At 37.8% G+C, this 72,089-nt stretch overlaps 1 protein-coding gene across 1 annotated transcript; it reads right to left on the reverse strand.

Annotated features, from left to right (window-relative positions):
- Positions 1-46,152: 46,152 nt before the first annotated feature.
- Positions 46,153-48,582, reverse strand: LOC307152719 (uncharacterized protein). Its single transcript, XM_079861583.1, has 4 exons — positions 48,422-48,582; positions 47,780-48,130; positions 47,419-47,700; positions 46,153-46,636 (listed from the first exon to the last, which is right to left on the reverse strand). Exons 1-3 carry the CDS (start codon positions 48,519-48,521, stop codon positions 47,573-47,575), a joined length of 579 nt encoding a protein of 192 aa, XP_079717709.1. The 5' UTR covers positions 48,522-48,582; the 3' UTR covers positions 46,153-46,636; positions 47,419-47,572.
- Between the last annotated feature and the right edge of the window lie 23,507 nt (positions 48,583-72,089).

Below are 72,089 nucleotides of genomic sequence, written 5' to 3' on the forward strand. Positions count from 1 at the left end.
ACAGGTGAGGCTGCCTGTGTTACACTGGGCCCTGGTAGCTGTGAATCCTCTCTGATAAAAAACACAACAACAAATAAGTTAGGACTTGCATTATCAATTTGGCCAAAACATATTGATTCATCACTACAAGAGATAATGTTATTCAAATTGTGAATTGAAGTGAAAAAAATATTACATTAGTTATCAAAAGGAGACCACCAAGAACAGCCTACATGCCTACAACGTTACTATTTGTAAGTGTACCCCAGTTTTACACAAGAAAATAACTTTTACATAAAGTAAACACTTTGCTAAAGGCGCAGTCAATTTGTCAAAGTTCAGATACACAAAGCAGCACTGCGCATTTTAGCCAATATGGTCACAGTTAGTCTAGGACAAAGTGCACCATGCGAACAATGTTTTTATAAAATAAATACGCTTACCCGTCTTCAACTGGATCTCTTTTTGGTGATCATAATCCTCATCTTCATCAGAAGAAAATCCATCAGGCTCGGAAACTCGCCTTTCATCCTCGTCGCTGTTCTCCAAAACCGCCGCAAGTACTGTCAATGTCTTCGCCATTATCTTTCATCGTCTTCTTCTTTATGTTTTTGCCATGTTTTTTCGCGGACTTTTTTACTCTTTCTCTCTCCGTGTCAGCTTGTATTTTCCTCACTGTGAGGAGATGTGAGGAGATGGGAGGGGACTTAGGGATTTCAACTGCATCTATTGGTTGGTTTCACACAAAATGCAGACAGACAAGCTAGCCCACCAATCACGCAAGGCGAACGGTCATCTTGTCTTCCCTCTTGCTCTCTGTATGAGTTACGTACGATTTCGCGAGAATAAGGACGTTGAAGCTGAGAATCTATCGATTACGGCAAAATCAGAACCATTTATGTGTGCTGCACAATCGCGGAGATATTAATAGAAACATTTAGTAAACATCGAGTTGACGCGCCCGCGCGTCATCCGACCTCAGGGGGTTAAAGGGTCCCAAAGTCTGCTCTGTCACCTACCCTTAAATACCCACACCAGAATAAAAGGGTTATACCAATATTTTTAGGGTTGTTTTAGGTCAATTCATGTACCCCAGGGGGTAACACCTGGTTTCGGGGGAGAGGAGAGATATCTTGAAGAGACATCACCCAAAGAGGAGAACAGGATTCTCCTAAGTTCTCAATCTTTCTCATTAAACCAATGACTGCAATGAAATTAAGACCATTTTACCAATCGCACTGAGACATTTAAAATGATACCAAACATAAAAAGGAAAAACAATAGATTCACAAGATACATCATATGTGATATATAGACATTCTCTGTGAACTTTTGGTGACTTGAATCAGGGGGAGAGGAAGGGAGGATGGAGAGGGGGATGCAGAGATAAGGAAGAAGGAAAGTTTGGACAGGACAATGTCTTGTGCGATCTTCTGTCCAGGGTGTGTTTTATTGCTTTATTGCAAGGGTGAGTTTTATCTCAGCTTTTGTCTTAGCAGGAAAATCAGTTCTTATACTTATATATTTTTTTATGGAATATCACCGGCAGACATTAACTTTCCCATTAAGAGCCAATATTTGACCCCTTAAATTGATTTCCAGGGGCATTTGGTTTCTAACTATGTTCTAACCATTTTTTTTTTCTAACCATGCATTTTCACTGCTATTACAACACCATAAATAATGTTATGAGATTATTGATTTAATTATATTTTTTTAAATTATGAAATTAATACGGATTCGTTCTGGAACTAAGCAACTAGGTCACTGAATCACAAAAACCCCGGATTCATTCAGATACACATAACTCTTTTTTTTTTGGCTTGTTTGGAACTATTGTCATTGGAGAAATAACAAAAACAGAATATTTACAATATTACGTCTAAAATATCACATCACAATATTCACTCTTTGTTTACTGAACTATTGTATGAAATCATTATCACAATTGCAATTGCGCCAATATTCTGGAAATATTGTTTAATATTATATGTTATAAATATAAAAATAACTCATACACAGCAAAATCCCCAGTGTTAAATTAACACTGCTCAGAGTTTATATGAGTCCACACTCAGAGTGTTATAATTAACACTGAAGCAGTGTTAAAGTTAATTAGATAATTAAGTGATTAATTGAATGATGATTGAGGTTTATTGAAGACACCTGATGTTAACAAGCAGAATCACTGAAGGAGAAAACCGTAATTTTAAGTTACCATTATGGTGATCAGTGTTTGTTTTAGTTGGGCTCTTGACCCTTACATCATTAACTTTAGATTTTGTTTGGCTCCTGTACTTCAGTTATAACAGCCAGAAGAACAAATAAAAAAGGTGATTTGATGGCGTTGGTTGTGTTTTAATATAATCATTATTTCACAATCATTTAACATGAATCACTGAACTCATATAAAGCCTAATTTCTGAATTAGATATACTTTATTAATTATAGCAGCACTGTCCTTGAAAAGCATAATATTTTTTAAAGGTGTCATGACCCACATTTTGCATTTTTCCACGAGAATCAATGTATGTTATGATTGCCTAACGATTATACACTGGCCGGGAAGCCGATATTTAAAAGTGAAGCGTTTGTTTACCTCAGGGTTTGTAAAATATCCCACGTGCACGCGCACTCAAATACGAGATTTTGATTTCTACCCTGGCTTGACGTCACGAAGGTGGAGGATATGCCATATATGGACAGCGCAGCAGGAAGCAAAAAGTGTACAAGTGTACAAAAAAGTAGGTAACAATGCTTGTATGCAAACGAATGACTAGATGATTTTGATATATCTGTCAAATTACAAACACTGCTAGGAGTAGACAAGAGGGAGATTGTGACATTGACACTTTGATGCATAATGTCCACTACAGTGTCAGAGTCAGGATGGTACTTTAGCAAATAAGCCACTTCACTGGACATTAGTGAGTCATCTAATACACTGTGACTCACTGAAAAGTACATAAACATAGTTTTACATATGATGCATTGTTATTATGAAGTTTGCCCTCAACGATAAACAGACAAGAAAATGATACAGCTATATTTTCATAGAATTGTATATTAAATAACTATGACAACATATCATTATTATATATTTTTTTTATAGAATAGATAAGGATAGATAAATAAAACAAACAGTCAAGTAATAATAAACATAAAGAAAAACATCTCGTTACATGTCTAAAGAAGAAAATATTGAATGTCTAAATAACCACAACATGAAACAAGGCAAAAACACCACATGATAGTAAACGTTTATCTCAATAACCGCTGTTAAGCTGATAAAAAAATTACACTACATCTCCGTTAATGTAATTCTACATTTAAATAAAAGGTAAACCTATGCGGGAGAAAATAGCAACAAATGTTTTAGCTCGTTACTGATGTTAATGTACGTCTCAGTCAAAATTATTGTCTTTACCATTCAGAGACATCTTGATGTAGACGTCCATCCAACAACTCAACATCTTCACTTTCTAGCTCTGGTTCGGAGTCCGGCTCAAACATGTACGGTTGAATCCCATAGGTCGCGGCAGGGTCTGGTTCATTGACAACTTGCGCCATGATGTCAGTTTGTAATGATATGCTAAAGAGTTACCTGCGCTGTCAACCCCCCTCCTTCCTGCAACCAATCAACGCGCCCCTCATTTGCATTATTATAATGACCGTCCACGACAGCCAAAACATCGCATCAGATCTCGCGAGACAATAATGCCTTTAGAAATAAGGGTCTGAGGAGCTCTGTGTTTATTTTTTTTCCACTTTTTTTTTTAGAAGTGCCTGAAAGACTATAATAGAGCGTTGGGTGTCCAAGGTAACACGAGGTCATGACTCCTTTAACTTTTACAATGTAATCTAAATAATTTCCTGAAAGTTTTTCACATACGCACATTTTTTTTTTTTTTTTTAGACACAGACATCAAGAATCAGCCTGTAAATCTCAACAATGGTGACAATAATAAAGCATGTTGCAGTGCATTCTGGGTACCACCAATCAAAACTCATTCATGGCTCCCATCATGCATTGCTGCATGAATAAATAATGAGCTTATGTTCAGAGTTGATCTGTTTGTCACCATTGTTGAGATTCATGCTAATTCTTGATGTCTGTGTGTGCCTGAAACGAAGACTTCTTACGATTTTTTTTTTTTTTTTTTCGTAATTGATTTGATAATTTGGTTTTCATTGAAAAGGCTAAAAATGGCATGCTCGACAAGGACAGTGCTGCTATAATTCATTAGGTAAACTTAACTCAGAAATTATACTCTCAATGAGTTCAGTGATTCAGGCCAATTAATGATTATGTTAAAACACAACCAACACCATCAGATCACATTTGCTCTTTGTTCATTTGGCTGTTATAACCGAATTACAGCAGCCAAACAAATGGTGACCATTTTAAAAATACATTTTCTCCTTCAGTGATTCTGCTTATTAACATCATATGTCTTCAATAATGCTCAATCATCACTCAATTAATCAATTAATTATCTAATTAACTTTAACACTGCTTCAGTGTTAATTATAACACTCTGAGTGTGGACTCATATAAACTCTGAGCAGTGTTAATTTAACACTGGGGATTTTGCTGTGTACTAGGGCCATTTTTCCACGACATCTTGAATTTTGGGTGCATTGTATTAATTAATTTTGCTGACATTTTGCCCCCCAACCCCCTAATAACATCTGACCCTGCTTCAAAAAACATAAAACACTACAAAACATCATTAACAGTTTTCTATGTTGTTTTTCGTCATTGTAAAGAGCGACATATTTGGCATTAAAGCACTATGATTTGAAAGAAACTGTGGCAAAAGTCTGTGAATTTATGCATGTTATACAAAACATATGCCATCATTATCATTTGAATCTATTGACCGCCTTAAGCTACATTTGAAAATATAATTTTGTATTAAGAGGCATGCGGTTTTGACCACTATTCCCTCTAGATTTAGCGTTAGTCAAAATAACAATAACAAACAGGTTAAACAAGCCATAGCTTGCTTTTAGACGTGGTCAATGAAGTACAAGGTTGTAATGGTCATGTCCGATATCCCTTGCCAGTTATTATGCGTACAGCAAATCTTATTTTATGAATATGGTCAATTTTGAGTGTTTATATACAAAAAGAAAAGATGTTGGGAGATGTTTTTTTTTTTTTTTTTTTTTTTTGTATTTAGCGCGCTTATGCGCACTTTTTTGTATGTTTTTTTTTCTGTGCTTTTTCAGCATCCGTTGCTTTCATTTTGTTCATCAATTAATGTTGCAATGATTTATATAGAAATTTATATAAAGTCATTCTCGAGTCATACAGTTCAAGTCAAGTAAAATTCATCTTCACTACTGTAAGGCGTGGGGTTTAACTGTCCGTGGATTAATCTCAAGAATGAATATGGACTTGAAATATTGACAGCTAACAACTTTTATTGTGTTAGAACTGGGGAGCAGAGCAACACCACACTTCTCTCCCGCACAAAACTCCTCGACTCCTCAAAACTCCTCCCCTCTCATTACATCATCCTCTTTCTCTGAGGACTCAACACCAAAATAAAAGTCCTTAACAAAAATATGTATAAATAGAAAAAAATGAATATTAAACAAAAGAAATGTCACATTAGTTACCCTGTGGGAAAAGTAACGTCCACGTTTTCAATATACAGAAAATAACAATGCCATTAATAAACCAGGCAAAGCAATGTGCAGATTATTGGTGCACTAAAACCAAAAGTTTCAATAAACACAATATGGTCTGTAGTCCAAGACATGCAAGGTTTTTAGCAAAAGTTATAAAGCAAAGGATGGATAACCCTTTTTCTTTTTTTTCTTTATTTTACTTCACAACATAGTCTTTGAACTTTGCAGGCAATTTGACAGGCCTGCGACCTAACGGTCTAGAGTCTAGAACAGCCTGTGGAGCCACAGCAGTAGGACAGCCCCCTTTTGAGGTTACAGTGTCCATATTATCAGACTGAGGGACATGAAACTGTCCAGTGTTTTGAGTAACGCTCAGCGGTGACTGTCCCACAAACAATGACCTAGTTGAACTCTGATTGGGGACTTCTCCAGTAAAGACAACAGAAGGCCAGTTCTCTCGGACAGCAAGCGTAGAAGAATTAGAAGTGCTACTTCTTCTAAAGGAAGGGGTACTTCCTTTTCAACAGTCTGTATAATGGGAGACGATGCATCTGCTGCTGTACGCCCCAGCTTATATGTGGAAGGCAGGTAGGGTTTAAGACGGTTATGATGTACCACTTTCGGTGTCTTTTCAGGAAAACCTTTTGGCTGAATAGCATACAGCACAGGATAACCATCGGCAGGCTGGACAGTTTGTGTTACAACGTAGGGTCCTTGCCAGCATGGGGCCAGTTTACATCAGGAATGAGCAGGATCATTCAGCCAAACCAAGTCTCCCACACTGTACGTGGTGAATTTGGCCTTTTTGTCATATTGAGCTTTTTGCTGTACATGAGCATGTGCCTGATTCTCCAGATGCAACTTGAATGCAAACTGCAGTTTCCTGTAGACAGACGTAGCATACTCTGCCGGGGTGCCAGCAGAGGCAGTAGAAGCTTCAGTAGGACAAGGAAAGAGTAAATGAACAGGCAGTCTGGCTTCACGTCCATGAACGAGGAAAAAAGGGGTGTATCCAGTACTGCTGTGCACACTGGTATTGTAAGAGAACTGGTGTAGGATATTTGTAATTTGTAGTGATTACAATTTAGCTCAAAGGAATTATTAATTAATTTATAGGGAATTCAAAAGAGTCACTTATTACAACCGAGCAAATGACTCGTTCGCGGTTCATTTGAACTGGCTGTAACTATCAACTCTGCAACGGATATAAATATCCGAACTATAGTGAAACACTATATAGTTAGCAAGGTAACTTAGATCAGAAGTTTAAGACATTAAATTTGTAAGCACAATAACACAAGTAATATTTCTCTTTAAAATACAAACAAGACTTTATTGATTATTCTAACACATAACTAATATCTAACACAGACACACACACATTCATACGCGTTGCAGAAAGAAAGAGAGTAAGGAAAGATTAAGTTTTAAGAGTGAGTTTAGGAGTGAGATGATGTAATCCCAAGTTTCTATGCACTTATAAAACACAACCTGAATGAACCATCAATCATTAGTTTAACCCTTTTATCGTTTCCTAGGTTATTAAATCTGTATCAAATACACCAGTTCAGTTTAAGAGTCTGGAGGCAGTACTTGCTTGTCTTTGCTTTTGGGGATTCCCTTTTTGTTGCGTGAAAGGGGTTTTCCTGGTCCGTTCGTTGGCTGGTCTCCGAGTGCCTGATGTCTGGGTCACGTGGTCAGTCACGTGGCGTGCTGGCGGAATGAAAGTCTTTGTTTGAAGCTGGCTTTGCAGAAGAAACGTGGCTCGAAATCTTGTCGCAAAACTTAACTTAGAACCGAGACTCACAACGGAAAAGAAAGGAAACTAAGAAAAGAAAGGAAATTGAGAGGAGTAGATGATGGCTTGAATGAAGCTGTTTAACCCATGTTCTCAAGATCTTGATTTGGGTTGTTTCGTCTGCGCGTTTACATGGTTCCTAGTCGGTCTTAGATCTTCATCTCCCGCTGCATTTTTGGTTCTGCACTGAAAAACTCTAAACTTTGTTCTGGTGTTAAGATTTTAAACTCAAATGTCCGCCCAGCCTCCTGGATCAGTTCTAACCAATTAGACACTGTCTTTGTTTAGGAGGTGGCGTTCTCTTCACTTCTTATCATAAATCAAGCTTATCTGTGCTCTCCTTAGTCTCTAAGCTCTAGCAAAGAGTACAGAGGCCACAGCTAAGACATTATTACTATTATAAGAATCCGAAACATTTTCCACAGATTTCAATCAAGCCATCCTTTGAATTAAGAACATACGATCATATCGATATGAAACACAACACATTTTCATTCAAAAATCTAACAATTATAACAATTACATGAATTGTATGGCATCTAAGCATATCAGATACACCCATCTATTGTAGGAACAATATAGAATCATGTCGTTGCATGATGCTTGATCTATAAGTCCATTGAAAATTGTTCTTGAATGATTTTATTTATGTTATAGGTAAAATCTCAGCTCTGTGGTTTGAAACTATTTTACACCCTGAGGTCTATCAGAGGTCCTTAAGGAGGGGTCTGGAATGTTGTGGGCTCGAGCAGCTCCTGCTGTTATCTTGATCGGGCTGAATTGTGCTATCTCTGAGCCAATCATTCTTTTCCAAGCTATCTTACATTGACCAGTTCTTTCTTTAGTTGGGCTCATCTTCTTTGAAGCTTGCATGGCCATAAAGTTCTTAGCTGGGGGTTTTCGTTGGTCAACGGAGACTGGCTGGCTGGAGCCTTCTTTTATGGCTCTGGGGTTGGTGATTTGGTGTCTGGAATGTTCAGTTCTGTGAGAAATTATGTTTGAACAATTCACCTGGAAGATTCATTTGTGTTTGTTTCGCACTCAATCCTACATATCCCCTCTTCGTACGGCGATGTGTTAAGATGAAGACATCGGTGAACGCTGGAGAAACACGGGTAGAAGAAACAGACACATACAAAGCAAACAACAAGACAACACCTCCATGACTGGTCACTGTACTGGTGCAGGGCATTAGATTACTTAAGTATTAAAAGTTCAAGTTCATTCTCTCAATATGGTCTATTATATTGAATAGAGTTTAAATTTTGGGATTGTTATTCTAATTTGTTTCGGTACGGTGATTCTTTGATCAAATTCTGTGATTACGTTTGTTTGTTATCTTCTCTTCTAAGTTGTTTTACGTTAAGACGTTTTACCTTTTATTTTCTGGTGACATAATTTGTGGTAACAATTATGTGACCCATCATGCATGGAGCTCTCTGGCTCACATTCGTTTTAAGGCGGCTTACAAGTGTCAGGCGTGGTGCGTCAATCCTACTACCATGACCTTGACCCTTAAGGGGGTAGACATGCATTTTACCTAATAAAAGAAGAAGGAAAGTTAAGGAAGAGGTAAAACAAAACAATTGAGTGTTCCTAGTATGGCTTATAACTACTGTTGTGCAGCTAAGGTGTCAGGTATCACAGGGTAATGAGAGGTGTTCTACTTGTTGGATGGATAGCTAGTATGTTTCCTATGGTAAGTGTAGCTAAGTCGTTAAGCTAGTTTCTGAAGTTAGTTTTCTACCTGTGGGGAAAACATGTTTGTTGAATGTTTTCCATGGTAGATGTGGTTAACCTCTACGTGTTAGTGAGCATGTTAGTGGCGTAGTGTAGTGCATGTATGTATGTATGTATGCATGCATGTATGTATGTATGTATGTATGGTCAGATCTGTCTCAGTCTGTTTTGCTCCCCCCTTTTCTTGAAGGCTTGCCCACGTGCTTCTTGGCTTAGCTTTGATGAGCTTAGATGAAGATTGGCTGGTTGCATCTTTGCCTTAGGAAAGGGATCTTCTATGATCTGCTGGGGGTCAGTCCAGTAAGGCAGGAAGTTCTCTGGCAGACATTGGGAGGCAGTTTGGCATGGAAGCGTGACGCTGTGGTGCAAAACTTTGTCTCCGTTGTTGCATTCCTCTTGTGATGCCTTCTGGTTGTGACAGACTTTCTGACCTTCTGTGCTTACTGTGGTTACTGTAGCCCACACGTGGTTCTTGAGTTTGGAGCTTGTGTGATGGTTTCTTTGTGAGTGATGGGAAGCCAGTGTGGTGTTTTCTGGTACCTCTGGGTGTTTGTCAGTGGTTGGCTTTGAGAGACCCCTCTGTTCTGTGTTGTTGTAGAACAGGTGGTCGTCATCTTCATTATGAAGGTGTACCAGATGATCATTGGTCTTCCGTTCCATCGCTAGTCATAGCGAATTTGACTCATCTTGTTGGTCATTCGTGTTCAGCTTGTTTTCTATGAACACTTTCATTTGCCTCATTAGTTGCTCCATGTCTTCTGAGGGTAAACTGTCTTGTTCTTGGGCACACTCAGTGTTGTGTTTGACTGAGTGGTGCCGAGGTGAGTTTCGTCGTCGATTACTCACATTGAATGCTTTTGGATGCGTTGGATGACAGCCTTTGGACGTCCAGTTAGGATTCCAGTTGTTTCCTTCTTGTGGGTTCATTGAGAAACGTGGCTGGTCCCATGGCTTTTCCATGCGGTTGGTGTGGTAGCTGTCATTGGCCTGGGGGTCACGTTCTCTGTGCACCTTGCGAAGGACTGTGGTGTTGTCCTGCCACTGGGTGTCTTCCAGTGCATAGCTTGTGTCTTGGCTGAAGGAGTTTGACACTGTGGATGTTTTCAAACCTTTCTTTGAGGACATCTTTTGTTTGATGTAGGCTTTGTGCGTCAGGTCACGTAGCTGTTGAATTGTCATTGTGTCTGCGCAGGCCTCGAGACCAAGATGATGACTTAATCCGGGGTGCAGGTTTCTCAGGAAGAGGGTTTTGAAATTCACATCCTCTTCATGTTCAGGTGAGTTATGTGCACCAAAGAAAGCTTGTCGAAAACGGTGGTAGTAGGCTTGGGGAGTCTCATGTCGACCTTGTTTGGTTTCCAAGGCGATTAACACACCGTGTTCCGACTCTGGGCCTGTGAATTCCTTAATCAGTGTCTCACATAGCAGCTGGAAGTTTGACTTGACATGAGCAGGTTGTCGGTCTAGGAAGCTTCGTACCTCTGGACCGGATGTGGATCGGAGGAGGTATAACCTGTCTCTGTCAGTCACATGTGGTCTCACCTCTAGGTGGAAGTTGATATCTCGGATGTAGGCTTCAATGTCTTGGCCCTCCGTGGAGTTCGGGTTGAACTGAGTGATATTCTTAACCAGCTGGTTGAGATCTTTAAAGGTCATCCCCTGTGCAGGTTTGGAGTCTGCCTGGATGAGCTCTCGTTGTTTGTTGGCAGTGAACAGTTCTGTGGTGAAGGCTGGTGATGTTTTGGGTTGCGGCCATTCACCTTTTCTGTTGTATGGCAGTTCTTGGATGGAGGACTCTGTTCTGCTCAGCAGTGGTGATGCTGAGGGAGGTCTCTCCCTTCTTGGCTCTGGTTTCTGTTGGAAAATGTGCTGGAGTTCATCTCTGACTGCGTAGAGCTCGTCGTTGGCGTCATCTCGCTGTTGGGTCAGATGATCAATGTCAGCACTGCACCTTTCCAGGTGGTCTTTCATAGCATTAATTTTAGAGTTCTTATCTTTAATGTCAGCTTTAGCTTTCTCTAGCTGATGTTCAGCAGCCTGGAGTTGGTTTACCAGGTGCTTCTGGACAGTCTTTAATTCTTGTTTGTCACGTTCAGTGACTGCAAGGGCTTCTTGGAGCTTGTCAACCTGTTTCTTTGTTTCTTGCTCCACTTTGTCAGGCACTTGAGCTTTCACTTTGAGCTGGTCTGTGCAGCGTTGAGTGTGCATCAGCTCTCTCAAGAACTCAGTGGTCTGACGCTTGAAGTCGTCCTGGACTTTCACTTCCAGCTTGTCCATGCGGCTCTGGGCACGTGTCAGCTCCTCCTGAAGGTGGGTGATGTGCTTGTCGCTTAGTGTCAGCTGGGCTGTGAAGGCATTGCTTAGGGAACAGATGATCTTGGTTAGTTCCACGTGGTTGTGGTTCTGATTCTGGCTTGAATCATGTGTCAGGAGTCTTCTCAGAATTATGATTATTATTAAAAATAATAACAGTTCAATTGTCTTTGGTGTGAGGCAGTTTGTAATGCCTCTGAACATGGCGTCCACGTCAGTGGGGTTTGTTGTCCGCGACATGTTGGCACGCTGGGGTGAAGAGACTGACACAGATCTGTGTGGGGTGTAAGCCTATGTGGTTGAACAGCTAAGTGTCGTTTAAGTGACTGTACAACAAATAGTGAAGTATTGTAATGTCTAAGTGTTGGTCTCAGTGTAGACAGGTTGGTTAGTGATGTGGAAACTTCGTCACTCAACTGAGTGAGGGAAAAAGAGAGAAAAAGGTTAAAACAAATCTCAATTGAAAGGATTTTTTTTTCAATGGGAGAAATATTTTTATATATATTTTCTATCAATGAAAAGCTGGTTTAAACTTGTGATGTGTCACTGAGAAAAGGGGAAAACAGAGAGAGGTTAAAACCAATTTCCATAAAACAAGAAAGAAAATTCTTAAGTAGGAGAAATATTATTTTTCTCGTAAATGCTTCCTATCGGTGAGAATCTATTTCCAGAAAGGTAAACAATATTATTGTTTATGTTTACAAGGAAAAATAATACAATAATAATGCGGATACCCTTTTCCGAGTTTTACAAGATTGACACCACACACCGTCAGTTGGACCGCTTACAGCCGGGATGCTATGAAGGCGACGATTGCTCAACACTTGTCTCTGTTAATTAATCTTGGATAAGATGTTAAATTGTAAATTGTGTTTACGAAGACAGAGAGAGAGTATGGAGAACAAGAGAGGGTGTGATTACCAATCAAATAACTAATAATTGTTTTCTTTGGAAAAATTATCTTTCTCTTTCTTTAGACTCGATTGATGGTTCTCTTCCAGGTTTGTTTCCCACAAATGTGAAGGATGGGAACGCAGGACAGAACAGGAAGGATGTAAGAAGGAAAGGAGGGAAGGAGATTGGATCCACAAATGGCTCTGGAGCCTTTGTCGAACTACGAGTATAGAATTGATAGTTGCCAACAACTAAACATTCAAAAATAAAACTTTGTAAGAGAGGTTTATCTCTGATTTATTTGAAACTTGTAGTGAGATGCCAATGTCTCCTATTGAGGCTCAGGTGTTTCACTCCCAAGCTAGGAATCAAAAGAGAAATTTAGAAATTATGAAAATTATGAAATTAGATTTATTAAAAATAAATCTAGAAATCGTTAGAAATTACCTGTTTAGAAAAATAAAACTTCAATCTTGATTTAATATTTCCCTTTTTTAGATCAAATTAGAATTTGACAATTAATAATCATAAACCAGTATTTTCTTTTCAAGTAAAATGCAGGTAAATTAAATTAATAATTGTGAACCGAAATTTCCTTTTCACAGAAAAATATGGGTAAAGTATGAGACAGGTAAAGTAGGAAAGAAGAAAAGACCAACAGGTGTAACTTAACAGTCGAGGTGTTTAAATGGTTAAATCACTTTAACGTTGTTCAAACAGACACGGTATTTAACCACTGATGTTAATATTAATGATAACCGTAAATAATGCTTAAGGCTTTAGCATAGGTTAGGCCTCAATGGTAAACAACTACTTAGCTTAGCTTTAGCTTAGCTAGCCTAGCCACCAAAGGGTTTGTTTAGGAGGGGTCAGAGTTCTCCCGGAAGCGTTGGTTAAGACTTCCGTGTCACGATTGTAACTATGGCGACAAAACAAACGATAGTGGGCAAACATGTGAATTGCAACAGTTTGTGAGCAGTTACGCCTGTTACATGAAATGTCGGCGCATTTCAACAATGTTCAAAGAAATATGCACGTACAGTTGATAATAGGCTATTACGTGAAATGTCGGCGCATTTCAAACTGTACAAATGGGACACCACTCGTAGCTGTTTTTACGACGTGGGGCTTCACTCAATTTTTCTTTTTTAGAGTGAGTTTTAACTTTAAAGGAAGCAACAGCAGCTTTGCGCTGTATAATAGATGGAATAACGATCTCAGCGGATCGTCTATGTGCAATGTTATCTGAGCACACAAAAGCAACAGGGTTTTTAACTGTTGGTTGAGTTTCAACATCAAGCTTTACTTGAACACAACTTTAAATAATTCCTATTTAACTACACTCGGACATACGCAGTGTTTACACGAATTAATTGAACAGACAAAGTCACAGATAAGCTTATATCACGGGGATTGCCGTGGAACACGCACTGACAATCTGAGAAATAAAGACTAATCTGTGAGGAGAATATTCGTCCCAGTGGAACACGCACTGAGTCAGACAAATATAAGGTTATACTTATGATGTTTATCACGCATCGCCGTGGAACACGCACGGTGAATCAGATAAATAACGTTAGAACCACGCTCATCGCTCTATGAGGAGAATATTCGTTCTAATATGGTTATTTTAATTACTGCAGTTTTAATTTCATTCAGCTCTCTGACTGATACAAACACACATAACGTTATAGCTATTTGAAAGACTCTGGAACACGCAGATGTCTTAAGCTATAATTAAAGTATTTCAGAATCGAGGGACACGCTCAATTGTTACCTTATCGTTGCGTGGGATCTTATATCTTGGGTTATTTTACTGCAGTTTGAATAAAATAACATAAAAAGAATAAAATGGGGAGGCAGACTAGACTAGAGTAACAGCTCAAGCAGCAGGTCATTCATTCAAACAGAGCGCGCGGCGCGCGCTGCATACCTCATACACACAGACTCGGAGGTTCGGATCTCTCCGCATAGGCTACTATGAAAATATAATTACTTCGTATATGCTTACAATTTTAGGTTAAACTGCCCGCATTCTCCACCAATATAATGTAGGATATTTGTAATTTGTAGTGATTACAATTTAGCTCAAAGGAATTATTAATTAATTTATAGGGAATTCAAAAGAGTCACTTATTACAACCGAGCAAATGACTCGTTCGCGGTTCATTTGAACTGGCTGTAACTATCAACTCTGCAACGGATATAAATATCCGAACTATAGTGAAACACTATATAGTTAGCAAGGTAACTTAGATCAGAAGTTTAAGACATTAAATTTGTAAGCACAATAACACAAGTAATATTTCTCTTTAAAATACAAACAAGACTTTATTGATTATTCTAACACATAACTAATATCTAACACAGACACACACACATTCATACGCGTTGCAGAAAGAAAGAGAGTAAGGAAAGATTAAGTTTTAAGAGTGAGTTTAGGAGTGAGATGATGTAATCCCAAGTTTCTATGCACTTATAAAACACAACCTGAATGAACCATCAATCATTAGTTTAACCCTTTTATCGTTTCCTAGGTTATTAAATCTGTATCAAATACACCAGTTCAGTTTAAGAGTCTGGAGGCAGTACTTGCTTGTCTTTGCTTTTGGGGATTCCCTTTTTGTTGCGTGAAAGGGGTTTTCCTGGTCCGTTCGTTGGCTGGTCTCCGAGTGCCTGATGTCTGGGTCACGTGGTCAGTCACGTGGCGTGCTGGCGGAATGAAAGTCTTTGTTTGAAGCTGGCTTTGCAGAAGAAACGTGGCTCGAAATCTTGTCGCAAAACTTAACTTAGAACCGAGACTCACAACGGAAAAGAAAGGAAACTAAGAAAAGAAAGGAAATTGAGAGGAGTAGATGATGGCTTGAATGAAGCTGTTTAACCCATGTTCTCAAGATCTTGATTTGGGTTGTTTCGTCTGCGCGTTTACATGGTTCCTAGTCGGTCTTAGATCTTCATCTCCCGCTGCATTTTTGGTTCTGCACTGAAAAACTCTAAACTTTGTTCTGGTGTTAAGATTTTAAACTCAAATGTCCGCCCAGCCTCCTGGATCAGTTCTAACCAATTAGACACTGTCTTTGTTTAGGAGGTGGCGTTCTCTTCACTTCTTATCATAAATCAAGCTTATCTGTGCTCTCCTTAGTCTCTAAGCTCTAGCAAAGAGTACAGAGGCCACAGCTAAGACATTATTACTATTATAAGAATCCGAAACATTTTCCACAGATTTCAATCAAGCCATCCTTTGAATTAAGAACATACGATCATATCGATATGAAACACAACACATTTTCATTCAAAAATCTAACAATTATAACAATTACATGAATTGTATGGCATCTAAGCATATCAGATACACCCATCTATTGTAGGAACAATATAGAATCATGTCGTTGCATGATGCTTGATCTATAAGTCCATTGAAAATTGTTCTTGAATGATTTTATTTATGTTATAGGTAAAATCTCAGCTCTGTGGTTTGAAACTATTTTACACCCTGAGGTCTATCAGAGGTCCTTAAGGAGGGGTCTGGAATGTTGTGGGCTCGAGCAGCTCCTGCTGTTATCTTGATCGGGCTGAATTGTGCTATCTCTGAGCCAATCATTCTTTTCCAAGCTATCTTACATTGACCAGTTCTTTCTTTAGTTGGGCTCATCTTCTTTGAAGCTTGCATGGCCATAAAGTTCTTAGCTGGGGGTTTTCGTTGGTCAACGGAGACTGGCTGGCTGGAGCCTTCTTTTATGGCTCTGGGGTTGGTGATTTGGTGTCTGGAATGTTCAGTTCTGTGAGAAATTATGTTTGAACAATTCACCTGGAAGATTCATTTGTGTTTGTTTCGCACTCAATCCTACACTGGATTGACCTCATCATGGTATCCCATGGCTCTGTTTGCTGATACAGACATTTACTAGATTGGTCTTTCAGGGTGTGATTGAATCTTTGAATTAAACCATCTCCCTCAGGATGATAAGGAGAAAAGTAAATGAACAGGCAGTCTGGCTTCACATCCATGAACGAGGAAAAAAGGGGTGTATCCAGTACTGCTGTGCACACTGGTATTGTAAGAGAACTGGATTGACCTCAACATGGTATCCCATGGCTCTGTTTGCTGATACAGACATTTATTCAATTGGTCTTTCAGGGTGCGATTGAATCTTTGAATTAAACCATCTCCCTCATGATGATAAGGAGAAGTCCTAGTTTTGGTGACACCCAACTTGAAACACAACTCCTGGATTAAATCTGCCTCAAATTGGGCATTGATCTGTATGAAGGCATTCAGGAACACCATGCTCTGTGACATACTGTTCAAAAATACAGTGTGCCACCGTTACAGCTCTTTGGTCCTTCATGGGGAACAAATTCACAAACTTGGGGAAATAGTCTTGAAGAACAAGGACATATCTATGGCCTGATGGTGTCACAGAAAGCTCAGTAATGTCAGCTGCCACCTTTTCAAAAGGACGATTGGCATGAATAGTCTGTAAGGGAGCTACTCGATGTGGGACTGGCATAGATCTAGACTGGCATGAAACACACTGTTGGCAGTAGTTCTCTATGTCTCTAGCCATATATGGCCAATAGAAATGCTCCCTGCCCCTTGCAAGTGTCTTTTTATAGCCAAGGTGACCTACAGTGGAATGACCATGTAAAAACTGTAATACCTGGGGGACAGCTTTACTGGGAATGACTACATGAAGAGAGGGTGACACTTTTGGTTTGTTACAGGCAAAACGGTAGATTTTTCCATCCGGTACACTTTGAGCTCTGTCAAACCTTTCTTTAGAACCCAAGCTGGGGGTCTCTTTTCTTCCTTCAACCATTCACTCACTGTCCTCAGTGTGACATCCTCTTTCTGACACTGTGCAAGATCGACTGACAAAGTCTGAGAAAGGTCTATGACAGCATGAGCGGTCAGAGGGGCAGTGTCTACAGAAGGTTCTGGTTTGTCTGACATTGCGGGAACAGAAGGAATAGTATCACTGTGACTTGGGCGTCTAGATAGTGAATCTGAATTTGTGTGCTTTACGCCATTCCTGTGTTTTATGACCCAATTGTACATGTCAAGCTCCAATTCCCAACGTGGCCTACGCCCTGTTGGATCTCGATCAATAGGCATTGTCTTTAACCCTAACAAGGGGCATTGGTCTGTAACAATCACAAAAGGGCATCCTTGCAAGTAGTGTGAGAAATGTCGAACAGACCAAACAATAGCCCACCATTCTCTGTCAAAGGTGGACCAGTTACGTTTTGTTGTGCTTAGCACATGACTGGCATAGGCTACTACCTTTTCAACACCCTGTTGCTGTTGTGCAAGCATGGAGCCAATCATGGGCATTAGTAAGGCCCATTGGCATGACCTTAAACTGATAGAGGGAATCTTCTGTAGTAAAGGCAGTTTTTTTATTTACTAGCATCATCCATTTGAGTCTGCCAATAGCCACTTGACAAATCTAGAGTGCTAAACAAGGTGGCTCCAGAAAGGGCATCTAAACTGTCATCCACACGTGGCAGTGGATGTGCATCTTTGATGGTTATCGAGTTCAAACGCCTATAATCTAGGGCTGGGCGATTTAAATCACGATATTGTTATGTGCATCTCGTCAGTAAAGCCGGTTCCTTGATTAGTAGTAAATCACCATCACCTGCTTTCAGATGGAGCGGCATTTACTACAAAGAAACGTAGTTAACTGACAAGCTGAGCCATATCGCATTAATATCGCGGACGTATCGCCAGCGATAATTAATGTGATATGGCTCAGCTTGTCAGTTAACTACGTTAAGCTTGTTAAAAACTACAGTTTTGCTCTTTGTACACAGCAAAAACTCCAGTGTTAAATTAACACTCCTGGGAGTGTATGAGTCCACACTCAAGAGTGTTTAAGTTAATGAGATAATTAAGTGATTAATTTAGTGATGATTGAACATTATTGAAGACACCTGATGTTAACAAGCAGAATCACTGAAGGAGAAAATCACAAATTGTAAGTTACCATTATTGTGATGGGTAGTTGCTTTAGTTGGACTCTTGACCCTTTTATGTGTACTTCAAATTTTGTTTGGCTGCTGTATCTGAGTTAGGGCTGGGAGATATATTGCGCGATATTGTTATGCGCATCTCATCAGTAAAGCCGGTTCCTTGATTAGTAGTAAATCACCAGCACCTGCTTTCAGATGGAGCGGCATTTACTACACAGCAAAAACTCCAGTGTTAAATTAACACTCAAGAGTGTTAAAGTTAACGAGATAATTAAGTGATTAATTTAGTGATGATTGAGCATTTTTGAAGACACCTGATGTTAACAAGCAGAATCACTGAAAGAGAAAATCACAAATTGTAAGCCACCGTTTTGGCGATCAGTGTTTGCTTTAGTTGGGCTCTTGACCTTTATACATTCACTTTAAATTTTGTTTGTCTGCTGTTATTGATTTATAACAGTCAAATGAACAAAGAAAAGTGTGTTATGTTTTGACATAATCATGCTGTGATCTGTAAAATGAAACTTATTGAGATAGTTTGGTTTACCTTGTTAGCAGCAGCTTTGTGAGTCAACAGCAAATGATTTTCAGTATATTTATTTTAACCCATAATATTTAATAAACATTGTTCTGATCAAAATTCTTTCAAATTTTTTTTTTTAGAAACACAGACATCAATAATCAGTCTGTGAATCTCAACAATGGTGACAATAATAAAGCATGTTGCAGTGGCTGCCACCAATCACAACTCATTAATGGCTCCCATCAAGCATTGCGGTATGAATAAATTATGATCTGAATTGTCTATGTAATTTACTTTTCGTAATTGAATATTCTGCTCGTCACCATTGTTGAGATGCATATACTGAATTTTGATGTCTGTGTGTGCCTAAAAGAAAGATTTTTTAGTTTTTTTAAACAACTTTTAAGAATTCCTTAATATTACATCTAAAATTCTGGATATTTATGCAGAAAAACAGTTATTCTGTGGTCAACAACATAAATTTAAGTCAGAGATAAGCAAATATTGAGTTCAGTGATCAAGCACAAATGATGATTGTCATAATATAACCAACACCATCAGATCACCTTATTCTTTGTTCATCTGGCAGTTATAACTCAGACACAACAGCCAAACAAAATCTAAAGTACACATAAATGGGTCAAGAGTCCAACTAAAGCAAACACTATTCTCCATAATGGTAACTTACAATTTGTGATTTTCTCCTTCAGTGACTCTGCTTGTTCACATCAGGTGTCTTCAATAATGCTCAAGCATCACTAAATTAATCACTTAATTATCTCATTAACTTCAACACTCTTGAGTGTGGACTCATACACTCCCAGGAGTGTTAATTTAACACTGGAGTTGTTGCTGTGTACAACGAGCCGTAGTTAACTGACAAGCTGAGCCATATCGCATTAATTATCGCTGGCGATACGTCCGCGATTTTAATGCGATATGGCTCAGCTTGTCAGTTAACTACGGCTCTTTGTAGTAAATGCCGCTCCATCTGAAAGCAGGTGCTGGTGATTTACTACTAATCAAGGAACCGGCTTTACTGACGAGATGCGCATAACAATATCGTGCGATATATCTCCCAGCCCTAATCTGAGTTATAACTGCCAGATGAACAAAGAATAAAGTGATCTGATGGTGTTGGTTATATTTATATATATACATATATATACATATATATATATATATCCATTGTTAAAAAGTCCTCCAGTAGAACGACGGAGTCTACAGTCGGAGCACTTTCCAGCACCCCTCCCAGAGACCCCAAGAAGGCCGGGTACTCTACACTGCCGTTTGTCCCTTAGGCCCACACGACAGTGAGAGACTTAACCCCGAAGGCGCAGGGAAGCAAACCTCTCGTCCACTGGGGTGAACTCCAACACATGGCGGCTGAGCTGGGGGGCTATAAGCAAACCCACCCCAGCCCGCCGCCTCTCACCATGGGCAACTCCAGAGTGGTGAAGAGTCCATCCTCTCTCAAGGAGTGTGGTTCCAGAGCCCAAGCCGTGCGTAGAGGTGATCCAGACTATCTCTAGTCGGTACCTCTCAACCTCACGCACAATCTCAGGCTCCTTCCCTGCCAGCGAGGTGACGTTCCACATCCCTAGAGCTAGTTTCCATGTCCAGGGATCGGTTATTGAGGCCCCCGCTTTCGACTGCCACCCGATCCACTAAGCACTGAGTCCCTCCTGCAGGTGGTGAGCCCACGGGAGGGCGGCCCCACGTCGCTCCTTCGGGCTGAGCCCGGCCAGACCCCAGGGGGGAGGCCCGGCCACCAGGCGCTCGCATACGAGCCCCAACCCCAGCCTGGGTGGGGCCCCGGCTGCGCCATGACGGGCGACGTCACAGTCCTCGGAATTAACACCATCATAAAGGGTTTTTGAACCACCCTTAGTCTGACCCGTCACCTAGGACCTGTTTGCCTTGGGAGACCCTACCAGGGGCATATAGCCCCAGACAACATAGCTCCTAGGGTCATTCGGGTACTCAAACCCCTCCACCACAGTAAGGTGGCAGTTCATGGGGGTGGGGGGTGGGGGGTATACAACACATATTGGTTTGATTACATCATTAGAAATAAGTGTGAACCATTTTGAATCGTTGTGTGTGAAAAGTTTTGCCTCTTGTGTTTATTTTTTTGCGACACAAATGTATCACAGTGCGATATGTGTTTTAATAAATGAGAATGTGTTTAGAGTTTAAGAGTACAGGAGATTTGCAAACATTGTCTAACTGCCTAAACTTGTGTAAGGTTTTGCAGAAATAGTGATTTATTCGACAAATTGGTTTAGACTATTGATAATTTGGTTCAGAGAATGGAGTTTAGAGTTTTAGCAAATTCAGAAAAACTGTAAAAGGCTTATTCAAGTAGGCTACAGTACAGCAGGATGCAGTTAATATTTTAGTGTTGTTTTAGGGGTATAATATATATGTATTGCCTTTAATGTCCATTTTTAGTCTTTACACATCAGCTTGGATACTTGCATGGTTAAAAAACTGCTAATTTCAAGATGCTGACGTCACGTCAGGTCGCCACGTGGGTCACCCGTTCAGTAAGATGCTCAAAAGTACAAGACGTTCAGATAGATGTTCAATCGGTCGGTCGTATGTTTAATTTAGGCACAGGGTGCGCGGCATAATTTGCGTTTATAGCGTGCGCTTTCCGTGGGCATGTTCACATTAACAGATAATGCGCTATAATGAGCTGAAATGAGAACGACTGACATCTCTCTCTTTTCATACAGATTACATAAACTGAGAATATTTGTTTTTTATATAAATTACTTCATTTAAAAGAAGAGAAATCAAGCTTTATGCCTGTGTGCCTGTACGTAGGGCCGGCCCTGGCCAATTTGCTGCCCTAGGCAAGATTTCACCTGGTGCCCCTGGAATCACAGACAGTTGTGTTCTGATCATTGTGTTCATACACTCACACAGAAACAAACTGCACAGCTTTGTCTTGTTTTTCTTTATTTTGAAAATATTCTGGAAACACATACACACACACAAACGTATTTAGGGCTGTGCGATATATATCGTGAGATTGTTATGCGCATCTCGTCAGTAAAGCCGGTTCCTTGATTAGTAGTAAATCACCATCACCTGCTTTCAGATGAAGCGGCATTTAGGGCTGAGGAGATAATTAAGTGATTAATTTAGTGATGATTGAGCATTATTGAAGACACCTGATGTTAACAAGCAGACTCACTGAAGAAGAAAATCACAAATTGTAAGTTACCATTAAGGTGATGGGTGTTTGCTTTAGTTGGGCTCTAGATCATTATATGTTTACTTAAATATTTACTGTTGTTTGTCTGCTGTTATTGATTTATAACAGTTAAATGAACAAAGTAAAATGTTATCTATCTTATAGTGTTGGTTATGTTTTGACATAATCATGCTGTGATCTGAAAAAGGAAACTTATTGAGATAGTTTGGTTTAACTTGTTAGCTGCAGTTTAGTGATTCTTCAGCCTATGATTATCAGTATTTTACTTATAATTCTAAATATTTAATAAACATTGTTCTGATCAAAAGACATTCAGATAAATTCATTTAAAACACAGACATCAATAATCAGCCTGTGAATCTCAACAATGGTGACAATAATAAAGCATGTTGCAGTGGCTGCCACCAATCACAACTCATTAATGGCTCCCATCATGCATTGCGGTATGAATAAATTATGATCTGAATTGTCTATGTAATTTACTTTTCCTAATTGAATATTCTGCTCCTCACCATTGTTGATATGCATAGACTGAATCTTGACATCTGTGTGTGCCTAAAAGAATGATTTTTTTTTTTTAAGCAACTTTTAAGAAATCCTTTTTATTATATCAAAAATGCTGGGCATTTACGCAGATTCACTAACCAACAACATAAATCGAAGTCAGAAAGAAGGATTTTAATGAGTTCAGTGATCAAGTTCAAATGATGATTGTCATAATATAACCTACACCATCAGATCACTTTTTTTTTCTTTGTTTATCTGTCAGTTATAACTCAGATACAGCAGCCAAATAAAATCTAAAGTACACATATAATGGTCTAGAGCCCAACTAAAGCAAACACCCATCACCTTAATGGTAACTTACAATCTGTGATTTTCTCCTTCAGTGATTCTGCTTGTTAACATCAGGTGTCTTCAATAATGTTCAATCATCACTAAATTAATCACTTAATTATCTCATTAACTTAAACACTCTTGAGTGTGGACTCATACACTCCCAGGAGTGTTAATTTAACGCTGGAGTTTTTGCTGTGAAAGAGCCGTAGTTAACTGACAAGCTGAGCCATATCGCATTAAGTATCGCTGGCGATACGTCCGCGATATTAATGCGATATGGCTCAGCTTGTCAGTTAATTACGGCTCTTTGTAGTAAATGCCGCTTCATCTGAAAGCAGGTGATGGTGATTTACTACTAATCAAGGAACCGGCTTTACTGACGAGATGCGCATAACAATCTCACGATATATATCGCACAGCCCTAAACGTATTATAAATGCAATATAAATACATTTATATTAGTTAATATTATTGCAGAAAAAAAAATATATTACAGAAACCTTGCTTGCCTTGCCTTTCTCACAGCATATAACATTCCAAAAATAATAAATAAGAGCATTGCACAAAAAATAAATAACTATACACAAACTTGAATGCACTATGCAAAATGTAGCAAATGTTCTATAGCCTTACATGCCTTGCCTTTCTAGCAGCAAAGTCATGTATGATATCATTATAAGACAGCTGTTGTGAGACCACATGATTTATGCTAATGACTGAAAGTCCACTGAGACGTTCTTGAGCCATTGTAGATCTCAGGTAGATTTTAATCAGTTTGAGCTTAGAGAAGCTCCTTTCAGCAGCAGCGACTGTAACAGGTAGAGATTCTCAGAGCGACCCACATATTGGGGTACATTTCTGTCAGCTTTTTCTTGTGCAGGAAAGTCAGGAGCTCAATGTTTGTCATATTTTTTGATGGCAGATGTGAAAAGTTTTGCATTTCTAATACAGGTTCTCTGCCATCAACGTCTGGCTGTCTGTCATGGCTTAAAGCTGTGCTCAGGGTTTGACAGTGTTCTAACAACTCTTCTTTGGACATGTTGGGAAAGTTGAGGATAACTCCAAATTTGTCATTCCCCCCCCCCCCCCCCCCCCCCCTCACCAATAGGCTCATCTGGAGCCTCATAACCAAAGTGTCTTTTTGTGGTCCTCAACCGCTTTTGTTTTATTACAGCTTCCACGTTCATCTCCTCACATTTCCTTTGCTGTTGCCTGTGCACTAGACAATCCAGTACTTCTGTAGCCGTCAAGAGAATCTCTGGTTTTCTTCAGCAAGTCAACAGCCACATCTAGCTGCATGCACTCAAAAAAAAAAATTGTGTCTAAACATAAGATTTATGTATTTGAATTGCATAACAAATTCCCATGCATTTGGATTACATAGTTTTAACATAAACCAATCAATACTCCTGAATGTGATTCATATGTTTAAGTCATACATAAATGAAACAGATAAGATTTATGGGTAACACTTTATATTACGACCCGCAAACAACTGCGTAAGTAAACCGAAACTACGGTGTACATTTCTGTAATTATAGTGTACTTCCGTGTAGGTATAAGGGAACAATATGTTAAGTTTTGGGTAATAAAGGGGTAACAAGCAGATATACAACCTGCAAATAACTTCGTAAGTAAACCGAAATTACGGTGTACGTTTCTGTAATTATAATGTACCTCCGTGTAGGTATAAGGGAACAATATGTTAAGTTTTGGGTAATAAAGGGGTACAACCAGAAATACAAGCAAATTATTTATAATGTAATTATTTTAAAACTAACAGGTACCTATTCTGTATATATTCCAGGCAAAAATTGTACGTCTGTTGTATATAAAAGTTTTTATCACATTTCTGGCTAAATATGTTCTTGTGCAATGTAGTTACAGGGTAATTTTGACATCTGTGGGTTGTAAATTAAACTTTTTGGCAATGCTATTTATTGGCTTTTCTTACTAAACTACTTAACGTTAAGCCAAAAAAAATAGTTTTTGCTATGATTTTAATTTAAAACGTACCATGTAGTACTTATACTTACCTTATCACATTGTATTGCAATGACACTTAAATGTCAGGGCAAATATACTGTGTAATTAAAAGTTTTTTTGTTTAGTTTTTTTAATAAGAGTACCTTTCTCTGTACTTACTGTGCAAATAGTGTTGTTTCGTATTGTTACATAGTAAGTAGTGTTTGTTACCCGTTTCAGCTGTGTATTTACAGGGTAAGTGTAACTCCTGCGGGCTGTAAATTAAAGTGGAGCTTGTTACCCCCTTGTTCTGTGTAGTTACAGGGTAAGTGTAACTCCTGCGGGCTGTAAATTAAAGTGGTGCTTGTTACCCCCTTGTTCTGTGTAGTTACAGGGTAAGTGCAACTCCTGCGGGCTGTAAATTAAAGTGGCGCTTGTTACCCCCTTGTTCTGTGTAGTTACAGGGTAAGTGCAGTAAATATACAATAAAGGATCCAATTTAATTTCTGACTTTTATTTTACAAAAAAATGTCAAAACACTTTTTCATCTTAATAAAACATTATCTTTTCTACAGTATACTCAAACAACAAAGTAACACATTATACCCCCCCCCCCCCCCCCTCTTTTATTTGCATCCCTTGCTTTTCTTCTTCTTTCTTTTCTTGCTCTTCTTTTTCTTAACTTCCACTGGGGACTCTGAAGTTGAGGAGTTGATGGAGTCCCATTGGTCTTGCTGCACTGCAAAAATATGAATATACAGTATATACATGCTCTTAGCAAGCTACACCTTCAATTTTAAGTTGTCGAACAATCCTCCACTCTAAACATTTTGTGCCACCTGATATTACTGTAGTAACTGTAATTTTGAAGAAAACACATTTTGGTGAAGTTTGAGTCAGATCATGGGGGGGTTGTGATATTTTATAGTGATAATGACTGTAGTGCAGCAGAAAATGTTTTTTAAAAAGGCATAGTTGTTCTGACAGAAAAAAAAAAAAAAAAAAAGCATGAAACACAAACCTGAGGGCTGTGGCAATAGTTCAATAGTTTGGATTGAGCTGATCAACAAACGGACAGGGAACTACGTCATCACGTTGAAAGGTCACGCCTGCGCCGGCCGAAGTACCGCCCCACTGTTTACAATGCGACCGTACGTAGGAGGCTAATTCAAATAGTATTGTTTGCGATTATATATATAGAAATAGTATTCAGTGAATATGAATAGTATATGAATAACATTCTGATGAATATGAATAGTAGTTCAAATAGTATTGCCGGCGCAGGCGTGACCTTTCAACGTGATGACGTAACTTAGTTCCCTGTCCGTTTGTTGATCAGCTCAATCCGAACTATTGAAGGTAAAAAGTCTATAAATTATATATTTCTTTTTTTTAAATGACCTATCGTTTCGCTAGATAACAACCTCTTCTTCAGCTGTGATCGCGTACAGCCCTTTTAAACACTTAAAATACTTTTGAAACTGCATTTATTTGGACTTAACGATGGTGACCAATGAAGTCCGTTGTAAATTTTCATTTTGGGGTGAACTAATCCTTTAACAAGTGCATTTATAATGTACAGTACCAGTGATGTTTAGTTCTTAAATTTGATGTTTTAAAAAATAGGAAAGTGGTCACAAGTATAAGCCCTGGAGTAGGGCAGGAGTAAAATTTAAACGTCTAACCTTTCTTTCTTTCTTTCAAAGATAAGATTATCACTCTTAAAGCAGAGATCACCTTGCTCAAAGATGAGTGTGATTTTTTGAAAAAGGAAATTGAAAAGATGAAGTCTGCTGTCCCATCTGCAATGACACAAAGATAATGCTGTTCCTATAGTGCCACAGCCCTCATGTTTGTGTTTCATGCTTTTTTGTTTTTTTGTTGCTGTCAGAACAACTATGCCTTTTTTAAAAACATTTTCTGCTGCACTACAGTCATTATCACTATAAAATATCACAACCCCCCCATGATCTGCCTCAAACTTCACCAAAATGTGTTTTCTTCAAAATTACAGTTACTACAGTAATATCAGGTGGCACAAAATGTTTTAGAGTGGAGGATTGTTCGACAACTTAAAATTGAAGGTGTAGCTTGCTAAGAGCATGTATATATATTCATATTTTTGCAGTGCAGCAAGACCAATGGGACTCCATCAACTCCTCAACTTCAGAGTCCCTAGTGGAAGTTAAGAAAAAGAAGAGCAAGAAAAGAAAGAAGAAGAAAAGCAAGAGAAGCAAATAAAAAGGGGGGGGGGGGGGGGGGGTATAATGTGTTACTTTGTTGTTTGAGTATACTGTAGAAAAGACAATGTTTTATTAAGATGAAAAAGTGTTTTGAAATGTTTTTGTAAAATAAAAGTCAGAAATTAAATTGGATCCTTTATTGTATATTTACTGCACTTACCCTGTAACTACACAGAACAAGGGGGTAACAAGCGCCACTTTAATTTACAGCCCGCAGGAGTTACACTTACCCTGTAACTACACAGAACAAGGGGGTAACAAGCACCACTTTAATTTACAGCCCGCAGGAGTTACACTTACCCTGTAACTACACAGAACAAGGGGGTAACAAGCGCCACTTTAATTTACAGCCCGCAGGAGTTACACTTACCCTGTAACTACACAGAACAAGGGGGTAACAAGCACCACTTTAATTTACAGCCCGCAGGAGTTACACTTACCCTGTAACTACACAGAACAAGGGGGTAACAAGCGCCACTTTAATTTACAGCCCGCAGGAGTTACACTTACCCTGTAACTACACAGAACAAGGGGGTAACAAGCGCCACTTTAATTTACAGCCCGCAGGAGTTACACTTACCCTGTAAATACACAGAACAAGGGGGTAACAAGCGCCACTTTAATTTACAGCCCGCAGGAGTTACACTTACCCTGTAACTACACAGAACAAGGGGGTAACAAGCACCACTTTAATTTACAGCCCGCAGGAGTTACACTTACCCTGTAACTACACAGAACAAGGGGGTAACAAGCGCCACTTTAATTTACAGCCCGCAAGAGTTACACTTACCCTGTAACTACACAGAACAAGGGGGTAACAAGCACCACTTTAATTTACAGCCCGCAGGAGTTACACTTACCCTGTAAATACACAGCTGAAACGGGTAACAAACACTACTTACTATGTAACAATACGAAACAACACTATTTGCACAGTAATTACAGAGAAAGGTAGGCTACTCTTATAAAAAAATTAAAAAAACTTTTAATTACACAGTATATTTGCCCTGACATTTAAGTGTCATTGCAATACAATGTGATAAGGTAAGTATTAAGTACTACATGGTACGTTCTAATTTAAAGTCATAGCAGAAATTTTTTTTTTTTTTTTTTTGGCTTAACGTTAAGTAGTTTAGTAAGAAAAGCCAATAAATAGCATTGCCAATGTTTTTCGAAATCAGATGTTTATAAAATTGTTTCAGATTAAATTTTTATCATACTGTGCTTACATACAGCCATATATACAGTATATATATATATATTTAATTTACAATCCACAGATGTCAAAATTACCCTGTAACTACATTACACAAGAACATATTTTTCCAGAAATGTGATAAAAACTTTTATATACAACAGACGTACAATTTTTGCCTGGAATATATGAAGAGTTCAGATGCAAAAGCCTCTAAGTGCCATCTGAAATTTTCTTCTAGAATGATCATTTTTATCAAGCTTGTATATTTATGTTCAGTTATTTCACTTTAATGGCAATGAAAATGACTTATTAATTGTCATTAAAGTGAAATGACTGAACCTAAATATACAAGCTTGATAAAAATGATCATTCTAGAAGAAAATTTCAGATGGCACTTAGAGGCTTTTGCATCTGAACTCTTCATATACAGAATAGGTACCTGTTAGTTTTAAAATAATTACATTATAAATAATTTGCTTGTATATCTGGTTGTACCCCTTTATTACCCAAAACTTAACATATTGTTCCCTTATACCTACACGGAGGTACATTATAATTACAGAAACTTACACCGTAATTTCGGTTCACTTACGAAGTTCTTTGCAGGTTGTATATCTGCTTACCCCTTTATTACCCAAAACTTAACATATTGTTCCCTTATACCTACACGGAAGTACACTATAATTACAGAAACGTACACCGTAGTTTCGGTTTACTTACGCAGTTGTTTGCGGGTCGTAATATAAAGTGTTACCGATTTATGTAATTGTATTAATAAACTGAATGTGATTTATATTTGTCAGTCGTATGTAAATGAAACAGGTAAGATTTATGTAATAGTACACAGAAAAACGCCCATGTTAAATTAACACTGCTCAGTGTTCATATGTGTGCACACTACAGAGTTAAAGCGGTGTTGAAGTTAATGAGATAATTAAGTGATGATTGAGCATTAATTATGAACACCTGCTGTTAACAAGCAGAATCACTGAAGAACAGAGAAACACAAGAACTACAACTGACTTCAGCCACAGTCTTAGATGAAATCAACTGAAGAGAAAAGAAGAAGATCTCAGCAGAGGAGGATTAAACAACTCCACAAACAGCTTTACCAGCTTCACCTATTAGTAACCAGACTGACTTTATTTCATTTCCGTTTGAATGAAATCAATAGTTGTATTTTAAAGTCACCATGATGGTGGTTAGCGTTTGCTTTAGTTGGGCTCTTGACCATTGACTCTTTAATATAACATTTTCTCTGGCTGCTTTAATTGTGTGTTTATAAAACACGTTTGTTGCAGCAAAAAAGCCAAGAGAAAAAGAGATCAGGTGATGTTGGCTGTTTATTGATGATGATGACGACAAAGTCATCATCATGTAATTGCCTCATTCGCTGATCTTGTTCAGTGTCTAATGCTTTTTAATATTGTTTTATTCATAACAGAAGTCATTTGATTTTACAGCATGAAATCTAACAGTGTTGTTTATCAAACAATATATATATTTTTTTAATAGTTAGTGCACAAAAACCTTTCATCTATGGCATTACTTAGACTCACACAGACATGAAGAAACAGCATATGAATCTCAACAATGGTGACAAAAGATACAAAAAATCCTGCATAATTTGCATAATTTATTAATGCCGCAATGCATGCTGGGAGATATGGGTGAGTTTTGATTGGTGGTACCCAGCATGCACTGCAGTATGAAGCATTTCATTGATTGTCACCATTGTTGAGAGTCATACACTGATTCTTGATGTCTAAGTAATAATGTAGAAGAGAAAGTTTAATGCACTAAATGTTTTTAAAATTCTTTATATTATTTGATTAACTGTTGGATCTAATGCTGTCAGGTCACACAGCTACAATAATAAATAAAATAAAATCACATAACCCCAATAATCAAAGCATTAGACACTGAAAAAGATAAGTGATTCAGGCCACAATATGATGATTACACCTTCATCAATAAACAGCCAATATCACTTGATCTCTTTTTCTCATGGCTTTTTCGCTGCAACAAACGTGTTTTATAAACACATAATTATAGCAGCCAGAGAAAATGTTTTATTAAAGAGTCAATGGTCAAGAGCCCAACTAAAGCAAACGCTAACCACCATCATGGTGACTTTAAAATACAACTATTGTTTTCATTCAAACGGAAATGAAATAAAGTCAGTCTGGTTACTAATAAGTTAAGCTGGTAAAGCTGTTTGAATTGTTTAATCCTCCAATTTAATCCTTTAATTGTTTAATGAAGTCAGTTGTAGTTCTTGTGTTTCTCTGTTCTTCAGTGATTCTGCTTGTTAACAGCAGGTGTTCATAATTAATGCTCAATCATCACTTAATTATCTCATTAACTTCAACACCGCTTTAACTCTGTAGTGTGCACACATATGAACACTGAGCAGTGTTAATTTAACATGGGCGTTTTTCTGTGTACTATTACATAAATCTTACCTGTTTCATTTGCATACGACTGACAAATATAAATCGCATTCAGTTTATTAATACAATTACATACATCTTATCTGTTTCATTTAGATATGACTTAAAAATATGAATCACATTCAGATTATTGATTGGTTTATGTTAAAACTATGTAATCCAAATGCATGGGAATTTGTTATGCAATTCAAATATATAAATCTTAGTTTTAGACACTTTTTTTTTTTTTTTTGAGTGTGGAGGGTGATTGCATCTGTTTACTCACATGCTGGATCTTGTTGAGAATGCCATACCATATGACTGTGCAAATAGAAAATCGGTAGGATCCAATCCCCTCAGCCAAAGACTGGGCTTTCAACCTTCACAGTAGGGTCTTGAGTAGTTTCCCTCACCTCCAGAAGAGCCTCTCTGACTTGCCCAGCCTGGTACCTTACTGCCTGGATGCTGTCTATCATGCTTTCCCACCTGGTCTCTGACCATGATTTCAGGGTGGTTTTGACATGTTTCAGGAGGATATCCCATCTATGGGTGGAGGCTGAGAAGAGTTTGAACAATTTTGCTAAATATTCAAAGTAGCCAATGACATCTGGTGAGCTCTTAGCAGCATCAGCTACCACCAAATTTAAGGAGTGGGCACCACATGGGACAAAAAAGCTCTTGAGTTCAGTTGAAGCAGCCTAGCCTGAACACCTTTATTATTTTCCTTCATGTTGGCACCATTATCATAGGATTGTCCTCTGCAGTCCTCAAAGAGGATGTTCAGCTCCTCCAGTCTTTTGAGGATGAGAGAAGACAAACTTTCCCCGGCTGACTCCACTGCCACAAGTAAGCCCATGAAATGTTCTTTAATTTGTGGCGATTCTTCTCCCAGTGAAACAATCCCGACAATGACAGAGAGCTGTTCTTTATGACTCAGATCAGGGGTGCAATCTAAAATGATGGAGAAATACTTTGAGGTCTTGATCTCTTCCAATATTTTGTCCAGTATTTTTGTGCTTATTGACTAAGACTCTATTAAAATAGTCATGCTGACATCTTCTCTCGTCTTTTTCTTTCGGAAATGTGAAATTGTTTTTTATTTGATATGGTCCTCTGAGAACAAACTCTGTTCTTACACTGTAAATGCAAACATCGTATTTAATTAAAAATAGTAAATTGACCTTAATCATTTTTTTTCAACCTGATATTAACACTCACTTTTAGTAAGTTACTTGTACTTTGAGGTTGAAAAATTGTACCAGCTTAGTCTACTTGAGCTGGATTCATTTAGAAAAAGTAAGTTTATGACCTGAGGGCATGCGCAGATCAGTCCTCTCTACGCTAGACGGCGATATATGGCCACGCCAAGACTCGCCCTTCAATAGCTACTATTGGCTGAAGGTGAAAACCGTAATTTTAAGCCACCATTGAGGTGATTAGTGTTTGTTTTAGTTGGGCTCTTGACCATTATATCATTAATTTAACCTTTTGTTTAACTGCTGTATCTGAGTTATAACAGCCACATGAACAAACAGAAAAGGTGATCTGATGGTGATGGTTGTGTTTTAACATAATCGTTATTTCATTTGACCTGATTCACTGAACTCATATAGTTCAGAGTTAATTTCTGAGTTAGGTTTACTTTATTAATTATAGCAGCACTGTCCTGGTACAGGATTTTTTTTTTAGCCATTTCAATGAAATCCAAATAATCAAATAAAAATGTGAAAAAAAAACAAAAACATTTTTATGTAGGCACACACAGACATCAAGAATTAGCGTATGAATCTCAACAATGGTGACAAACAGATCACCCCTGATCATAAGCTCATTATTTATTCATGCAGCAATGCATGATGGGAGCCATGAATGAGTTTTGATTGGTTGCACCCAGAATGCACTGCAACATGCTTTATAATTGTCACCATTGTTGAGATTCACAGGCTGATTCTTGATGTCGATGTGTCTAAAAACTAAATTAAACAAACATTTTTTTTTTTTTTTTTTGTATAATGGAAACTTTTAAGAAATTCTAAATATTATGCTGTATAAGGACAGTGCTATAATTAATAAAGTAAACCTAACTCAGAAATTGGTTTCTTTAATTTAAGTGAACTTGAAAAATGAGTGAGCAGAACTAAAAGTGTTAAGTTGTAGGTATTTAGTAATTCTAAGTGGGGTTAAATTTATATCAAGCAATCCACACAAAATGAAAAAACTAAGTTAACACTAATCATGGCTATTAAGTTACATGAACATAAAAAAAAAAAACGTGCTAGTGGTACTACTTGATTTAGTACTGCACACTTAAAATAAACAAGCTTTTCTAACTCACTAATCTTAAGCTTACTTTGCTTAATTTTTTTGAGGCAACGAGTTTGCATACTTTTTTTAAGTAAGGTTAACTAATTACATTTTAAAGTGTACCTTTTCAATTAAAACAGATTGCCAGTCAGCAGGGTCTAATGGTGCAGCCTTTTTGTAAACTGATGCTGAATCGCTGGGTGGTGCTGAAGTGGAGGGAAGAGATGTGCTTGATGCTGAATCACTGGGTGGTACTGAGATGGAGATGTCTGCAACAGGTGGCCCAGGATCTGCAGGGACAGTGTTCAGATATTTCAAAAGTGCATCTGAAGAGAGAAGAGGAGGACTATGTGTGACCATTGGGTGTTAAATTTTATTATTAAAAAGCTGATGATAGTGTAACTATAAAAATATGGCAGCACCTAAACCACAATAGCTTAAACACACAAACAGCAAGAATAATTACATCTGGCATGCACAAAACTCTATTCATTGAGCATTTCATACAGTTACATTTTCAAAATTAATTTTGAAAGTGTTTGTTTAGGGCTGATCAAATGAAATCATTTACACTGAAAATTTACAACTGCATTAAATAATGTTATAAGATTGTTTTAAATATTTTTGAATATACAAATAAGAAACGTTGGAAAGAACGATACTTTTAAACATGGAAGTGAACCGCCAGTAGGAGGCGGCAGACGACCGTCTTAAAGAGCGAGTCATTGAGTCATTCATTCAAATGATTCGTTCAAACAACTGATTCATTCAAGAATGAGACAGATGTTTATGAATATGTCATTGAATCTTTGACTTAGACAATTCGTTCAAAACGCTGAATCATTCAGTAATGAAACACGGTTAAGTGTTGCTGTGAGATGTGTAACGGTTCTGCTGTGATCTTTGTTTGGAACTATTTTTGCGGCTGAAACAGAACAAAAACAGTCAATATTGTGTCTAAAATGTAAGTGACTTAATTTGAACTGTTTATTGAACTGTTGTATGAAAGCAATGTCACATTTTCAGTCGTGATGGTATTCAGGAAAACGGCACTCGTCGTGTGAGGTTGCTAAACTGTATAATATGTTAAAAATATTAAAACACATTTTGAATTTTGGCACTGGCAGTACCCAGTCAACACTATGATCTCACAGTGATGTCACCATGTGGTCACACCGTCAGCAATCTGAGTTCACAGTGTTCTAAAAGTGTAACCTCACAGCGCTCTCACTGTGTGCTCAAACTATGACCACAATATGAGCTCATCCCAGCTAGAAATGTTATTGTTCTATGAATGTTTTGAGAGCATTATGTTATGTTCTTGTAATATTTTCTGTAGCTAATTTTATTTTTGTAACCAGAATGTTCTCCTAAAAGGTAGGATAACACTCTCTATAAACATTTCAAACATGTTTAGTGATGACATTGATAGAACATTATCCCCCCTAACATTCTTAGACAGTTATAGCGGGAAGTTTCGATGTTTAGAAACTATGTTTAAGAGGTTTACATGTTGAAGTTTGTTTGAAGAGTTTGGTTTGGTCACCATTGTAGAGGTCAGTGTTTGCTGTAGTTGGGCTCTTTGGTCTTGACTAGGGCTGGGCGATTTAAATCGTGATATTGTTATGCGCATCTCGTCAGTAAAGCCGGTTCCTTGATTAGTAGTAAATCGCCATCTCCTGCTTTCAGATGGAGCGGCATTTACTACAAAGAGCTGTAGTTAACTGTAGGATATTTGTAATTTGTAGTGATTACAATTTAGCTCAAAGGAATTATTAATTAATTTATAGGGAATTCAAAAGAGTCACTTACAACCGAGCAAATGACTCGTTCGCGGTTCATTTGAACTGGCTGCAATTATCAACTCTGCAGCGGATATAAATATCCGAACTATAGTGAAACACTATATAGTTAGCAAGGTAACTTAGATCAGAAGTTTAAGACATTAAATTTGTAAGCACAATAACACAAGTAATATTTCTCTTTAAAATAAGACTTTATTGATTATTCTAACACATACAACTAATATCTAACACAGACACACACATTCATACGCGTTGCAGAAAGAAAGAGAGTAAGGAAAGATTAAGTTTTAAGAGTGAGTTTAAGAGTGAGATGATGTAATCCCAAGTTTCTATGCACTTATAAAACACAACCTGAATGAACCATCAATCATTAGTTTAACCCTTTTATCGTTTCCTAGGTTATTAAATCAGTATCAAATACACCAGTTCAGTTTAAGAGTCTGGAGGCAGTACTTGCTTGTCTTTGCTTTTGGGGATTCCCTTTTTGTTGCGTGAAAGGGGTTTTCCCGGTCCGTTCGTTGGCTGGTCTCCGCGTGCCTGATGTCTGGGTCACGTGGTCAGTCACGTGGCGTGCTGGCGGAATGAAAGTCTTTGTTTGAAGCTGGCTTTGCAGAAGAAACGTGGCTCGAAATCTTGTCGCAAAACTTAACTTAGAACCGAGACTCACAACGGAAAAGAAAGGAAACTAAGAAAAGAAAGGAAATTGAGAGGAGTAGATGATGGCTTGAATGAAGCTGTTTAACCCATGTTCTTCAGATCTTGATTTGGGTTATTTCGTCTGCGCGTTTTACATGGTTACTTGTCTGTCTTAGATCTTCATCTCCCGCTGCATTTTTGGTTCTGCACTAAACTCTAAACTTTGTTCTGGTGTTAAGATTTTAAACTCAAATGTCCGCCCAGCCTCCTGGATCAGTTCTAACCAATTAGACACTGTCTTTGTTTAGGAGGTGGCGTTCTCTTCACTTCTTATCATAAATCAAGCTTATCTGTGCTCTCCTTAGTCTCTAAGCTCTAGCAAAGAGTACAGAGGCCACAGCTAAGACATTATTACTATTATAAGAATCCGAAACATTTTCCACAGATTTCAATCAAGCCATCCTTTGAATTAAGAACATATGATCACATCGATATGAAACACAACACATTTTCATTCAAAAATCTAACAATTATAACAATTACATGAATTGTATGGCATCTAAGCATATCAGATACACCCATCTATTGTAGGAACAATATAGAATCATGTCGTTGCATGATGCTTGTCCAAGTCCATTGAAAATTGTTCTTGAATGATTTTATTTATGTTATAGGTAAAATCTCAGCTCTGTGGTTTGAAACGATTTTACACCCTGAGGTCTATCAGAGGTCCTTACGGAGGGGGGAGTCTGGAATGTTGTGGGCTCGAGCAGCTTCTGCTGTTATCTTGATCGGGCTGAATTGTGCTATCTCTGAGCCAATCATTCTTTTCCAAGCTATCTTACATTGACCAGTTCTTTTTTTTTTTAGTTGGGCTCATCTTCTTTGAAGCTTGCATGGCCATAAAGTTCTTAGCTGGGGGTTTTCGTTGGTCAGCGGAGACTGGCTGGCTGGAGCCTTCTTTTATGGCTCTGGGGTTGGTGATTTGGTGTCTGGAATGTTCAGTTCTGTGAGAAATTATGTTTGAACAATTCACCTGGAAGATTCATTTGTGTTTGTTTCGCACTCAATCCTACATATCCCCTCTTCGTACGGCGATGTGTTAAGATGAAGACATCGGTGAACGCTGGAGAAACACGGGTAGAAGAAACAGACACATACAAAGCAAACAACAAGACAACACCTCCATGACTGGTCACTGTACTGGTGCAGGGCATTAGATTACTTAAGTATTAAAATTTCAAGTTCATTCTCTCAATATGGTCTATTATATTGAATAGAGTTTAAATTTTGGGATTGTTATTCTAATTTGTTTCGGTACGGTGATTCTTTGATCAAATTCTGTGATTACGTTTGTTTGTTATCTTCTCTTCTAAGTTGTTTTACGTTAAGACGTTTTACCTTTTATTTTCTGGTGACATAATTTGTGGTAACAATTATGTGACCCATCATGCATGGAGCTCTCTGGCTCACATTCGTTTTAAGGCGGCTTACAAGTGTCAGGCGTGGTGCGTCAATCCTACTACCATGACCTTGACCCTTAAGGGGGTAGACATGCATTTTACCTAATACAAGAAGAAGGAAAGTTAAGGAAGAGGTAAAACAAAACAATCGAGTGTTCCTAGTATGGCTTATAACTACTGTTGCGCAGCTAAGGTGTCAGGTATCACAGGGTAATGAGAGGTGTTCTACTTGTTGGATGGATAGCTAGTATGTTTCCTATGGTAAGTGTAGCTAAGTCGTTAAGCTAGTTTCTGAAGTTAGTTTTCTACCTGTGGGGAAAACATGTTTGTTGAATGTTTTCCATGGTAGATGTGGTTAACCTCTACGTGTTAGTGAGCATGTTAGTGGCGTATGGTAATGCATGTATGTATGTATATATGTATGGTCAGATCTGTCTCAGTCTGTTTTGCTCCCCCCTTTTCTTGAAGGCTTGCCCACGTGCTTCTTGGCTTAGCTTTGATGAGCTTAGATGAAGATTGGCTTGTTGCATCTTTGCCTTAGAAAAGGGATCTTCTATGATCTGCTGGGGGTCAGTCCAGTAAGGCAGGAAGTTCTCTGGCAGACATTGGGAGGCAGTTTGGCATGGATGCGTGAAGCTGTGGTGCAAAACTTTGTCTCCGTTGTTGCATTCCTCTTGTGATGCCTTCTGGTTGTGACAGACTTTCTGACTTTCTGTGCTTACTGTGGTTACTGTAGCACACACGTGGTTCTTGAGTTTGGAGCTTGTGTGATGGTTTCTTTGTGAGTGATGGGAAGCCAGTGTGGTGTTTTCTGGTACCTCTGGGTGTTTGTCAGTGGTTGGCTTTGAGAGACCCCTCTGTTCTGTGTTGTTGTAGAACAGGTGGTCGTCATCTTCATTATGAAGGTGTACCAGATGATCATTGGTCTTCCGTTCCATCGCTAGTCATAGCGAATTTGACTCATCTTGTTGGTCATTCGTGTTCAGCTTGTTTTCTATGAACACTTTCATTTGCCTCATTAGTTGCTCCATGTCTTCTGAGGGTAAACTGTCTTGTTCTTGGGCACACTCCGTGTTGTGTTTGACTGAGTGGTGCCGAGGTGAGTTTCGTCGTCGATTACTCACATTGAATGCTTTTGGATGCGTTGGGTGACAGCCTTTGGATGTCCAGTTAGGATTCCAGTTGTTTCCTTCTTGTGGGTTCATTGAGAAACGTGGCTGGTCCCATGGCTTTTCCATGCGGTTGGTGTGGTAGCTGTCATTGGCCTGGGGGTCACGTTCTCTGTGCACCTTGTGAAGGACTGTGGTGTTGTCATGCCACTGGGTGTCTTCCCGTGCAAGGCTTGTGTCTTGGCTGAAGGAGTTTGAAACTGTGGATGTTTTCAAACCTTTCTTTGAGGACATCTTTTGTTTGATGTAGGCTTTGTGCGTCAGGTCACGTAGCTGTTGAATTGTCATTGTGTCTGCGCTGGCCATGACATGAAGATGATGACTCAATCCGGGATGCAGGTTCCTCAGAAAAAGGGTTTTGAAATTCACATCCTCTTCATGTTCAGGTGAGTTATGTGCACCAAAGAAGGCTTGTCGAAAACGCTGGTAGTAGGCTTGGGGAGTCTCGTGTCGACCTTGTTTGGTTTCCAAGGCGATTAACACACCGTGTTCCGACTCTGGGCCTGTGAATTCTTTTATCAGTGTCTCACATAGTAGCTGGAAGTTTGACTTTACATGAGCAGGTTGTCGGTCTAGGAAGCTTCGTACCTCTGGACTGGATGTGGATCGGAGGAGGTATAACCGGTCTCTGTCAGTCACATGTGGTCTCACCTCTAGATGGAAGTTGATATCTCGGATGTAGGCTTCAATGTCTTGGCCCTCCGTGGAGTTCGGGTTGAACTGAGTGATATTCTTAACCAGCTGGTTGAGATCTTTAAAGGTCATCCCCTGTGCAGCTTTGGAGTCTGCCTGGATGAGCTCTCGTTGTTTGTTGGCAGTGAACAGTTCTGTGGTGAAGGCTGGTGATGTTTTGGGTTGCGGCCATTCACCTTTTCTGTTGTATGGCAGTTCTTGGATGGAGGACTCTGTTCTGCTCAGCAGTGGTGATGCTGAGGGAGGTCTCTCCCTTCTTGGCTCTGGTTTCTGTTGGAAAATGTGCTGGAGTTCATCTCTGACTGCGTAGAGCTCGTCGTTGGCGTCATCTCGCTGTTGGGTCAGATGATCAATGTCAGCACTGCACCTTTCCAGGTGGTCTTTCAGAGCATTACTTTTAGAGTTCTTATCTTTAATGTCAGCTTTAGCTTTCTCTAGCTGATGTTCAGCAGCCTGGAGTTGGTTTACCAGGTGCTTCTGGACAGTCTTTAATTCTTGTTTGTCACGTTCAGTGACTGCAAGGGCTTCTTGGAGCTTGTCAACTTGCTTCTTTGTTTCTTGCTCCACTACATCAGGCATGAGTTTGTCTTGAGCTTTCGTTTTGAGCTGGTCTGCGCAGCGTTGAGTGTGCATCAGCTCTCTCAGGAACTCAGTGGTCTGACGCTTGAAGTCGTCCTGGACTTTCACTTCCAGCTTGTCCATGCGGCTCTGGGCACGTGTCAGCTCCTCCTGAAGGTGGGTGATGTGCTTGTCGCTTAGTGTCAGCTGGGCTATGAAGGCATTGCTTAGGGAACAGATGATCTTGGTTAGTTCCACGTGGTTGTGGTTCTGATTCTGGCTTGAATCATGTGTCAGGAGTCTTCTCAGAATTATGATTATTATTAAAAATAATAACAGTTCAATTGTCTTTGGTGTGAGGCAGTCTGTAATGCCTCTGAGCATGGCGTCCACGTCAGTGGGGTTTGTTGGCACGCTGGGGTGAAGAGACTGACACAGATCTGTGTGGGGTGTAAGCCTATGTGGTTGAACAGCTAAGTGTCGTTTAAGTGACTGTACAACAACAGTGAAGTGTGGTAATGTCTAAGTGTTGGTCTCAGTGTAGACAGGTAGGTTAGTGATGTGGAAACTTCGTCACTCAACTGAGTGAGGGAAAAAGAGAGAAAAAGGTTAAAACAAATCTCAATTGAAAGGAAAAGTTTTTTTTTTTCCAATGGGAGAAATATTTCTATAAATATTTTCTATCAATGAAAAGCTGATTTAAACTTGTGATGTGTCACTCAACTGAGTAAGGGGAAAAGAGAGAGAGGTTAAAACCAATTTCAATAAAACAAGAAAGAAAATTCTTAAGTAGGAGAAATATTATTTTTCTCATAAATGCTTCCTATCGGTGAGAATCTGTTTCCAGAAAGGTAAACAATATTATTGTTTATGTTTACAAGGAAAAATAATACAATAATAATGCTGATACCTTTTTTCTAAGTTTGACAGGATTGACACACCTTCAGTTTGGACCGCTTACAGCTCTGCTGGGATGCTTTGAAGGCGACGGTTGCTCAACACTTGTCTCTGTTAATTGATCTTGGATAAGATGTCAAATTGTAAATTGTGTTTACAAAGACAGAGAGAGTATGGAGAACAAGAGAGGGTTTGATTACCAATCAAATACCTAATAATTGTTTTCTTTGTAAAAATTATCTTTCTCTTTCTTTAGACTCGATTGATGGTTCTTCCAGGTTTGTTTCCCACAAATGTGAAGGATGGGAACGCAGGACAGAACAGGAAGGATGTAAGAAGGAAAGGAGGGAAGGAGATTGGATCCACAAATGGCTCTGGAGCCTTGTCGAACTACGAGTATAGAATTGATAGTTGCCAACAACTAAACATTCAAAAAATAAAACTTTGTAAGAGAGGTTTATCTCTGATTTATTTGAAACTTGTAGTGAGATGCCAATGTCTCCTATTGAGGCTCAGGTGTTTCACTCCCAAGCTAGGAATCAAAACAGAAATTTAGAAATTATGAAAATTATGAAATCAGATTTATTAAAAATAAATCTAGAAATCGTTAGAAATTACCTGTTTAGAAAAATAAAACTTCAATCTTGATTTAATATTTCCTTTTTTAAATCAAATTAGAATTTGGCAATTAATAATCATAAACCAGTATTTTCTTTTCAAGTAAAATGCAGGTAAATGAAATTAATAATTGTGAACCGAAATTTCCTTTTCACAGAAAAAAAAATATGGGTAAAGTATGAGACAGGTATAATAGGAAAGAAGAGAAGACCAACAGGTGTAACAGTCGAGGTGTTTAAATAGTTAAATCACTTTAACGTTGTTCAAACAGACACATTAACCACAGATGTTAATATTAATGATAACCGTAAATAATGCTTGAGGCTTTAGCATAGGTTAGGCCTCAATGGTAAACAACTACTTAGCTTAGCTTTAGCTTAGCTAGCCTAGCCACCAAAGGGTTCGTTGGGGTCAGAGTTCTCCCGGAAGCGTTGGTTAAGACTTCCGTGTCACGATTGTAACTATGGCGACAAAACAAACGCTAGTGGGCGAACTGTGAATTGCAGTTTGTAAACAAATATGAAATGTCGGCACATTTCAGCAATGTTTGGAGAATATGCACGTACAGTCGTATTACGTGAAATGACGGCGCATTTCAAACTGTGCACTAAAGGACACCACTCGTAGCTGTTTTACGACGTGGGGCTTCACTCAGTTGTTTAAGAGTGATTAACTTTAAAGGACAGCTTTGTGCTGTACTATAGCGATCTCGGCGGATCGACGTCTCTGTGCAATGTGTTATCCGAGCACACACAAACAACAGGGTTTTTAACTGTTGGTTGAGTTTCAACATCAAGCTTTACTTGAACACAACTTTAAATAATTCCTATTCAGCTACACTCGGACATACGCAGTGTTTACACGAATTAATTGAACAGACAAAGTCACAGATAAGCTTATATCACGGGGATTGCCGTGGAACACGCACTGACAATCTGAGAAATAAAGACTAATCTGTGAGGAGAATATTCGTCCCAGTGGAACACGCACTGAGTCAGACGAATATAAGGTTATACTTATGATGTTTATCACGCATCGCCGTGGAACCCGCACGGTGAATCAGATAAATAACGTTAGAACCACGCTCATCGCTCTATGAGGAGGATATTCGTTCTAATATGGTTATTTTAATTACTGCAGTTTTAATTTCATTCAGCTCTCTGACTGATACAAACACACACACATAACGTTATAGCTATTTGAAAGACTCTGGAACACGCAGATGTCTTAAGCTATAATTAAAGTATTTCAGAATCGAGGGACACGCTCACTTGTTACCTTATCGTTGCGTGGGATCTTATATCTTGGGTTATTTTACTGCAGTTTGAATAAAATAACAAATAAAAAGAATAAAATGGGGAGGCAGACTAGACTAGAGTAACAGCTCAAGCACAGACATTCATTCAAACAGAGCGCGCGGCGCGCGCTGCATACGTCATACACACAGACTCGGAGGTTCGGATCTCTCCTCCGCATAGGCTACTATGAAAATATAATTACTTCGTATATGCTTACAATTTTAGGTTAAACTGCCCGCATTATTCTCCACCAATATAATGTAGGATATTTGTAATTTGTAGTGATTACAATTTAGCTCAAAGGAATTATTAATTAATTTATAGGGAATTCAAAAGAGTCACTTACAACCGAGCAAATGACTCGTTCGCGGTTCATTTGAACTGGCTGCAATTATCAACTCTGCAGCGGATATAAATATCCGAACTATAGTGAAACACTATATAGTTAGCAAGGTAACTTAGATCAGAAGTTTAAGACATTAAATTTGTAAGCACAATAACACAAGTAATATTTCTCTTTAAAATAAGACTTTATTGATTATTCTAACACATACAACTAATATCTAACACAGACACACACATTCATACGCGTTGCAGAAAGAAAGAGAGTAAGGAAAGATTAAGTTTTAAGAGTGAGTTTAAGAGTGAGATGATGTAATCCCAAGTTTCTATGCACTTATAAAACACAACCTGAATGAACCATCAATCATTAGTTTAACCCTTTTATCGTTTCCTAGGTTATTAAATCAGTATCAAATACACCAGTTCAGTTTAAGAGTCTGGAGGCAGTACTTGCTTGTCTTTGCTTTTGGGGATTCCCTTTTTGTTGCGTGAAAGGGGTTTTCCCGGTCCGTTCGTTGGCTGGTCTCCGCGTGCCTGATGTCTGGGTCACGTGGTCAGTCACGTGGCGTGCTGGCGGAATGAAAGTCTTTGTTTGAAGCTGGCTTTGCAGAAGAAACGTGGCTCGAAATCTTGTCGCAAAACTTAACTTAGAACCGAGACTCACAACGGAAAAGAAAGGAAACTAAGAAAAGAAAGGAAATTGAGAGGAGTAGATGATGGCTTGAATGAAGCTGTTTAACCCATGTTCTTCAGATCTTGATTTGGGTTATTTCGTCTGCGCGTTTTACATGGTTACTTGTCTGTCTTAGATCTTCATCTCCCGCTGCATTTTTGGTTCTGCACTAAACTCTAAACTTTGTTCTGGTGTTAAGATTTTAAACTCAAATGTCCGCCCAGCCTCCTGGATCAGTTCTAACCAATTAGACACTGTCTTTGTTTAGGAGGTGGCGTTCTCTTCACTTCTTATCATAAATCAAGCTTATCTGTGCTCTCCTTAGTCTCTAAGCTCTAGCAAAGAGTACAGAGGCCACAGCTAAGACATTATTACTATTATAAGAATCCGAAACATTTTCCACAGATTTCAATCAAGCCATCCTTTGAATTAAGAACATATGATCACATCGATATGAAACACAACACATTTTCATTCAAAAATCTAACAATTATAACAATTACATGAATTGTATGGCATCTAAGCATATCAGATACACCCATCTATTGTAGGAACAATATAGAATCATGTCGTTGCATGATGCTTGTCCAAGTCCATTGAAAATTGTTCTTGAATGATTTTATTTATGTTATAGGTAAAATCTCAGCTCTGTGGTTTGAAACGATTTTACACCCTGAGGTCTATCAGAGGTCCTTACGGAGGGGGGAGTCTGGAATGTTGTGGGCTCGAGCAGCTTCTGCTGTTATCTTGATCGGGCTGAATTGTGCTATCTCTGAGCCAATCATTCTTTTCCAAGCTATCTTACATTGACCAGTTCTTTTTTTTTTTAGTTGGGCTCATCTTCTTTGAAGCTTGCATGGCCATAAAGTTCTTAGCTGGGGGTTTTCGTTGGTCAGCGGAGACTGGCTGGCTGGAGCCTTCTTTTATGGCTCTGGGGTTGGTGATTTGGTGTCTGGAATGTTCAGTTCTGTGAGAAATTATGTTTGAACAATTCACCTGGAAGATTCATTTGTGTTTGTTTCGCACTCAATCCTACATAACTGACAAGCTGAGCCATATCGCATTAATATCGCGGACGTATCGCCAGCGATAATTAATGCGATATGGCTCAGCTTGTCAGGTAACTACGGCTCTTTGTACACAGCAAAAACTCCAGTGTTAAATTAACACTCCTGGGAGTGTATGAGTCCACACTCAAGAGTGTTTAAGTTAATGAGATAATTAAGTAATTAATTTAGTGATGATTGAACATTATTGAAGACACCTGATGTTAGCAAGCAGAATCACTGAAGGAGAAAATCACAAATTGTAAGTTACCGTTATGACGATCAATGGTTGCTTTAGTTGGACTCTTGACCCATATATTATTAACTTTAGATTTTGTTTGTCTGTTGTTTCTGAATTATAATCACCAGTTGAACAAAAAAGTGACTGATGGTGCTGGTTATGTTATGATCTTGATCACTGAACTCATTAAAATCCTTCTTTCTGACTTCGATTTATGTTGTTGGTTAGTGAATCTGCACAAATGGCCAGAATTTTTGATATAATATAAAGGATTTCTTAAAAGTTGTTAAAAAAAAAAAAAAAATTCTTTTAGGCACACACAGATGTCAAGATTCAGTCTATGCATCTCAACAATGGTGAGGAGCAGAATATTCAATTAGGAAAAGTAAATTGACAATTCAGATCATAATTTATTCATACCGCAATGCATGATGGGAGCCATTAATGAGTTGTGATTGGTGGCAGCCACTGCAACATGCTTTATTATTGTCACCATTGTTGAGATTCACAGGCTGATTATTGATGTCTGTGTTTTAAATTAATTTAATTTATTTTGATCAGAACAATGTTTATTACATATTTTGAATTATAAGTAAAATACTAATAATCATAGACGGAAGAATCAGTAAACTGCTGCTAACAAGTTAAACCAAACTGTCTCAATAAGTTTCCTTTTTCAGATCACAGCATGATTATGTCAAAACATAACCAACACTATAAGATAACATTTTACTTTGTTCATTTAACTGTTATAAATCAATAACAGCAGACAAACAACAGTAAATATTAAAGTAAACATATAATGGTCTAGAGCCCAACTAAAGCAAACACCCATCACCATAATGGTAACTTACAATTTGTGATTTTCTCCTTCAGTGATTCTGCTTGTTAACATCAGGTGTCTTCAATAATGCTCAATCATCACTCAATTAATCACTTAATTAAACATCTGAGTGATGTTGGAGTCCATGTCCAATTACATTTCTAGCTGGGGTGACTCACATTGTGTCCATAATATGAGCACACAGTGAGTGCACAGTGCGGTTACACTTTTAGCTCACTGTGAACTCACATTGTTAACATCAGGTGTCTTCAATAATGCTCAATCATTACTCAATTAATCACTTAATTAAACATCTGAGTGATGTTGGAGTCCATGTCCAATTACATTTCTAGCTGGGGTGACTCACATTGTGTCCATAATATGAGCACACAGTGAGTGCACAGTGCGGTTACACTTTTAGCTCACTGTGAACTCACATTGTGGTCATATGGAGAGATCACTGTGAGATCAACGTGTTGACTGGGTATGTTGTTAACTGAGTTTACATTTGTTTGGATTTCTCCTCGAGAGGCTGCGCGAGCCTCAACAGCGCAACCTTGTTACAGTCAGTAATACATTTATTATCCACTATCGATCGCAACTTACAATAAATATAATACAATCAGAATCATTCTCTCATTTTAGTGATTCCCTAGTTATTTTTTTTGTTATTGACGTTTAATCAGGCTACTTGTCCGGTCGGGCAAGTAAAAATTATCTTTTACTTGTCCCTTCAAAAAATCCACTTGTCCCGGACAAGCATTAATGTCAAGCCCCGCACAAGAATGCAATATGAAATAAAAACAAAAATACAGTTTACTATAATAATAATGGTTATTTACCATTTTATTCAAAGTGAAAGCAATACAATTCAAAGGCAGTTTCACAGACACTCAATATCAGAATAACAGTCACGACCACATCAGAGGTTTGGTGTCCCAGATCATCCTCATGCACATCGTGAGAAACAGGATGTTGTGAGTTTATTAGCAATGAGAAAATAATGACAATTTTACATTTTACTTCTAACAAAGTCATATGAAGATCAGATGGCAGTTAAAAAAAAAAAAAAAAAAAAAAGACAGAAACCACAATCAGAAATTATACATTCACAATAAGAATGATTTTCTAAAATAATAGAAGCAAACGTACAACAAGACTGCATGAAACTTATTTCTCACAAATACATTTATTCTCATGAGTGCATGTCGCATCATTCCAGTTGTTCAAACGGTCTCTTCTAGGATCCAGTTCAATACAGTCCTCATTTTTATGGTTATTCGGCTCACCTCTGTCCCAAAACCTGAATAAAGTGTGTCAGATTTTTAGTTATTCAGGACCCCAGATGTTCAATGAAAGTTTTTATCCATTATCCAAACAACAAATGAGGAGCTTAACAAATCAACAAAATTCACAGCACCAGCCCAGCTAACAGGGAAGATCTCATAACTTTGGCTAACATACTGGAAAAGTTCTCTCAAAGTTATGAACAAAGATTATTCCAGTAACGTTAATAGAGTGTTTCTTCAACAAATACCTGCAATTGCTGAAATAAAGTAAGGAATATCAAGGTCAAGAGTCCAACTTAGGCAAACACTGATCATCATAATCTTGACTTCAAATGAACATTTCAACCAAACATTAACATCTAAACCTCTGTTAATTCTCAATAAGAACTTCTGCAGACGTCTGCCATAAATTAAGTAAATGTGGTTAGTAATAAGTTGTTTAGTCCTCCTCTGCTGAGATCTTCAGAGATTTAACATCAGTTATCGTGAGCTCTAAGAACTGTGGCTGAAGTTTTCTCAGTTGAAGAAAACTCAGTTGAGGGTTTTTTTTTTTTTTTTTTTTTTTTTTTTTTTTCTGATCTGGTTTCTATTTCATTCAGTGATTCTGCTTGTTTACAGCAGATGTTTAAATGTTTGAAAGAATGTTTCAGGAACATCATAACCAAAAAACGTACCTCTAACATCAAGAAAAGATTTTAACATTTACATAACCAAAACAGAATTGAATGAGAATTAAAAGGATTTAACAAATGCATTCAAAGTGTTTCTCTGTGAGTGTTTTATCACTGACACTTACCCTTGATTCAGTGGTGAATTATCCACCCATTTCATGATCCCCTCAGCCTCAGTGTCAGACAAACCAATCCACACTGTCTTCTTGATGAATGAAGTTATGAACCTCTGTGTGAATAAAAACAGGAGTAAGTGTGATTCCTCTCATTTATTAACAGTCACTCACACAAACTCACCTGCTTCTCTATGGTGTTGATAATGATCAGATTAGCTCCTCGATCTCTGCAGAACTGCCTGCACTCAGACCAGCTCTTCTGCTCACAGGATATGAAAAACCTGTCATTTTCTTTAAATAAACAGGAAAAATGTTGCTCATTATTTGTGTTGTAAAGTGCAACTAAACATATAAATCCATTTGTACAAACCTTGTGTAGATAACTTCCTTAGTTCAGTCTCTAACTCCAGTTTCTTCTGATTCAAAGAGTCAACACTTCCCTGTAACTGGCTTTTCTCAGCAGTGAGATCATTGACTCTGGTCTCCAGCTCCAGTTTCTTCAGACTCAAAGAGTTTAAGTTGTTCTTCAATTGGTCTTTTTCAGTCATTAGATCAGTGTTCTTGTCCTGTAAGCTGTTGATAGTGTGATTGAACTCTTCAACTGTGCTCTTTAACAGGTCTCTCTCTGCTGTGATGGTGATGTACAGTGTGATGAAGACCAGCAGAAGAACACAAATGAGCCCGAGACACACTGTCATCAACACCAAACACCTGCTTCCTCCTGACAAACAGAGACAAAACACACAGATACCTTCATATTATTAAAAAATATATTTCAAATCAACCTTTGTTTTTAAATAAACGGTAGGGATTTTTTATTTTCTTTTACAATGACAAACATCTGGAATTCCTATACAGTAAAATATTGAACATTTCATTTCATTTTCAATCAGAAACAATGAGTTTTTTTTTTTTTTTCACAGAAAACAATGATTGAAACTTTACGTAACATTTCTCATCCGCTCAAACATTAGCGACACCGTCTCTGCGTCAAACGAAACTTTCTGCTTACTTTGCTTTCGATCTTTTCCTTCATCGTTGCTGTGACTCTGTGTTGGAGGTCTGGATCTGTTATTAATATCTCTGTTTACATAAAAGGTCTCTAATTCCATTATTAGCTCAAACTCACAGTCTTGCAGTCTTACAGTATGTGTTCACAGATGAGGTGTGGTCTTTAAGATGTGTGCTGTGTTTTTAAATAGTACCAACACAGGAAGTGGTTTTTATTAGATCAGACACAGATAAATCTCTGGATTTCATTTCATTCTCACTCTAAAACTCTGTATGCTTACACTACTGTATGATTGAACACATATTGCATATTCATCCTCATATATTCAAAGCATTGTGTAGTTTTCCCTGTGATCAAGTTAGCATCTACAACGTCCAACAAGAGGAATCTGTGATCACCTAAACTGACTCAAACACCCTAAAACAGGCCAAACTGGACCTGTGTGTTGATGACCATAAACTGGAAGTGAATGATGATTTGCATCGCTGTCGTGTTCAGGAACAGAGACGATGATGGGAAATAGAGATTGTGGGATGAGGACTTCCTGTTATCAAACACAAGTGGGTTGTCAGGATATTCACATATTAATTTTCTCAGTAGATGTCACTGTTCTGCCATTTTCACTATGATGGTATAAATAAATTAAATAAGTAAATAAATAACTCTTTAACTTTGAGTTCAAATCTGAATGGTAGAAGCTTAGAAGATCCTACATTTCTCCAAGAACTGAATTATTTTTTGGAGTGTAAAACATCAAGGGGGAAAAAGACTTTCATCATATAAAACTAAAAAAGTACTACTGACAGATATGCTTCAGTAAAACCTTTTTTTTCAGGTTCACTGAATTCAGTAATAATCAGTCATTTTAAATCATTTATTTAATTTCAACAAAACCAGTTATTGTAGATGTTAACAGATATTGTAGATGTAGATGCAGATCACTCAGATCATTAGGATCATATCAGCTAGAAATACCAAGGGTTCACTCTAAGCATGGCGAGTCCGCTTTTAGCTATTATGCCAGCCACAACTGGAACCAGCTTCCAGAGGAGATCAGATGTGCTCCTACTGTAGTCACATTCAAATCCAGACTCAAAACACTTCTGTTTAGCTGTGCATTTACTGACTGAGCACTGTGCCAATGTTCGTCCGACTGTTTGTACTGTACTGTATTTTATTTTATTTTTCTAAACTGTTTAATTATTCTTATTTATTTTTATTATTTTAATTTTTTCTATGTAAAGCACTTTGAATTGCCATTGTGTATGAAATGTGCTATATAAATAATCTTGCCTTGCCTTGCCTTACCTTAACACATGAAGTACATTTTCTAAGTTGAACTGACAAAACTTTTTTTTTAAGTGTTGTTTGTGATTTTTATGTAGACTATTTATCAAGAAACATTCAAGAACAGTGTGATGAAGACCAGCAGAAGAACACAAATGAGCCCGAGACACACTGTCATCAACACCAAACACCTGCTTCCTCCTGACAAACAGAGAGAAAACACACAAAGAACAATTCATTCTATATTATTAGATTTAACATTTAAAATCAACATTTTAATCTAAATTTTTCTTTAGATAATTCTACAGACAGTTCTATAGAGTATAATCTTTTAGAAGACAAACATACAGTAAAATATCTGAATACGAACATATTGAAAAAGTAAGTAAACCTCTGAAAATTAGCTGAAGACACAACTCTTCCACAAACACCACAACCAAAGATGTTTAGCAAAACAAACTCTTCTCTCTATTAATTTTTTGCACTTTCCCTTCCCAGATAGCAACATTATTTCGGCCCGGATCCGGCCCACATCCGGCACTTGTGGAATACGGATCTGGCCCACATGCAGCGTGGAATGACGGCACTTGTGTGGCCCACTACTGTTTGCCAGATCTGGGCCAGAAGCAGGCCATAGCAATGCCACATGTCAGCCAAGAGCAAAGAAATAAACCAGAACTGGACCTTATCTGAGCCACAAAACCTGTGTATATTAAATATGGAGTCATCTCAGCCTTAATAAGCCTGTTAACAAGCAGAATCACTGAAGGAAAGAAGAAAACAGAAAAAGAGACGAGCAGAAACACAAGAAAGGAGAACTTAAGCTAAACTTAAGCTTAACTGACTTCAGACACAGTCTTAGATGAAATCAACTGAAGAGAAAAGAAGACATTAAATCTGTGAAGATCTCAGCAGAGGAGGATTAAACAACTCCACAAACAGCATTACCAGCTTCACTTATTACTGACCAGACTGACTTTATTTCTGTCAGACGTCTACAGAAGTTCTTATTGAGAATTAACAGAGGTTTAACTCTAATGCGTTTCATTTAAAGTCACCATAAGAGTGATTGGTGTTTCCATTAGTTAGGCTCTTAACTCTTAATATATCTTAACTCTTAGTCTTTTTTAGCTGCTGTGACAGTGTGTATGTCAAACACATTTGCAGCAGCAAAGAAAGCTAAAGTGAAATGAGATCAGGTGATGATGGTTACCTGTTGATGGTTTTATAATCATCATGAAATAACCTCATTCACTGTTGTCTTTGGAATCTAACAATTGTGTTGATCCGTTAATACTTTCACATCACAAACCCTGTGTTACTGCAGCATGAGAACCAGCAATATTATAACAATCAGTTTAAAGCTTTTAACAAACATTAGATCAAAATATTAGCTTATGCCGACACACACAGACATCAACAATCAGCGTATGAATCTCAACAATGGTGACAATCAAAAGTATTTTGCTGCAATGCATGCTGGGTACCAGCATAGTACAAAATTCCCAGCATGCATTGCAACATTAATAAATGATGCTGCTGAATTGTCCTATAATTTTGTTTGATTCTAAAAATTTGGTTTTATTTTTTGCTGTTGTTTTTGTTGTGAATTAGTAGCTTTTCAGTGATGTTCTGAATTAATCTATCAAAATATTTGTGATTGTCACCATTGTTGAGATTCATACGCTGTTTGTTGATATCTGTGTGTGTCAGCATAAGCTAATAGTTTGATCCCATGTTTGTTAAAAGCTTTAAACTGATTGTTATAATATTGCTGGATCTCATGCTGCAGTAACACAGGGTTTGTGATGTGAAAGTATTAACGGATTAACACAATTGTTAGGTTCCAAAGACATCAGTGAACGAGGTTATTTAATGATGATTATAAAACCATCAACAGGTAACCATCATCATCACATTTCACTTTAGCTTTCTTTGCTGCTGCAAATGTGTTTGACAAACACACTGTCACAGCAGCCAAAAAAGACTAAAAGTTAAGATATGCTAAGAGTTAAGAGCCCAACTAATGGAAACACCAATCACTCTTATGGTGACTTTAAATGAAACATATTTGAGTTAAACCTCTGTTAATTCTCAATAAGAACTTTTGTAGACGTCTGACAGAAATAAAGTCAGTCTGGTTAGTAATAAGTGAAGCTGGTAATGCTGTTTGTGGAGTTGTTTAATCCTCCTCTGCTGAGATCTTCACAGATTTAATGTCTTTTTTTTTCTTCAGTTGATTTCATCTTATAGGCTGTGGCTGAAGTCAGTTGTAGTTCTTGTGTTTCTGCTCGTCTCTTTTTCTGTTCTCTTCTTTCCTTCAGTGATTCTGCTTGTTAACAGGCTTATTAAGGCTGAGATGACTCCATATTTAATATACACAGACTTTGTGGCTCAGATAAGGTCCAGTTCTGGTTTATTTCTTTGCTCTTGGCTGACATGTGGCATTGCTATGGCCTGCGTCTGGCCCAGATCTGGCAAACAGTAGTGGGCCACACAAGTGCCGTCATTCCACGCTGCATGTGGGCCAGATCCGTATTCCACAAGTGCCGGATGTGGGCCGGATCCGGGCCGAAATAATGTTGCTATCTGGGTTTTGCTCTTGTTTCTTTGTAGGGTGTCATATACTGACGCTTTTGACATTTCGTCTACATCGAACACACATGGCACCCTTTAGCGTCAATATGACACGCACAGAGCTTTGTTCGGTTATGGGTAGGTTTAGGTCTGGTGTAGGGTTAGGGTTAGACCGCTAGGAGGCGCCTTCTGGCCCATATCTATCTGCGTCTCATATTGACGCTAAAGGGTGCCATGTGCGTTTGATGTAGACGAAATGTCAAAAGCGTCAGTATATGACGCCTTGGGATGAGATCGGGGAGTAAATTTCAGCTTTAAAGTATTTTTCTACTTACTGAGCTTTTCATCTTCTCCTTCATTCAGACAGTTGCTCTGTGTTCAAGGTCCAGTTGTATTCTTAATATCTATGCATTCAATAATTCAATTTAAATTATTTGTGTGTGTGTGTGTGTGTGTGTGTGTGTGTGTGTGTGTTCTATGCTGCTAACTCTAAACAAGAAGTGGTTTCATATCACACTGAATAAAAACTTGCAGTCCAACCTAAAAACTCCCTGCAGACTCATACACTACTGTGTTTGTGTATTGTACATTCAACCACATGTTATCGGTTTCAAAAGCCAACAAGAGGAATCTGTGAGCACTCAAATAAACTCAAACACCCTTAAACAGGTCAAACTGGACCTTTGTATTGATGATGCAGGAAACAGCAGAAAGTGCCTGAATCTGATGTTTCTGTTCCTCTCTGATCACTTCAGTCTGATAAACCTGCTCTCTGCTGCCCCTGCTGGACTGGAGCAAATATAGCCATAGTGCAATAAACAGATACACAAGAATGAAATATGAAATAAAAACAAAAATGCTGTGATAATAATGACAATTGACCATTTTATTAAAAGTGAAAGCAATACAACTTAAAAGCAGTTTCACAGACACTCAATATCAGAATAATAGTCATGAACACATCAGAGGTTTGGTGTCCCAGATCATCCTCATTCACATCGTGAGAAACAGGATGTTTTGAGTTTATTACAGCAATGAGAAAATATTTTACATTTCACTTCTAACAAATTCATATTAAGATCAGATGACAGTTTTTTAAAAGACAGAAACCTCAATCAGAAATTATACATTCTCAATAAGAATGATTCATAGATCATCAATCATAGAAGCAAAAGCATATCAAGACTGGATGAAACTTATTTCTCACAAATCCATTTCCTTGTATAAGAGCATGGCAGATCATTCCAGTTGTTCACAATATCTTTTGTAGGATCCAATTCAATGCAGTCCTCATCTCTACCTAGATAGCTATTCGGCTCACCACTGTACCAAAACCTGAATAAAATGTGTCAGATTTTCAGAGGTGGAGAATCCAGGGGTCAGAAAGTAAAAGTCCTGCCATATATTTATTCCACCCATGAACTCACACAGCAAAAACTCCAGTGTTAAATGAACTCTCCTGTGAGTTTATTTGGCTCCAGACTCAAGAGTGTTAAAGTTAATGAGATAATTAAGTGATTGTTTGAGTGATGATTGAGCATTATTGAAGACACCTGATGTTAACAAGCAGAATCACTGAAGGAGAAAATCTCTTTTTTAAGTTAGCATTATGGAGATCAGTGTTTGCTTTAGTTGGGCTCTTGACCCTTAAACTAATAACTTTAGATTTTGTTTGGCTGTTGTATCTGGGTTACAACTCTCAGATGAACAAAGAGAAACGTTGATCAGGTGGTGTTGGTTATGTTTTGACATAATCATAATTTGACCTGAATCACAAAACTATTTTAGAGAGTTAAGTTTACCTTGTTGATTACAACAGCCTGTGATTCTAATATTATGCCATGTTAATCATTTTCAATGTAATCAGAGAAAGATTTCTTGAAAGTTGTTCTGATCTAAAGACTTTGAAAAAATATATTATTTGGACACACTGACACCAAGAATCAGCCTGTGATTCTCAACAATGGTGACAATAATAAAGCATGTTGCAGTGCATTCTGGGTGCCACCAATCAAAACTCATCCATGGCTCCCATCATGCATTGCGGTATGAATAAATTATGATCTGAATTGTCTTGTTTTCCTAATTGAATATTCTTTTTGTCACCATTGTTGAGATTCATACACTGAATCTTGATGTCTGTGTGTGCCTTAAAGAAAGATTTTCCTTTTCTTTATCAGAACAACTTTTAAGAAATAATTTGAATTATATTGAAAAATCTGGATCTTAATCTGTAGAATTACTGTGATGTTGTAATGACCAATATACATTTAAGTCAGAGATTAGGCTCTAAATGAGTTCAGTGATTCAGATCAAATTATGATTATGTTAAAATATAACCAACACCACCTGATCAACTTTTCTTTTTGTTCATCTGGCTGTTATAACTCAGATCAACAGCCAAACAAAATCTAAAAATAATTATTTGAAGGTCAACTGCCCAACTAAATCGAACACTGATCTCCATAATGGTGACTAACATTGTGATTTTTCTCCTTCAGTGATTCTGCTTGTTAACATCAGGTGTCTTCAATAATGGTCAATCATCACTCAATCAATCACTAAATTATCTCATTAACTTTAACACTCTTGAGTCTGGAGCCAAATAAACTCCCAGGAGAGTTCATTTAACACTGGAGTTTTTGCTGTGTGAGTTCATGGGTGGAATAAAAATATGGCAGGACTTTTACTTTCTGACCCCTGGACTCTCCACCTCTGCAGATTTTCAGTTATTCAGGACCACAGATGTTCAATGAAAGTTTTTTATCCATTCAGACAACAATAAATGAGGAGCTTTACAAGCTATTCATCATAAAAGAGCCAACAATATTCACAGAACCACCAGGGAACAATCTCATAACTTTGGCAAATGTTCTGTCAAGGTTCTCTCAAAGTTATGAACAAACATTTTTCCAGTAACGTTAATATAGTGTTTCTTCAACATTATATGGTCATTATTAATGTTCTCAAAAGGTTAGCACAAAAACATTATTTATACATTGTTTGTAGGTTCTTTAAATGTTCTCTTAATGTTGGGAGAAAACGTTCTTAGAATTACATTCTTGGAAAAATTACGTCAAGAAATAGGTCAAAAATGAAAGTCAAATTGACGTCAAAGTGTCGATGTCAATTTGATGTCAAGATTTTGACCTCTGCTGATGTCATTTTGCCAAACAAAAAGGTGAAATGCATGGCCGTACACTTATTACTAGCTTCACTTAAAACTAACCAGATTTACTTTATTTAATTTCCATTTTAATGAAATCATATTTTGTATTTTAAAGTCACCATGATGGTGGTTAGCGTTTGCTTTAGTTGTGCTCTTGACCCTTGACTCTTTAATATAAAAATTTCTCTGGCTGCTTTAATTGTGTGTTTATAAAGCACAATTGTTGTAGTTAAAAAAGCCATCAGAAACTGAGATCAGGAAGTGTTGGCTGTTTATTGATGAAATCATCATGTAACTGCCTGAATCCCTGATTATGTTCAGTGTCTAATGATTTGATTATATGGGACTTGTGGTTTAAAAGCGGTTTTATTCATGATAGAAGTAATTTGATTCTACAGCATATCTAGCAGTGTTCTTTATCAAATAATGTACTTGGTTTTTAATAACTATTTAGTGCACAAAAACCTTTCTATGGCAGTACTTAGACACACACAGACATCAAGAAACAGCATATGAATCTCAACAATGGTGACAATCAAACAAAATATCCAGATAATCAGATCAACTCCAGCTGCATAATGTATTAATGCCGCAATGCATGCTGGGAGATATGGGTGAGTTTTGATTGGTGGTTCCCAGCATGCACTGCAGCATGAAGCATTTCATTGATTGTCACCATTGTTGAGAGTCATACACTGATTCTTGATAGCTAAGTAACAATGTTGAGTTTAATGCATTAAATGTTTTTTTAAAATCCTTTATTAATTTAAAATAACGTTATTCTCATGCTGTTAAATTAAATGGCTTCTATTATAATACAACATTAAAATCACAAGTCCTATATAACAAAACATTAGACACTGAATAAGATCAGCAATTCAGGCAATTACATGATGATATTGTCATCATCTTCAATAAACCGCCAACATCTCCTGATCTCATGGCTTTTGTAGCTACAACAGTTGTGCTTTATAAACACACAGTTATAGCAACCAGAGAAAATTTTATTTTAAAGAGTCAAGGGTCAAGAGCACAACTAAAGCAAACGCTAACCACCATCATGGTGTCATCAAAATATGTTTAATATATTTTAAACTATTTAAATATTATATTTATTTAAACCAGAAATTAAATAAAGTAAATCTGGTTAGTTTTAAGTGAAGCTGGTAATAAGTGTACGGCCATGCATTTCACCTTTTTGTTTGGCAAAATGACATCAGCAGAGGTCAAATCTTGACATCAAATTGACATCAACACTTTGACGTCAATATGACTTTCATTTTTGACCTATTTCTTGACGTAATTTTGACATCAAGATGCCCGCTGGGTTAGAATGACAACGAACTTGTTTTATTGTTCCTAACTTTTCTCTTAAATTGGTGTAAAGTTTTGCAAGTGTGAGAATTAAACACTTTCAAAACAATGTTCATGAAATCACCACATATTCTCGTTAGTATTTGATGAATGTTCTCATAATTTTGGCAGAAAACATTCATTGACAAACATTCTTCGAATGTCCTTTAAATATTAAGGATCAATACATTTCTGTCTTAAAGCTTCACAGTAAAATCCACAGGAAAAATGTTTCATTAAAGGGATGGTTCGGAGTAAAATCAACCTACACAGCAAAATCCCCAGTGTTAAATTAACACTGCTCAGAGTTTATATGAGTCCACACTCAGAGTGTTATAATTAACACTGACACAGTGTTAAAGTTAATGAGATAATTAAGTGATTAATTTAGTGATGATTGAGCATTATTGAAGACACCTGATGTTAACAAGCAGAATCACTGAAGGAGAAAATTCATTTTAAAAATGGTCACCATTATGGTGATTGGTGTTTAGTTTAGTTGGGCTCTTGACCCTTACATTTTTTACTTTAGATTGTATTTGGCTGCTGTAGTTCAGTTATAAACAGCCAGATGAACAAAGAGAAGATGTGATCTTAGGGCTGGGCGATTTAAATCGCGATATTGTTATGCGCATCTCGTCAGTAAAGCCGGTTCCTTGATTAGTAGTAAATCGCCATCACCTGCTTTCAGATGGAGCGGCATTTACTACAAAGAACCGTAGTTAACTGACAAGCTGAGCCATATCGCATCAATATCGCGGACGTATCGCCAGCGATAATTAATGCGATATGGCTCAGCTTGTCAGTTAACTACGGCTCTTTGTACACAGCAAAAACTCCAGTGTTAAATTAACACTCCTGGGAGTGTATGAGTCCACACTCAAGAGTGTTGAAGTTAATGAGATAATTAAGTGATTCATTTAGTGATGATTGAACATTATTGAAGACACCTGATGTTAACAAGCAGAATCACTGAAGGAGAAAATCACAAATTGTAAGTTACCATTATGACGATCAATGGTTGCTTTAGTTGGACTCTTGACCCATATATTATTAACTTTAGATTTTGTTTGTCTGTTGTTTCTGAATTATAATCACCAGTTGAACAAAGAAAAAAGTGATCTGATGGTGTTGGTTATGTTATGACAATCATCATTTGAACTTGATCACTGAACTCATTAAAATCCTTCTTTCTGACTTCGATTTATGTTGTTGGTTAGTGAATCTGCATAAATGCCCAGAATTTTTTATATAATATAAAGGATTTCTTAAAAGTTGTTTAAAAAAAAAAAGCATTCTTTTAGGCACACACAGATGTCAAGATTCAGTCTATGCATCTCAACAATGGTGAGGAACAGAATATTCAATTAGGAAAAGTAAATTACATAGACAATTCAGATCATAATTTATTCATACCGCAATGCATGATGGGAGCCATTAATGAGTTGTGATTGGTGGCAGCCACTGCAACATGCTTTATTAATGTCACCATTGTTGAGATTCACAGGCTGATTATTGATGTCTGTGTTTTAAATTAATTTATCTGAATGTCTTTTGATCAGAACAATGTTTATTAAATATTCTGAATTATAAGTACTGATAATCATAAACTGAAGAATCACTAAACTGCAGCTAACAGTTTAAACCAAACTATCTCAATACGTTTCTTTTTTCAGATCACAGCATGATTATGTCAAAACATAACCAACACTATAAGACAACATTTTACTTTGTTCATTTAACTGTTATAAATCAATAACAGCAGACAAACAACAGTAAATATTAAAGTAAACATATAATGATCTAGAGCCCAACTAAAGCAAACACCCATCACCTTAATGGTAACTTACAATTTGTGATTTTCTTCTTCAATGATTCTGCTTGTTAACATCAGGTGTCTTCAATAATGCTCAATCATCACTAAATTAATCACTTAATTATCTCCTCAGCCCTAAATGCTGCTCCATCTGAAAGCAGGTGATGGCGATTTACTACTAATCAAGGAACCGGCTTTACTGACGAGATGCGCATAACAATATCGCGATTTAAATCGCCCAGCCCTATGTGATCTGATGGTGTTGGTTGTGTTTTAACATAATCATTAATTGGCCTGAATCACTGAACTCCTTGAGAGCATATTTTCTGAGCTAAATTTACCTTAAGGATTATAGCAGTACTGTCCTTGTAGACCATACCATTTTTAGCCTTTTCAATGAAATCCAAATGATCAATTATGAAAAAAAAAAACTTCTTAAAGAGTGTTCTTCTCAGGCACACACAGACATCAATAATTAGCGTATGAATCTCAACAATGGTGACAAACAGATCAACTCTGAACATAAGCTCATTATTTATTCATGCAGCAATGCATGATGGGAGCCATGAATGGGCTTTGATTGGTGGCACCCAGAATGCACTGCAACATGCTTTATAATTGTCACCATTGTTGAGATTCACAGGCTGATTATTGATGTCTGTGTCTAAAAAAAAAACATATACATTTCATTGGATGTGAACAACTTTAAGGAAATTATTTGGATTACATTGTAAAGGTTAAAAATATAATGCTTTTCAAGGACAGTGCTGCTATAATTAATAAAATAAATCTAACTCAGAAATTAGGCTTTATATGAGTTCAGTAATTCAGGTTAAATGATTGTGAAATAATGATTATTTTAAATCACAACCAACACCATCAGATCACCTTTTCTCTTTGTTCTTCTGGCTGTTATAACTCATGTACAGCAGCCAAACTAGATCTAAAGTTAATGATTTAAGGGTCAAGAGCCCAACTAAAGCAAACACTGATCATCATAATGGTAACATACCAATTACGATTTTCTCCTTCAGTGATTCTGCTTGTTAACATCAGGTGTCTTCAATAATGCTCAATCATCACACAATTAATCACTTAATTATCTCATTAACTTTAACACTGCTTCAGCGTTACTTATAACACCCTGAGTGTGGACTCATATAAACACTGAGAGTGTTAATTTAACACTGGGGATTTTGCTGTATAGGGTCCTTTGCACCATGATACACTGAAAAAAGTGAAACATCAGTGCAATTCATTCAAAATATATATTTGCATTGGTCCAATGGAAAATTGTGATTTTCAGTTTATACCTTCTGTTTTCACTTTGCCTCAAAGTAAGTGTTACACCCTCTAAAATGATACTTTGGATTAATTAAAAAAAATTGATGTAATTTGTTACAGCTAATTTTTTTAGTTTTTCTCAAATTGTATTTATGATTTAGTTAAAACCATAAATTTTGATTAATGTCAAACCTAAATTGTATTTTTTTCCAACTCAACGTTTTACCTTAACCCAAAGTACACAGCAAAAACTCCAGTGTTAAATTAACACTCAAGAGTGTTAAAGTTAATGAGATAATTAAGTGATTAATTGAGTGATGATTGAACATTATTGAAGACACCTGATGTTAACAAGCAGAATCACCAAAGGAGAAAATCACAAATTGTAAGTTACCATTAAGGTGATGGGTGTTTGCTTTAGTTGGGCTCTAGACCATTATATGTTTACTTTAGACTTTGTTTGGCTGCTGTATCTGAGTTATAACTGACAGATGAACAAAGAAAAAAAAAAGTGATCTGATGGTGTTGGTTATATTATGACAATCATCATTTGAACTTGATCACTGAACTCATTAAGATCGTTATTTCTGACGTAGATTTATGTTGTTGATCACAGAATAACTGTGATTCTGCATAAATATCCAGAATTTTAGATATAATACAAAGGATTTCTTAAAAGTTGTTTTGAAAAAAAAAAAAAAAAAAACCATTCTTTTAGGCACACACAGACGTCAAGATTCAGTCTATGCATCTCAACAATGGTGACAAGCAAAATATTAAATTAGGAAAAGTAAATTACATAGACAATTCAGATCATAATTTATTCATAATGCAATGCATGATGGGAGCCATTAATGAGTTGTGATTGGTGGCAGCCACTGCAACGTGCTTTATTATTGTCACCATTGTTGAGATTCACAGGCTGATTATTGATGTATGTGTTTTTAAATAAATTAATTCGAAAGTCTTTTGATTAGAACAATGTTTATTAAATATTTTGGATTTTATGAAAAATTCTGAAAATCATATGCTGTAGAATCACAGAGCTGCTGAAATTAACAAGTTAAACCAAACTATCTCAATAAGTTTCCTTTTTCAGATCACAGCATGATTATGTCAAAACATAACCAACACTATAAGATAACATTTTACTTTGTTCATTTGACTGTTATAAATCAATACCAGCAGACAAACAAACTCTAAAGTAAACATATAAGGGTGAAGAGCCCAACTAAAGCAAACACCTATTCTCCATAATGGTAACTTACAATTTGTGATTTTCTCCTTCAGTGATTCTGCTTGTTAACATCAGGTGTCTTCAATAATGCTCAATCATCACTAAATTAATCACTTAATTATCTCATTAACTTTAACACTTTTGAGTGTTAATTTAACACTGGAGTTTTTGCTGTGTACTTTGGGTAAAGGTAAAACTTAAAATTTTGGTTTGACATTAATCAAAATTTATGGTTTTAACTAAATCATAAATACAATTTGAGAAAATCTAAAAAATTAGCTGTAACAAATTACATCAATTTTTTAAAGTTAATCCAAAGTATCATTTTTTTCAGTGTACCGAGCCAAACACCATTCGATCACTTCCCAGCGGGCATCTTGATGTCAAAATTACGTCAAGAAATAGGTCAAAAATGAAAGTCAAATTGACGTCAAAGTGTTGATGTCAATTTGATGTCAAGATTTGACCTCTGCTGATGTCATTTTGCCAAACAAAAAGGTGAAATGCATGGCCGTACACTTATTACCAGCTTCACTTAAAACTAACCAGATTTACTTTATTTAATTTCCGGTTTAAATAAATATAATATTTAAATAGTTTAAAATATATTAAACATATTTTGATGACACCATGATGGTGGTTAGCGTTTGCTTTAGTTGTGCTCTTGGCCCTTAACTCTTTAAAATAAAATTTCTCTGGCTGCTGTAACTGTGTGTTTATAAAGCACAACTGTTGTAGCTAAAAAAGCCATGAAAAAATGAGATCAGGAGATGTTGGCGGTTTATTGAAAATGATGATATTATCATCATGTAATTGCCTGAATCGTTGATCTTATTCAGTGTCTAATGTTTGGTTATATAGGACTTGTGATTTTAATGTTGTATTATAATAGAAGCCATTTAGTTTTACAGCATGAGAATAATTTTTTTAATAATAAAGGATTTTAAAAACATTTAATGCATTAAACTCAACATTATTACTTAGCTATCAAAAATCAGTGTATGACTCTCAACAATGGTGACAATCAGTGAAATGCTTCATGCTGCAGTGCATGCTGGGAACCACCAATCAAAACTCACCCACATCTCCCAGCATGCATTGCGGCTTTAATAAATTATGCAGCTGGAGTTGATCTGATTATCTGGATATTTTGTTTGATTGTCACCATTGTTGAGATTCATATGCTGTTTCTTGATGTCTGTGTGTGTCTGAGTACTGCCATAGATGAAACGTTTTTGTGCAATAAATAGTTATTAAAAACCAAGTATATTATTTGATAACATTGCTAGACATGCTGTAGAATCAAATTACTTTTATCATGAATAAAATCACTTTTATACCACAAGTCCTATATAATCAAAGCATTAGACACTGAATAAGCTCAGGGATTCAGGCAGTTACATGATGATTTCATCAATAAACAGCCAACATCTCCTGATCTCATGGCTTTTTTAGCTACATCAATTGTGCTTTATAAACACACAGTTAAAGCAGCCAGAGAAATTTTTATATTACAGAGTAAAGGGTCAAGAGCACAAATAAAGCAAACGCTAACCACCATCATGGTGACTTTAAAATACAAAATATGATTTCATTAAACTGGAAATTAAAGAAAGTAAATCTGGTTAGTTTTAAGTGAAGCTGGTAATAAGTGTACGGCCATGCATTTCACCTTTTTGTTTGGCAAAATGACATCAGCAGAGGTCAAAATCTTGACATCAAATTGACATCAACACTTTGACGTCAATTTGACTTTCATTTTTGACCTATTTCTTGATGTAATTTTGACATCAATTTGATGTCATATTGATGTTAAATTGACATCAAATGCCCACTGGGTTACCTTTGATTCAGTGCTGAATTATCCACCCATTTCATTCTGCCTTCAGTCTCAGAGTCAGACAAACCAATCCACACACTCTCCTTGACTAATGAAGTTATGAACCTCTGTGTGAATAAAAACAGGAGTAAGTGTGATTCCTCTCATTTATTAACAGTCACTCACACAAACTCACCTGCTTCTCTTCAGTGTTGATAATGATCAGATCAGCTCCTCGATCTCTGCAGAACTGCCTGCTCTCAGACCAGTTCTTCGACTCACTGAATATGAAAAACCTGCCATTTCCTTTCAATAAACACAAACACTTTGCTTGTTATTTGTATTGTAAAGTGCAAATAAACATATAAATCCATTTGCACAAACCTCATTCAGATAACTTCCTTACCCACTAAGCAAAATGATGTCCGAAAGACGTCTTTTCAACGTCAAATCGGACGTTGAAAAGACGTCCACTGAGGGTCTAGAATGAAAGTTGATATGACGTCTTTTTTCGACGTGTTCTGCACATCCGATATAGACGTTCATCGAACCTTCGTACAAGGTTAAACACTAGTTCAGATGTGGGCATTGTGGACATATTTCAACATCATTTATGGTCTCATTTAGACATAATTACTTTGACTATTGCTGTCAGATGATCTTAGTGAGAATTAACAGAGGTTTAGATGTTGATATTTGTTTAATTTGAAGTGTCACCATTGTGGTGATCAATGTTTGCTTTAGTTGGGCTCTTGGTCCCCTTTCTTTATACTTTAACTTTTCTTTGACTGCTTTAACTGTGTGCTTGTGTAAGATAATTGTTGTGGCAGAGAAAGCCTATAAAAAGTTTGAGTGTTATCAGCTCAATGTTGATGATGACATAATCATCACAAAATGGGCATCTAATATTGTTTAAAGTTTTGTGTTTATATTTGGGATTAATAACCACCATCCTTGTGGAACTGCAATATTGGTGCCAAAAGCATTAAAATTATCACTTATTTGAAGGTGGATAAAAATCATGTGCACATGATGTTTTCAGCAAATGTATCATATAGTCACACACAGACATCAAGATTTTGCACATGAATCACAACAACGGTGACAAAAAAAAAAAAAAAAAAGCTTCATCCTGCAATGCATGATGGGTAGCTTTCATAGTACAAAACTCATTCTTGATTCTCAAGCTTTTTTGTTTTGATTGTCACCGTTGTTGTGATTCATATCCAAAATCTTGATGTCTGTGTGTGACTATTTGATACATTTGCTCAAAACATCATGTGCACATGATTTTTATCCACCTTCAAATAAGTGATAATTTTAATGCTTTTGGCACCAATATTGCAGTTCCACAAGGATGGTGGTTATTAATCCCAAATATAAACACAAAACTTTAAACAATATTAGATGCCCATTTTGTGATGATTATGTCATCATCAACATTGAGCTGATAACACTCAAACTTTTTATAGGCTTTCTCTGCCACAACAATTGTGTTACACAAACACACTGTTACAACAGCCAAATAAAAGTTAAAGTATAAAGAAAGGGGACCAAGAGCCCAACTAAAGCAAACATTGATCACCACAATGGTGACACTTCAAATTAAACAAATATCAACATCTAAACCTCTGTTAATTCTCACTAAGATCATCCGACAGCAATAGTCAAAGTAATTATGTCTAAATGAGACAATAAAGGATGTTGAAATATGTCCACAATGGCCACATCTGAACTAGTGTTTAACCTTGTACGAAGGTTCGATGAACGTCTATATCGGACGTGCAGAACACGTCAAAAAAAGACGTCATATCAACTTTCATTCTAGACCCTCAGTGGACGTCTTTTCAACGTCCGATTTGACGTTGAAAAGACGTCTTTCGGACATCATTTTGCTTAGTGGGTAGTTCATTCTCTAACTCCAGTTTCTTCTGATTCAAAGAGTCAAAACTTCTCTGTTACTGACTTTTCTCAGCAGTGAGATCACTGACTCTCATTGAAAAAGAGAAAATTGTTGATCACTGAAAACTTTTTTAAAAATAAAACTTCTGGATTTGAAATACAAATAGTGAGTATGTGTTTGTGGTACAGTCAGTTCCGCACTGCAAACACAGCATGTGAAAGCACTATAGCGTGCTGCTCCTGCACCACATACGCACTCCACACGGAGTATGTGTGAAACGGGCATTAGGTTGTGCCCTTCACTCCTCTACTTTTATGAGGAACCTTCTTAATATAATGCCATACTAAGTCAAAATTATGAGAAAAGTTCTTTCAGAATCATATTACTCATTACACTTTACTCAGCTGTGGCAGAAACAGGCTTTCATAGATTCGTACTGACCTTGTTTAGATCTTTCTTTCTTCAGTTCTTCACTCAAATCCGTGACTTTGCTTTCTAACTCCAGTTTCTTCTGACTCAAGCTGATGATAGTGTGATTGAACTCTTCAACTGTGTTCTTGTAACTCTTTAACAGGTCTCTCTCTGCTGTGATGGTGATGTGCTGGAGTGTGATGAAGACCAGCAGAAGAACACAAATGAGCCCGAGACACACTGTCATCAACACCAAACACTTGCATCCTCCTGACAAACAGAGACAAAACACACACATATCAGTGAATACACTTCATATTATGTTTCAAATCAACCTTTTTATTTACCATTGTCTTTAGATAATGCTGTAGATAGAGGTTTTACAGTACATTATTTTATAAGACAAACATTACCAAATGATAAAATATCCAAAGAATGTTAAAAAAGTAAAATAAATATTTGTATATTTAAATAATTTAATAAAATAATATGTTAAATATAAAATCAGAAACTCTAACACACGTTCTTAAGCATTTTCAATGGTATGTAACGGTTCTCATTTCCTCAAACTTTAGTGACACCATTAACAACATCATCTGCGACATCATCTCTGCTTTAAAGTAGTTTTCTGCTTACTGCGCTTTCCATCTTTTCCTTCATCCTGGCTGTGATTCTGTGTTCGAGGTCCGAATGTGTCCTCAATATCTCTGCATTCAACATTTTGATAAATATCCTCTGAATCCATTATTCGCTGTGTCTGATAGTACGTCTTCACAGATGAGCTGTGATCTTTAGAGTGATGAGTGTTTTTAAAATAGTGCTAAACCTAAACAGGAAGTGATTTTCACACTGGCCTTTTTCTGCTTACTGCACTTTTCATCTTCTCTTTCATCCTGACAGTTACTCTGTGTTCAAGCTCCAGTTGTGTTCTTAAGATGCGTTTTGGTCGATCGGATCACAAGTAGATGAGGGAGACACATTCCCGTTCACACCTGGTGTTGTAATCCGTCTCTTTTGTCCACTTTCAACCACTTCTGTCCTGCTTTCTTCGAGGGGAGGGTCTATGGGCAGGTAAATGAGTGCGTTTTTTCAGATCTTTAGATCTAATGGACGAAAAAGCTCATGCTATTTACATATGAATGCGGCCGGAGAAAAAGGAAAAACACACGAAGAGCATCAGCTTTAGTTTCTGCTCTGACAGACACAAGACCAGCCGACCACTGTGAGTGTGTGTTAAAAATCAGGAATGGAGAGAGAATGCTTTGTATGTTTTTCATCTTCAAACCAAACTTGAGTCTACAGCTGATAGTTTAAACCCCGTCTGGCTAGAGCTCTTCCCATAATGTTCACACATTAGATCAGTAGACGCAGAGTAGACGGTCTTTTGTGGCTGTTTGAACACATTCGACCACATGAGTGTTTACACTACGAAAGCAATCCGGTCGAGTGTGCTTTCAACGACCTCTGGAAGTGGGGGAAAGTGGATGATCTTAAAACATTTTAGACCCCGTTTACACCTTTAGCATCGTCCACTTGTGATCTGATCGACCAAAACGCATCTTAATACCAGCTGTAAACAGGTAATTAAATTAGATTAATTTTGGTCGGTTTAAAAGGGAATGATCATTTTTTATCAAGCTCATATATTTAAGTTCAGTAATTTTACTTAAATGGCAATGGAATTGAAATTACTGAATGGAAATGAAATTACTGAACTTAAATATACAAGCTTGATAAAAAATGACCATTCTAGAAGAAAATTTCAGATGGCACTTAGAGGCTTTTGCATCTGAACTCTTCATATACATATACAAATATATATCAAATATATATCAAATACATATCAAATACATATGAACGTTTTAATGCTTTCATTCCAACTTACAGTAAAGTATTTATTTGTGTAAATACATCAAATAATTCACAATACAATAAAGACTTAGCAAAATTAACAGAATATCACTTCTTTAAAAATATTTGAAAGAATTTAAATTGCAATTACATAAAAATGTTACAGTACATAAAATATATTTTCTCATCAACAACAAAGCTAGACCTGTTTTTTTTTTTTTTTTTTTCACTTTTCACACTTTTTTTTTTTAAAACACCATCTTCCACCCGAACTGCTTGGCAATTTCAGATCCCTCCATTTTTACACTGCTGAAGATTCTCCTCTCACTGAAGACTCGTCCAGTCAAGAAGTTCCTAAAATCTGCAAAGTGTGACACCTTCGAAAAGGCTTTTTAAAGAGTTTTATAAATAACAATCATCAGAAATTAATATATGGCAAAATATGCAAACATTTTTATGTAATAATTATTGCAAAAATTATAACAATACAAATATGCTGTAAAAGTAAAAATAAAAAATATATATATATATTTTTAAATAAATTTCAAATATAAACATTGACGTGTTCTTAAAGAACAATAATTGAAATTGTATGCAACATTTCTCAGTTCCTCAAATATTATCACCACCATCACTTCTTCAGAATAAAGTTTGTACTTACTGCACTTTTGAGCTTTTCCTTCATCCTGGTGGTGATTTGGTGTTTGAGGTCCAGTTGTATCTTCAGCTAGCCTGGGAAAACCCAGACAACTTCCGGCAAATTTAGATTTGCTCTGCAAGAAGTCTGGCAAAGAGCTCATTCAAGTCCATTACCCCATGCCGATATATTGCGGCACCAATCAGAAACGTTGAGGCGGGTTTTACACATGACGAGCGTTCTGATTGGTTTTAGGTCTAGCCTATCCAATTGCGCCCAGAGGCATTTGAGCGACGTCCACTCCGACGTCCGTTGGTGAAGTGCACCAACTTTTAAATGCATTATTATATTCAAATTGCAAACACATGAGGACAGTCTCCATGAAAGACCCACTGGCAGATGAACGTGCAACTACATTTCTCTCCGAAACGGTAGGAAATTAAATTAGATTTAATAGAGGATTTTAACTGTGACAAGATGATTGACAGGGCAGTTTAAGTGACAGGATGCACGCGACAGATCCGTCCGATAAAGATGACGAAGTAGTATGTCCCAAAGTTGCCTACTTTTTTGCTACACATTCAAAAGTAAATACATTTTCTTCACAAAAAGAGTACATATGGCGTAGTGTAACATAGGTGAATTGGGACGCAGCATATGGCTTTACACATGACGATCTCTGATTGGTTTTAGGAGTTTTAGGTCTATCCAATTGCACCCAGAGGCATTTGAGCGACGTCCGCTGGTGACGCCCCTTTGGAAATGAGTTTATTAAAGGAGCTTTGCCAGACCATAACTCAGTTACTACTGAGAATGGTCTGGTTTTAACCAAGCTAATCTTCAGCATCTCTTCTTTCAAAATTGACATAATAGACGTCTGATTCTATTATTTGCACTTTCTTACAGTTACAGTAGAGTATGTGTTCACAGATGAGCTTTGGTCTCTATAATGAGTATGGTTTATTTAAACAGTACTGACCTACCTGTCCATTTTTGCGGAGCCCTTGCAAAATTAAATGATGCCTCTAAGGCCTTGATTACTTGGAATGTTTCAGTATTTACATAGTTTCCTTTTTCTTTTTTTCTTTTTCTTTTTTTGCTCTGTTCTATAGGCGTATAGATATGCTTGAGCTGTTGGAGAAAATATATATTTTTAAATGGCACAAACAAAAATTATATCAAAACAATAAACTGAAAAAACTAGTTTTCTCACCCTTATGTTGTTCTAAACCCGTATGTGTTTCTTTCTTTTGTTGAACTAAAAAGAAACCCTGCTGACTAGAGCCAGACAGCAACATCGGCCCAGATCCGGCCCACATCTGGTACATGTGGATTCCACACGTTCCAGATGTAGGCCAGATCTGGGTAGACACTATGTTGCTGTCTGGGGAGTGTACACCTTCTGTTGAACTAAAAAGAAACCCTGCTGACTGGAGTGCACAGCCCTGTCCCAAATGGAACTCTAAGCACTTGCGGTCTCCCTTCCTTCCGTCCACACGTTTGTGACGCAACACAGCTTTGACTGTCGGGTAGAAGTCTGCTGTGGAGCTCGCTTCAGTCCGGGTTCAGCAAGAGTGTGAATCAAGGGTGCATTTTGGCCGCAAAGGGGGCGCTCACAAGCACCCTTCTGAAACCTAAAATGACAAATGGGACACCCTAAGGCAGGGATCGACAACCTATGGCATGCATGCCAACAGTGGTGCATGGGAGGATAATAAATTAATACAAAAGCTAAAGAGGTTTAAATATTTAATTTAAATAAAGTCCCTCAAACTTGCATATGGATGTACATTTTGAGGTAATAATTCCATGTAGTCACAGCCTGTTTTATTAATTAGGAGCTATACATACTTTTAAAGTGTTAGATTTTAACCAAAATTAGCGCACAAATCTGACAAACCATTCATGTGACCGGAGGTGTGCGGTTCTGTGATTATCCCTCCGCGTGCCACAAGGTTCCTGACCCCTGCCCTACGGTCTCGTGGACTTAATGGACATGCGCACCCGGCGGCCATTGTAAGTCCAGAAGAGCACATGAAGTGTGACATTTGGGACAGGGCCAACATATGTGCAGACTTGCTCCCTGAATCAAAATCAAGGGGTGGAGGGTCTGTCCATATAAACTTTCCTCATCCACTTGATGAAGAAAAATGGACTTCCGCAATGGCAGACGAGATTACACTATAGGGGAAATACTTATAGGGAAGTGTATGTGTGTGTATGTTATAAGGAAGTTTAAAATGAAGTGAAATGCAGCTCTATAATTCAGCATGCATTTGCAGCATGAAGCTTTTTGTTGATTTTTACCATTGTTGAGATTGATTTGCTGCAGTTTCACAGGGTTGGTAATGTAAAATCGTACTCGGTTACTAACGTAACCTCGGTTCTCTCTAGAGAGGGAACGAGTACTGCGTAATATCTTACACTAGGGGAAAACCTCTTTTCCACGAGATACTGAAGCCAAAAAATTATCTTTAATTTTGCAATAATGTAAAACTCATTGCAGCAGCATGCAGACATGGGCGAGACAGCTCGCGCGCCCATTGGCTGCTCTGCGGCAACTGCACCAGCCTATCGAGAGAGGCCCCTCATGACGTCAGAACCAATGAGGGCGCTTTGCGCCCAATACGTCATGTCCCGCCAAAAGAGGGTGGGGCCCGGCTATAAATATAGCCTCGAGAGGCTGGTTTGACCAGTTTTTCATCGCCGAAGCGAACCAGAATGTGATGCATGCACGGCAAGATACACAGTACTTGTTCCCCCTCTAGAGAGAACCGAGGTTACGTTAGTAACCGAGTACGTTCTCTTACGAGAGGTTCTCTTGTACTGCGTAATATCTTACGCTAGGGGAACACAGTGTAAAACGCCGTGCGTGCTTGAGATACAACACTAAAGTCCCAAGGGCAGGTGCCCGGGGCTCATACAGTGCCTAATCACACGGGACTCACAGAGAATCCGGGAAGAGGGGCTAGAATAGCATCATTCCTGTAATATAGAGCTCTAATAAGAGCAGATTATATCAAGTGTTCCACACAGCAGGGGCGAACTCGGCCTGGACTGATAAATATGGGGGACTTACGCACTACCCACAGAAGTATACAGACGATCAGTGATCGACGCTCTAGCAGTTTCAGCATCCTGAGCCGATAGCATCGGGCAGGCAATACTGAAAATTTAGACCGAGAGCAACTTAGCTTGTAAAGCGGGAACCTCGAGGTTATAAAACCTTATAAATGTAGACGGGGAGGCCCAGCCTGCCGCCATACAGATATCTTGCAAGGCAATCCCACTAGACCAAGCCCACGACGAGGCCATGCCTCTCATGGAGTGCGCTTTGACACCTAACGGGCATTGCAGGCTCTTAGATGTATAAGCTAGCGCTATAGCATCGACTATCCATCTGTATAAACTCTGTTTTGACGCGGCTAGTCCCTTAGAACGTCCGCTGAACAAAACAAAGAGCTGCTCCCTCTGCCTGAAAACGGATGAGCGAGACACATAGGCTCTTAACGCCCTGACCGGGCAAAGGAAGCCTGCGTCCCCTTCCTCTTCAGATACCGGCAGGGCTGACAGGGAGATCACCTGTGCCCTAAACGGTGTATTGAGGGATTTAGGAACATATCCATGCTTTGGTTTGAGTATGACTCTCGAGTCATTAGGTCCAAACTCCATACACGTCGCGCTCACTGAGAGCCTATGCGCTTCACTGAAGCGAGAGCCAGAAGAAACACTGTTTTGAGAGACAAGTGTTTTAGGTCTATTGATTGCATTGGCTCGAATGGGGCACCTTTCATGGCTTCCAGAACCGTGGAAAGGTCCCAACCGGGAACCGAGGGAGGTCTGGCAGGATTCAGCCTCTTAGCTCCTCTAATGAAGCGAATGACCAGATCGTTCCTTCCTAATGACTGGCCAAGCGTTGGTTCAGCGAACGCTGCTATGGCCGCCACATAAACTTTGAGCGTGGATGGGGCTCTGCCCTTATCCAGAAGCTCTTGTAAAAAGGAAAGAATCTCCGACACCCCACAGTGTGAGGGTGAAGTGCCACGCGCTGTACACCAGCTAGTGAACACAGACCATTTTGAGGAATAGAGCCGTCTCGTAGATGGAGCTCTAGCCTGCGTGATCGTGTTTAACACTCCCGCTGGGAGTCGCGACCTAGTGGCGAGCGGAGAGCATCGGTGTGCTGTAACATGAGCGCCGCGCTTGCAGCGTGTGAGACTGGGGGCGCGCTGATCACAGCGGGCAGCCTGCCCGCGCTCAGTTCTCCTACAGCGGTGTGCTGAGAGAGAGCGAGCGGGGCGAACCCCGTGGGGTTTATTATGTC

Source organism: Squalius cephalus (genome assembly GCF_949319135.1).
Source record: "Squalius cephalus genome assembly, chromosome: 2".
Taxonomy (NCBI): domain Eukaryota; kingdom Metazoa; phylum Chordata; class Actinopteri; order Cypriniformes; family Leuciscidae; genus Squalius; species Squalius cephalus.

Coding starts and splice junctions, on each gene's coding strand:
- LOC307152719 (XM_079861583.1), bottom strand. CDS start 48,521: ATGGAATTAGAGACCTTTTATGTAAACAGAGATATTAATAACAGATCC. Junction 48,131..48,421: donor AGGAAAAGATCGAAAGCAAA/GTAAGCAGAAAG, acceptor TCTGTTTGTCAG/GAGGAAGCAGGTGTTTGGTG. Junction 47,701..47,779: donor AAGGAAGTTATCTACACAAG/GTTTGTACAAAT, acceptor GTTTATTTAAAG/AAAATGACAGGTTTTTCATA.